We start from the raw sequence: 67438 nt of genomic DNA on the forward strand, positions 1-67438 counted from the left end.
CGAACCGGCCATCCGTATATGGGATCCGAACCCGGGGCCTTGGTGTTATCAGCACCGCACTCTCCCGAGTGAGCCACGGGCCGGCCCCTGGCATCCCACTTTATACAAGGGGAAACTGAGGCCCAGAGCAGTAGCTGCCTGGCCCAAGGCCGCAGAGCAGGTGTTGACCCTGGGCTTAGCTTTCCTTCTAGCTCGAGTTCAACCCCCGAGGCTGCTCAGAGGGCCTCCCACGTCCCTGGAGGACACTGCCTTGAAGCCCCCTTGGCCTGCCCTGCATGTGGCACCTGCTCCCACCCCCACCCTCTGCCCCTTCCCACAGGAACTGAGGCGCTTGGAAAATTATTTTATCATTGAAACAATTTCAGACATTGTGTGTGTTTCCAGCAGCTGCTGTAACAAATGACCACAAACTTGATGGCTTAAAACAAAACATTTATCCCCTCACAGTTCTGGGGAGTAGAAGTCCAAAGTCAAGGCGTGGGCAGGGATGGCTCCTCTGGAGGCTCCAGGGGAGGACCCGTGTCCTCCCTTCCCAGCTTCTAGAGGCACCCGCAGCCCTCGGCGTGTGGCCCCTACCTCCGTCTGCAAAGCCAGCAGCGCAGCGTCTTCCAGTCTCTGCCTCTGGCCCTTCTGCCCCCTCTTGGACCATGTGAGGACACTGGGCCCCCAGGTAACCCAGGATGACCTCCCATCTCGAGGTCCTCAACTCCATCCCATCTGCAGAGTGAGCCCCTTTGCCACTGGAGTCGATGTATCCCCAGGACCCAGGGTCAGGACAGGACATCTTCGGGGCCATTATTCTGCCGGCCACCTGGGGGTGGCACATCTGAGTCACCATCTCTGCCATCCCCGGCTGTGCCTGCTCCACCCTTGCCCGAGCCCCTCCTCCTGGGCCCTCCCCTCCCCGACCCGCTGCCCCAACAACTCACGACTCCTCCCTCCTCTGAGTCTTCGCCTCTGCTGTGCCCCCACCTGGAATGTTCCCCCAGACCTCCTGACACTGCACAACCATGACCCTCAACCCAGGACATGCCTGTGTGTCCTCCGCCCCCAGCTCATGAGGACACTGGGACACCTGCTCAGTGTCCACCTACCCCCTCAGGCTGGGGGCTCCCTCAGTGCGGGGCCTCATCTGGGGGGAACCCCGGGTGTCCCCAGCATCCAGCAGGCACTCAACAAGTGCTTGTGAAGTGAACGGTGAGATCATGTGTGGCCAGGGCCTGGGCCCCGTCCGGCCTCCTCACCACCCTGCTCAGGCATCTTCGGGAATCTCTGTCCAGCCTGTTCCTCTGGCAGCAGGGCCCTCGCAGCCCGGCGGGGCCTCAGGAGACCAGCACCGGCAGGAAGTGGGTTGACAGGTGGTGGCGCCGCGTTCGACCGCCTCGCCGGGGTGCCCCCTGCCCGTCCAGCGCCAGGAACATGGGCCGGCCACGGTGGCGCCAGCGGAGCGAGGCATAGGTGTTGTAGCCATTCTCCTCGATGCGCTCCCGGAACCTGCAGTCGACAGTGTAGACCCGCTGCGGGGCGGGCGCGTGAGGCCCGCGGGCACCCTTGCCTCCCCGCCGCCTGCCACCCGCCACCCGCCACCCACCAAGCGCATGGCACTCACCGACCCATAGAGGCGGCCCCAGCGGCTCATGGCCACATAGAAGCCTGAGTACACGGCCCTGATGACCACGACACCCACGTGGACAGAGCGGATCTCCACGACACCTGCAGGGAGGGGCGGGTCAGAGCCCAACCTGACCCCGCGGGCTCACTTTCCTCTCCCTCCCCATGCAGGGTGCGGGACCCTTGGGCACCAGGATAAACACTGAGGAGCTCCCCCGAAGACACGGAAGGTGACAGCCCACAGGCAGGAGGAAAGAGGAGGGAATGGCCAGCACCGTGACCGTGAGCCTTGGAGAGGGCACACAGGACGGCAGGAGGCGGAGGGAGAGGCACGGATCGCCGGAAGCTGGGAGTAGTTTCTCTGGAGGGCACTGGGGAGCCACAGCAAGGAGAGGGGCAGGGAGGGCTCTGCTCGGTCAGCCTCATCTCAGCATGGTCAGCCCCCATGCAGCATCCAAACTGGGGAACAGGGGGATCCCAGGGGCCCGGAACAAGTGGACACCACCCACGGCAAGAAAACTAAGCTGAAGGTCTAGGCCAGGAGGAGGCCTCGGAAGGAGGCGGTGGCCTCCTGGGCGAGCTGCTGAGACCAGTAAGTAGAAGGAACAACCAGCACGGACCGCAGAGCCCCCAGGCGCGCCCCCGCTGGCAGGTGTTTACAGAACAGCGCCCTGGGGTCGACGATCAGCGCTAACATGCCTGAGCTGGCTGTATGCCAAGCATCCTGCGCCCTCTGCACCCCACCAAGCCCACACAGCAGCCCCAGGGGGTTGTGCCCACTTCAGGGGTAAACTGAGGCCTGGGAGTGGCAGAGCCAGCTTCAGGCCCTGTCCCCTGATGGGTGACCCTGGGTGAACCCTGCCCCACTCTGGGCCTCAGTCTCCTGTCTGGACCTAGAGGCCATCAGCCCCATGAGGCCAGCCACTCACCCCCTGCACCTGCCTGCCCACCCTCAGTCTCATCCTCGATGCTCAATCTCACCCCGGGGCCTTTGCACCTGCCATTTCCCCTGCCAGGTACACAGCTCTTCCTGCGCAGGGTCAGCTCCAGCACCACCTCCTCGGAGAGGCCGCCAGACCCTCCCAGAGGCAGCCCAGCTGGCCTCCCATGCCCACCTCCTCATGTTCTTTGAACCCTGCATGGCCCACTTGGAAATTACCACATTCCTTGTTCTCTTGTTTAACTACGTCTCCCTCTGACCTGGGAGTCCCATGAGGGTGAGCCGACTCGGTCACCGCTGTCTGCCTGATACCCAGCACAGCACACAAAGGTGCCCAATTAATAACCACCGAATTAATGAAGAGAGAAGCGCCCCAAGCCCCGCCCACACAGAGCCATTCATCACCCATCACCCGCATAGCTGTCCAGTGAGGGAAACTGAGGCTCAGAGAGAGATGGCGACTGTCTCAGGTCACCCAGTGGAGTCAGGCCTCTCCTGTGGCCCAAGGCCACCCCGCCTGGCAGTGCCCACCACGGATGGACCGGCCCAGCCAGTCCTTGTCACTGCCCTCGTCGCATGCAGCCTAATGAGGGCCTTGGGAGCCCCAGATGAAAGTAGCTGGGAAGGGCAGGGGGTGATTATCTGCCCTAATGGTGGTGATTCAGGCGGCGGCCAGCGATTAGCTGGGCCCCCTCCCCACTCCCCTGACCAAACCTTGGACCTGTGGGGAAGTGGAGACAGGTCCCTGCGGGCTCTGGCTCCCCTAGTCTCCCAGTTAGCCCGCCCCTTATCTCCTCTTTACCCTGGCCTCTGCTCTTGCCACACAGATTCCACAAGCACTTATGGAGTGCCTCCTGTTTGCTGGGTGGGGCCCTGGGGACACTGATGAGCAGCAGGGACAGTCTCTGGGCACTATGGAGCCCCAGCCCCACCACCCCTCTGGGTGTGACCCTGGGCAGGCCATTTCCCCTTCTGTGCCTCAGTTTCCTGATCTGCCAAATGGGGTGTCCTGGAAGAAAGAGAGGGGTCCCAACTCAGGCAGGTCTTGACTTTGGTTTTGTAGTGCCGGGAGTCCAGAGTTCAGAGCCCACCTCTGCCCCCACCTCATTATGTAACTGGGCCCAAAGGGGCCTTCCTGGAGCCTCCGTTTCCCATTTGTAAACAGGTCGAGTGACCCCACGCTCAGGACTATTCCACACAGACGCTTGTCTGGGCTGAGCCAGGAGCCAGAAGCTTCCCCTGCGTCCTTCGCCTTAGCTGTCCAGCCTTCCCGCCAGGCGTACTGCGCCCATTTCACAGCTGAGGAAACCGAGGCCCCAGACTGGGAATGGCGCGGCCGACGCCACGCAGCCAGGGAGCCCCGGGTCCCCGCCCGCCGCCGCCCCGGGCAGCCCCGGCGCACTCACTGTCCTGGCCGTGGCGCCAGCGGGTGCCCTGCACGCGGCCGTCGGGGTCCACGCGCAGGAAGAAGTGCGTGGAGGAGAAGAGGCGCCGCCAGCGCACGTCGCCCTCCAGGTGCGGGTAGCTGCGCGGTCTTCGCGGCGCGCCGGGGGTCCCCACCGCACCAGGCGCCCGCGCCAGCAGCAGCCAGGCCAGGCCCAGCCACAGGCGGCGGCGCATCGCCCCGCTCCGGCCCCGCGCCCGCTCCGGCCCCGCGAGTCCGCGGCTCGGCCATGCGCGGCCGGGGCGGGGCCGGGGGCGGGGCCTCCCGCGGCGACCACTAGGGAGGGCCGGGGGGCGGGGCTTCGCCTCAGGGGGCGGGCCGTCGTGAGAGGCGGGGCCGAGGCCAGGGAGCCGACCAATGGAGCGTCCGGGACTGGCCAATGGGCGCCTCGGGGGCGGGGCCGGGGTGGCAGGGGCGGGGCCGGGCCTCCGCGCGTGTTTGTTTGTCTTGCGGGGCCGAGGGGCGGGGCGCGTTCGTGAGTCACGGAGCCTCTGGGCTGGGTCGGAACCGGGGCTGCCGGAGCGGGGAGGGAGTGGGAGAGAGGTGGGTGCAGAGACCTGCAGGCTGACAGGGACAAGAGAGACAGAGATGAGAGAGAGACAGACATAGGGACAAGAGAGACAGACATAGGGACAAGAGAGACAGAGACGAGAGAGACAGAGACAAACGGGACAAGAGAGACAGACAAGGACAAGAGAGACAGAGACGAGAGAGAGACAGACAGGGACAAGAGAGACAGACAAGGACAAAGGAGACAGACAAGGACAAGAGAGACAGAGACGAGAGAGAGACAGGGACAAGTGAGACAGAAACGAGAGAGACAGAGACACACAGGGACAAGAGAGACAGAGACAGACAGGGACAAGAGAGACACACAAGGACAAGAGAGACAGAAATGAGAGAGACAGAGACAGACAGGGACAAGAGAGACAGAGACAGGGACAAGAGAGACAGAGACAGGGACAAGAGAGACAGACAAGGACAAGAGAGACAGAGATGAGAGAGACAGGGACAAGAGAGACAGACACAGGGACAAGAGAGACAGCTACAGGGAGAGACAGAGGCAGAGACTAAAAAAAGAGACTGAGAGAGGTGGCCACAGGGAGAGACAGACACAGAGAAAAGGAGATGCTCGGGGTCAGAGGTCACAACAGAAGGTTCTGGCACATGCATTGGTGCGTGCAAGCTGGGCTCCTGGACTGGGCATGCGCGTGTGAGACTCGTCTCCCGCTCTGAATTGGAGCTTCCTGAGAGGCAGGCCCACAGGGCAGTGGGCTTTGCAGCAGGCGGAGGGTGGGGGATGAGCGGGTGAACACTTGGGCAGGTGGGTGACAGGACAGACACGTAGGCATGCCAATGCCCAGCTGACGGGGCAGTGGGGACAGGACGGCCCTGTTTCCACCTAGCCCGCTCCTTCTGCACAGCCACACCCAGCCCCACGGGAGCCACCCAGCAAGGTGGCCAGCTCTCCCCTCACCTGCCTGCCTCACGACCTGGGCTTGGAGAGGGGCACACAGCAGCCTACACATACTCAGAGCCAAGAGGAGGCATTGACAAGTGGGGAAACTGAGGCCTGAGAGAAGCAGTGACTTCCCCAGGGCCCCACTCAGAACATATCCTGGAATTCCAGTCCCTGCCCTCTGCTCCCAACAGCCCCGTCCCATGGCCACAGCCGCAGGCGGCACCTCTAAATAGCACCAGGGTGAAGACATGGTGACAGGTGTGCCCTTTTGGGGAGCCCTCTGGAGTAGCAACCGGTCTGGCCAGACTGGGATGCCTTCCTGGTGGCTCAGGGGATTCCCCGACTCTCATCCTGGCCCCAGGCAGGTCACGTAGGGGGTGAGGCAGGTGCTCCTGTCTAGGTCCCCACAACTGAGATGGGGCAGGGGTGTCCCCTGGCCCGGATCCAGCTGACCACACCTGAGGGGCCCTGCAAGCCTCATTTCCTCCGTTGAAAAATGCACCAGTCGAGGGATGTCTGGAAGGATAGAATGCCGTGTTCCTGTAAACACGCTGGGCAGAGGGCTCAGCACTCAGATGCTGAATAAACACCCTTGACCTCCATGGCCTAGCAGAAACTAGGGGCTTCCCTTCCGAGTATCCCAGTCCCACCCCCAGGAGGATATTTTTCGGGTCCCTGAGTGAGGATGGGACCCACACCCAGGAAGCCGGCCCTGCCCCAGGTGTGTGTGTGTGTTTAATACCAGCTTTATTGAAATATACTTCATATACTATACAATTCACCCACTTAGAGTGCACAATTCAGTGTTTTTAGTACATTCTCAGAGTCACGAGACCATCACCTCTAATTACAGAACATTCCATCACCCCAAATGGAAACCCCGTCCCCATCAGCAGCCACACCCCACCCCCTTCCCCAGCTCCCTGCAACCACCAATCCACTTTCTGTCTGTGGATTGGCTCTGGACATTTCATACATGGAATCACACACTGTGTGGCCTTTTGTGTCTGGTGCCTGTCACTGAGTGTGACGTGTTCAGGGTTCGTCCACGTGGCAGCGCGTGTCGGAGCCTCGTTCCTTTTCATGGCTGAGTCATATTCCAGTGTGTGGATGGACCACGCTGTTTGTCCGTCCATCTGTTGATGGACACTTGGGTCGTTTCCACTTTTGGCTGTTGGACTCGTGCTGCTGTGGATGTGCACGTACAAGTCATTATGTGGACGTACATTTTCATTTCTCTTGGGTGTACGCCTGGGAGCGGAATCACCGGGTCACGCGGCAACTACACGTCGGCCGTGTGAGGGGCGTCCAGACCGCTCGCCCTTCCACAAGTCCGTCCTCTTTGGGAGTTCCCCGCATGGCAGCACAGGCCGGCAGCCTGGGAGAGCACAGGCAGCTCACTCGACCTCTCTGGGCCTGCGTTTCCCTGGGGAAAGGAGATGATTATATTTCCTCCTCAGAGGAGGAAAGAATTAAAACAGGAAGAGGTTCGGGGAGGGGCCCTGGATCTGGCTGGACCACGTTGTATATATTCATTCGTCCGTGGATGGACATTCAGGTCATCTCCACTTTTGGCTGTTGTGAATCATGCAGCTATAGACGTTCCTGAATAAATCTCTGTGTGGATGTGTGTTTTCATTTTTCTTGGGCATGTAGCTCAGAGTGGGCTTGCTGGGACATATGGTAACTACATGTTTAGCTTTTTGAGAAAGTGCCAAACCGTGTTCCACAGTGGCTGCGCATTTTACATTCCCACGAGCAATACATAAGGGTTCTGATTTCTCCACATCCTTGTCAACACTTGTTATTGGCTGTCATTTTGATTATGGCCATACTAGTGGGGTTAAACTGGTATGTTATCACGGTTGTTTGAAAGACTTCGGTCCTAGAAAAAAGTTGTAAAAATAGTACAATGAACACTTATACACTGTATTTCTGGATTCCTTAATTAGTTTTTTTTGCTGGCTAGTACAGGGACCAAACCCTGGACCGCTTAAGGCCCCACCTTTCAAATATTATGGTTGGCTTTCCCACCCTCTTAACACTCTTACAATGTGGGTCAAGTTTTACTGTATTGAGTTTCGGGGGCACATTCAATCCACAGAAACATCATAATCCCCAGAACCTGTGAAGTTCACTTTATTTGGAAAAAGAGTCTTGGTGAACGCAATTAAGGTCTTCAAATGAGATTATCCTTGCGCATCCTAAATACCATCACAAGTGTCCTTATCAGAAGGAGATTTACGAGCTGGCGGGTCAGCTCAGTTGGTTAGAGCACAGTGTTATAACACCAAAGTCAAGGGTTCAGATCCCCTGGCCAGCCACACCCCCCTCACCAACCCAAATTTTTTAAAAAAAGAAATAAAAAGAGAGCAAGGTGAGAAATCGCATATGGATACAATAGGAACCTGGGTGCTGAAACAGGTGTTCAACACTGGCGGGCCCTAAGCGAGGCTCCCTGGGAGGTCTGAACGGGCATGGAAAGGGGGGTAACTCACTGCTAAGATTCAGGAACCTGGTTCTTGGGGAAATCCTGGTGCGATAACGATGAAAGAATTCAGGAGTCTTGGCTTACACCAGGTTCCTGGCTCTGCCAGGCTACAGGTGTGCCAGGGGGTGTCTCCAGGTCTTGGGGGACCAGGCCTAGCTGGCTCAGCCCCTGGGGGCCAGGAAGGCGACCCCAGGAGTGAGTCAGGTTTGAGGTCACACCCCCCTGGGCACCTTGGAGTGGGCTGAGGCAGGTTAGGGAGGATGCTGCTGTCTGGTGAAAACATTCCTGGCTGGTGGCATCACCATGCCCAGGGCTGCGTGGGCAGCTGCGTCTGGAATGTGCTGTCAGGAGGCCACCAAGCCTGGGAGGCTGCCTGTCCAGAGCACAGGTCTACTCTTGACTCTGGGCTGACAGGGAAACCGAAGTCCAAGCATTCGGTGTCATCTGGGGCCGAGGACCCTGAGGCCCAGGGTGGTCTGGCTCCTGAGCACCCTCTACCTTGGTCTTTGCTTCCTCTCCCCAGCCCTCACTCTGCTTGCTCCTGCCTTGGGGCCTTTGCACCCACTGACACCTGCCTGGAACACGATGACCTCAGACATTCCTAGTCTCATCCTTCACATGCCAGCTAGGCCCAGACCGGGGGGTCCTCTCTCTGAGTCTCAGTTTCCCCAACTGAACGACAGGTGGGCATGACTTCTGGGTTTGATCTTAAAGCTCTGGCCTTGCCTACTCCTGCGGGGTATCGCCCAAAGGCCAGGGCTGGATCCAGTCTCCAGGAATCATCTCATTGCATTTTTCATCACCCCAGTTAGCAGGTTAATCTGCTCCTTTCTTTTCAGGCGGCTGGCCAGTACAGGGATGGAACCCTGCACCTTGGTGTTCTGAGCACCGTGCTCTGACCAACTGAGCTAACCCACCAACCCTTAATCCACTCTTTCTGCTCCATTCTGCCCCATCATTGGAGGCTTGGGGATTAATAGGTAAACTGAGGCTGGAGGGAGTAACAGAAAAATGTCCAACCTCCTTAATGTCCATGCTGTGCGTCTTTGGCACCTTGATCGACCTCTCTGAACCTCAGCTTCCTTAGCAATAAACTGGGGACAGTGATAGCTCACACCCCATAGTTGTTGTTGGATCAAGGAAGCTGCGGACAGGAATCTCTAAATTGCAGAACGCTGTCCTAATTATAGGTGAGTATTCCTTCTTAAAAAAAAAAAAAAAAAAAAAAAAATCCAGATTCTGCGTCCTGCCAAAGCCGGCCTTAGATGCACCCGAGTTGCCACGGCAACGGCCCTTCCTTGAGCGCAAAGGAAACAGCCAATCAGAGGGCTCCTTCGGCGCATGCTCTCACGCCACTGGGACCCCGCTGCCTCCTGGGAGTTGTAGTTCATATGATTCACTTTCCGGCTGGGGTGTCCCTTCGCAGCTGCCGTCGGCCGCGGAACTACAACTCCCGGCGGGCGGCGCGCGCGCATGCGCGGGCGTGGTGGGGCCGGCGGCGGTCCGCATGGGCATGTCGGCGCTACGCTGGGGCCGCGGCGCGGCTGGGCTGGGGTGGGCCCTGCGCTCCCGGAGCCGCCCCGGTCCCCCGGCCGAGGAAGGTAACGCGGGGGGCGCCCGGCGGCTTGAGGCCGACGCCGCGGCAGCCGCCCCTCCCGCCCCGCGGCCGTGACCTTCGGCTTTGAGCGCCCCCGGGCTCCAGCTAACCGCGACCTTTGCCCTTTGCCCCTAGAGGTTCTGAGGAACCCACCGACTCGGCCCCGCGTTTCACTGCTTGTGTCTCGCTTTCTTGACAGGGGTCGACAGGGCACTTTGACCTTTGACGCTTGGTTTCTTTTGGAGTCCCCTGACCCCCTGTTTGGGATTTAGGGCTCTTGGCCTTTGAACCTACCTTTAGTTCGAGGACTCTCCGTCCACGACCTACGCCCCAATTTCATCAGAGTGTCAGGCCCCCTCCACCTGTGACCTCTTGGTTTCTTTGCAATTTGAGACCCCCAGAACTGCCAGCTTCCTCTGAATTCAGGGCCCCTTTGCTCTCTGGTCCTGCGACTTACGTCCATATGAGGACCTTCCCCAGATACCTGGCCCCCTTCAGTCTCTCCCTTTTCTTCCGCAGGGACCCTTGGGGGCATCTGGGGCCCCAGAAGGAGCTCGTCCGCCAGCCCCTGTGAGCAAGACCGCCGGAAGGACTGGGGCCACGCGGAGCTGCTGGAGGGTGAGCCCTGACCCCTAAGCTTGGGGCTTGAAGCCCCTTCCTCACACCTCTGGTGTCCACTCTGCTGGTTCCTCACAGTGACCTCCTCAGAAGGAGATGGGCTCCCCATCATACAGAGAAGAAACTGAGGTTCAGTCCATATACTGGGGTAATTCCCATCTGGAGCGCCCCCTTTTCCGGGAGACAGCTGAGCCCAAAGTTATACCTGGAGAGACTCCCCAGGCCGCTCGCAGCTGCACATGCAGAGGCAGGATTTGAACCTTGGGTAGGGGCAGCCACTGTGCATTCCTTTGCTTCCCCTCCTGCCCCACAGCCAGCCGGGAAGGGAAAAAGGGGTCCTTTAGAAAGAGAAGAGCTCATTACAGAAAATTCCGGTGTATGAAACTAAAGACGCAAGTTCAGTCAGCCACTAGCTTCAACAGCTACCCTCCTTCTTTTCCTGCCCACCTAATGATTTTTTTTTTTTTTTTCACTTTAATTAGGTTATTTTTTGGTGGCAACCCTGTACGGGGATCCAAACCGTTGACCTTGGTGTTATAATGCCATGCTCTAACCACCGAGCTAACTGGCTAGCCCCCCCCCCAATTATTTTAAAGTAAAGCCCAGATGTCGTATTATGTGACCAGAAGAAGATTCTGGAAACTTAAATCACATCATGTCGCTCTCCAGTGGTCTCTTCTCACTTGCAAAATAAACTCTAAACTCCCGCCCCAGGCCACAGACCTCTGTGGCCTTTGTCCACCTTCTCTGCCTCTGTTGGACAAGTTGCACCTGTCTCAGGGCCTTTGCACTTGCCTGTCCCCTGGCTCTATGCAGAATTGGTGCCTCTCAGGTCAGATGTCACCGCCTCAGGAGGAGGCCTGTACCCACATCCCGCTCCACCTCATGACCACCTCATTTTCTTCCCACCATGGGCCGAGATCACTCTTGTCTTTTTACTTAATTTCAACACGTCTCTATTGAGTCCCTGCCTGTGCCAGCCCTCAGCCATGAACGCAGCCAACCACGGTCCCTCTTCTCATGGTGGATGTTCTGGTGAGGGAGACGCGAGAAGCTGAGCACACATCCAGTTGGTCCTAGTTATTCCAGGATTCCACACGTGCGGATTTGCCTACTTGCTAAAATTTATTTATAACCCCCAATCAGTCCTCACAGGGCTTTCCCAGTTGCGAGCAGACACGTGCAGAGTGGCAAAGAATTTGAATCGCAGCAAGTGCACACCCTCAGCAGAGGCTGAAGGAGGCAGCCTCAGCCTCCTGTTTAAGCTCATGCTGCACAGTACAAGGGTCCTTTTCGTGGCATGTTTGGTGCCATGTTTTTGCATTTTTTTTGCTCTTTGTTGGTGATTTTGCTGTGTACAGTGGCCCCGTGGTTCATGCTGTGGTGTGCCTTATGAACAAAGTATGCCTGCAGATTGCCTTCCTCCAGGTGTGACTTATGGGGCTGCCGGCTGTGACCTCCGTGCTAGCAAGTCAGCAATATACATTAAATAAAGTGTCTTTAAGCAGAAACTCATGAGGCTGAGTTACGTGTTCATCAGTTGACAGAGCTGTGACCACAGGCTGCAGGAACCTGACCCTGTGTTTCCCCTAGGGGCAGTGGCTTGGCAATCGCCAACTCTGTTAGCAGCAGCTTTATACGATGGAACTAGCATGAGCCACGGGAACCCAGCACACACAAAGTGGCACCTGTCAGGCAAGGTCGAGATTGAGAATAGTCAGTTCAGGGTCAGGGCGGACGCATTCCGGGCAGAGGGCACAGCACATGCAAAGGCCCTGAGGTAAGACAATGAAGCTGTTCAGGGCTGGAGCAGGGGGAGGTGACGGGTCCCTGGATAGATTTTGAAGGCAGGGCCAGAGATTGTGCTGACAGGCGTGATGTGCAGAGGAGCGTAGGTGACCCTGGGTTCTCGGCCTGAGTCCCTGGAGGGACAGAGCTGCCAGTGACGGGGACACCAGAGCTTTTTGGGACGTGTGAAGTGTTCATGTGGAGGGGTCTGAGGGTGGAGGGGGGGGCACACATATCTGAAGTCGGGAGGCAGCTGGGGCGGGGGAGATGCAGGTTAGGGAGTCGACAGCCACCACATGGAATTGAGGCCTCCTGACCAGGGTCTGGAGAGGTCAGTGCCTGCACGGGAAGGGGGTCCCCCTGACATCCTCTCCCTTTGCCCCACACAGTGCTGGAGGCACGAGTGCGGCAGCTGCAGGCTGAGAGCGTGTCGGAGGTGACTGTGAAGAAGGTGGATGTGGCCCGACTCCCAGAGAACGCTGGTGGGGGTGGCGGCTTCCAGCCACCCAGAAAGGCCCTGATGGGACCCTGTGGCCGCTGGGCAGAAAAGCTGAATAGGGAGAAGCGGACCATGCAGAAGCGCAAGGAGCGGCTGGAGGTGAAACTGGAGATGCAAGCTGAGCAGCTGGCCCGCAAGCTGCAGCCCAAGCCCCTGCGGGTGGAGCCCCAGCTGCAGCGCGGGCCCCTGGCTGACTGCCTGCGGCGCTTCACGCGCGGGATCCCTGAGAGTCCCTGGGAGGAGCAAGTGGCCCAGGTGCTGCGGGAGACCCCGCAGAGGCTGAGCCGCGAGGAGGAGCAGGCCCTGGTGCGCAGGAAGGGGCGCAGGAGGGCAGAAGCGCAGCCTGCCGGGCCGCAACTCACCGGGCCACAGCAGAAGCTGCTGTCCTTTCTGGAGTGCTGCCTGCTTACTGGCCACCTGCCCCTTGCCCACCACGTGCTGGTTACCCACCACAGCAGACCGCGGAAGCAGCGGCTGCTCACACTCGCCATGTACAACACCGTCATGCTGGGCTGGGCCCGCCAGGTGAGTGGCAGGCGGGGGCCCAGGGATGGGACTGGCCCTCACGGAGACCTGAACACTTGTCTTGTAGCCCCGAAGTTCAAGATCTTTGTTTTTATTATTTTCATCATTTTTTTAGGCTTTTCTAATAGAAATTGCATGTGGCCCTGAAAGGAAGTTTTGAAAGTGACCAAAAGTAGAAGGGAAAGTGTCTGGTACTGTTCCAGTGCATTCCCTCTTGGTCTTTCTCGCGCAGGGCCTCTGGAGCTGCCTGGCAGGGGGTGCTTTTGGCACCCAGGGCTGTGCACAGACCCCCAAGGATAGTGGCAGAGGGGCTTTAGGTTTGGTCTGCTGGTCTTTCTGGCTTTCTCAGGTGGAAGGTCGGCTCGGTGTTTGGCGATCCCTCTTTGTCAACACAGGTGTCTGCAGCTGTCGGTTTCCTCTGAGTACTGTGCTAGTTGTGTCCTTGTCTTTTGCTTTGATTCATCTAGAGCATTTCTGAACCGCCCCTCTCCCACCCCCCCATTTCTTCTTTGACTCCTTGATTGTTTAGGTGAGTGTTTTTTTTGGGTTTTTTTTGTTTGTTTGTTTTGTTTTTATAAAAGATGTCTGGTAAGGGGATCTTAACCCTTGACTTGGTGTTGTCAGCACCACGCTCTCCCAAGTAAGCTAACCGGCCATCCCTATATGGGGATCCGAACCCTTGGCCTTGGTGTTATCAGCACCACACTCCCCCGAGTGAGCCATGGGCCAGCCCAGGTGAGTGATTTTTACAGACCCTATTAAGGGAAAAAAATCCCCAACATTCTCTCACCCCTTGACCCTTCAACCCTAATTTGAGAAACAGTAAAACCTTGTCTGATACTTAGGTAAACAAAGGAAATTGATCATTAACGTGAAAGAAAGAGTTAGCAAAATATTAAGACGGATCGGTGGTAGGGAGTGTGATGTACTTTACTGACGCATCAAACGACGAGTCCAGGAGCAAGCAGATCCAGTAACTCGCGGGATTTCACGTCTGCAGGGCCTTGGAGAGGCCGGTTGCTGTGCACATTCCTAATGAGGCTGGAGGTGCACCAAATTCCAGGGGTTACCGGGGATAAGAGTAGTGCTTCTTTCCCATCCAAGGTCTTGGATCCTCTAAACTCCCCCTGGCAAAGAGCCCCTGTATACAGCAGGACTTTTAGCCTGTGTATGAGTTTCTTGGGGCTGCTGTAACAAAGTATCACAAACTTGGTAGCTTAGGACAACAGAAATATGTTGTTAACAGTTCTGGAGGCCCAAAGTCTGAGATCCAGGTGTAGCAGGGCTGTGCTCCCACCAGGGCCTCCAGTGGAGGGTCCTTCGTGCCTCTCCCAGCTGCTGGTGGCTGCAGGCAGTCTTGGTGCCCCTTGGCTTGTGGACACATCACTTCTTTTTTTTTTTTTTTTTTTTTTTTTTAAAGATGACCGGTAAGAGGATCTTAACCCTTGACTTGGTGTTGTCAGCACCACGCTCAGTCAGTGAGCGAACCGGCCATCCCTATATGGGATCCGAACTCATGGCCTTAGTGTTATCAGCACCGCACTCTCCCGAGTGAGCCACAGGCCAGCCCAGACACATCACTTCAATTTCTGCTTCTGTCATCACATGGCTGTCTCTTTACGTTGTCTCATAGGGAACGAACCCTTGACCTTGGTGTTACAACACCGCATTCTAACCAAGCAAGCTAACTGGCCAGCCTCAGACCCTATTTCCAAGGCCACATTCCAAGGTTCTGGGTGGATGTGAATTTTGGGGGACGCTGGTCGGCCCTTGTCATTCAGGCACAGTTCTTCCAAGTCACTGCCTGCTCCTCCTGGGCAGCGCTGGCTCCTAAGTGATCGTTTCTGGGGCCTGATGTATGCAGGGTGGCGCTTGCCTGTCAACAGGACCTGAGTTTGGGTCCTGTTTCTGCCACTTGCTCACTGGGCAGCTCACACTCAGTCAGTTCTCCTGGAGCCTTGGTCTCCCCTTCTCTAAAAGAGAGAAATTCACTGAGTTCTTGGAAGGAGTGAGAGACCTGATGTAGGGCTTCTGAGGACGTGTTTAGGAGAGGGGTGTAGAAAATACATGAAATTTTATTTTATTATTTATTTATTTATTGTGGGTGGCTGGCCAGTACAGGGATCCGAACCCGTGACCTTGGTGTTTCAAGGCTGCGCTCTAACCAGTGGAGCTAACCAGCCAGCCCCTGTGAAATTTTAAATGTGTGTTTTCATCTTGATGATAATATTACGGGTGGGGTGTTCTTTGCCTGAAATATCTGGGACCAGAAGTGTTTCAGATTTTGGAATATTTGCAGATGCGTAACCGGTTGCGTATCCTTAATCCAGAAATCCAAAGTCCAAAATGCTCCCAGTGAGCATTTCCTTTGAGGATCATGTCAGCTCTCAAAAAGTTTGGGATCTTGGAGCATTTCAGATTTTGGTTTTTTGGTAGCTCAGCCTGCACTAAATGAGAATAAGGAAGGACAGATGTGCCTGTTCTTGACCAGAGCTACCTGGAGTGCACCACCTCTGCCGCCAGCCACGTGTGGCTGCAGGATGCTCGGAACACTTGGAACTTGGCTGGGGTGATGGAAGAATAGGATGTTCAATTTAAATTCAAATTAAAGGACTGTCTGGCCGGTGACTGTCACGTTGGGCAGCCGAGCTGAGGTCATCCAGAGGACTCCACTAAAACCCAGGTCTCAGAGCTGTTGTTCCCTCTTGAGACAGCACTTCTCAAATTAGGGCTACAAATTAGGGTGGGAGGATGTTGGGAAGTTTGTTTTTTTTTACCTTTGAAAAAGTCTGCAACAAGGGCTGGCCCGTGGCTCACTCAGGAGAGCGTGGTGCTGATAACACCAAGTTGAGGCTTAAGATCCCCTTACCGGTCATCTTTAAAAAAAAAAGGAAGAAGAAAGAGTCTGCAACAGACCCTAGGCAGCTTCCTAAGCAGACAAGGGGTCAAAGAGGAAATTGCAAGGGAAATTAGGAAATATGTGGTGAAAATGGAAACACCACCTGCTGCAAATTTGGGGATGCAGCCAAAGCAGCACTCAGAGGGAAACTTGTAGCCACAAGCATCCACACTAAGACGTGAAGGATTGCAAAGCAGTGACAGTCTCCAGCTTGGGAACCCAGGAGAAAGGCTGTCCACGGAACCCACAGCAAGGGACGAAAGGAAGCCATAAAGACCAAGACAGGGATAAATGAGAAAGAAGAGAGAAGCGAAAGTGAGAGTCAGTAAAACCAGAAGTCAGTCATTTGAAAAGATCGACAACATTGGCAAAAACCTTTAGCCAGGCTGACCTGGAAAGGGGTTGGTTGGTAGCAGCCCCCAAATTGTGCATGCGCATTTCCAGAAAGTAAAAAGATTAAAAAATATTGATGAGTCCCTGCCCCAAGGACATGAACCTCCTCACGGTCTTGCCGGGCAGCCATGTGGCCTCCTTGCCGAGCACAGGAACATTGGGTAGGCCCGTCTCTGTCCAGACAGTGGCCACTAGTGGTCCTGAGTTGACAGCTACAGAGAAGGGGTCTCGAGGGAACAGAGGGGAGGGGGAGGCCGGACCACCCCTCAGACCCTCCCGTCTCGGTCTCCCCAGGGCTCCTTCAAAGGGCTGGTTTACGTGTTCTTCATGGTGAAAGACGCTGGCTTAACCCCAGACCTGGTGTCCTACGCAGCCGCCCTCCAGTGCATGGGGCGGTTGGACCAGGACGTCCACACCATCAGAAGGTAGCCACAGCCCTGCCCAGGGGCACCACAAGTGACTTGGGTTCTGTGACAGTGCCATGGGCTGGCCTGCAGAGTAAGCAGGAGGTGGTCACGAGGCCCCTTCAGGGTGGGCCCTGCAGGGGCCAAGTTTGCAGCTGCCCAGTCCCTCGAGCGCCACTGTGTGCCACCCTCAGGTGCCTACAGCAGATGACCCAGGACGGGCTGCAGCTGCAGGGGCTGTTCACAGGCGTGGCCCTGTCCGAAGAGGAGCGGGCTGCACTCCTGAAGGCTGTGGTCAAGGCTAAGCCCACCTTCAGCCTGCCACCACGGCCCCCGCCCCCTGTCAACACCTCAACACTGCTCAGGGAGGTCTACGCCAAGGTGAGCCCATGGCCTGACACCCGTGGGAGGACTCAGGGAGGTGTTGCGCAGGGGGTGAGACCTGGGTGGTCAGGCCAGTCCTCTCTCACCAGGCCCCCCCTCATGGGGCCTCACCTGGCCCGTCGCTGGGCTCCGCCCTTCCTGCTCTGAGAAGGTCAGACAAGCTAGAGCTGGGAGACACTGGCCTGAGGGGCAGGGACAATAGCCCTCAGGGCTCCCAAGGTGTGATTCAACTGCCACAGAATCTACCCTTCTAAAGCATAATTCAGTGGTTTTTAGTACATTCGTGGAGTTGTGCAATCATCTCTCTCTAGTTCCAGAACTTTATCATCTTCCCAAACTGACACTCTGTCCCCATTAAACACCCAGTTCCCATCCCCTCCCCAGCCCCTGGCACCCCCATTCTACTTTCTGTCTGTGGATCTGAAGACTTCTCGGGACCTCCTATGGGTGGAATCACACAGTGTTTGTTCTTCTATGTCTGGCGTCTGTCACTGAGCACGGTATCCTCAAGGTTCACCCACAGGGTAGCGTGTGTCAGAGCCTCGTTGCTGTTCGTGGCTGAGTGATGTTCCCGTGCATGGCTGGGCCGTGCTGCGTGTGTCTGCTCATCTGTGGACAGACATCTGGGTTTCCACGCCTTGGTTGCCGTGGACGTGTGCTTTCAATTCTCCATGTGCTGGGTTTTAGTTTCTATTTTTTTGTTTCTGGATGGGCTACACATTTACATGGTTCCTAGTGTGAAAAGGAAAACAGCAAACTTCTGGGGACACAGTGAAGTTTCTCCCTGGGCACTGCCAGCCCCTGGTTGCCTCCCTCAGCCAGAGAGGTTGAGGCCAGGCTGGGCAGACCCTCTTTTCTTTGTGCCCAGTGGTGCCCTCTGTCCCTTTCCCTGCTTTTTCCCCAGCCTCAGCAATGGAGGTAATTACTTCCAGGAGACTTGCAGAAGCGGATGTAATTGTGCTGGGGGCGGAGGGGTGTCCTTGGAGGGCAGGGGCCATGCTGGGTGTTGGCCAGGTGTGTCCTGGCCTCACCACCTGCCTGTGCCACAGGACGGCACCGTGTCCTACCCGAAGCTGCACCTGCCCCTGAAGACTCTGCAGGGCCTCTTCCAGCAGCAGCTGCGTATGGAACTCGGCACCACCGTCTACGTTGAGTCTGTGGAGAAGGCCTCGCCCATGACCAAGGAGGTCATGAAGGCGGTGAGGGACAGACCCTGGGCTCAGCCAGGCTGGGGCTCCCGAGGGTGGGTTCTTTCCTCCGTCTCCTCAGTCACACTGGGGCCTACCCACCTGCTAAAGAGAAGGCTAGGGTGAGAAGTTGCCTGGAACGTGCTGGGCAGTGACTTGATGGCCACACGTGGGCCTCATGCAGGCTTCTCTCCTCCTCCTGGGGCTCGTGAGTGGGGGTCCTGCTGGCCGTCGCCGCAGTGACGGTGTGGTATTGCCTCCCCCTGCAGCGGAAGACCCTGAAGAACCTGCGTGTGCAGTGGGAGGCCGCACTGCACCAGGTGCTGCAGGAGACCAAGGCCAGCCTGGCCCGTGAGGCCCACGAAGGCCACCCCACGCTCTACCCCTACCTGTGCCTGCTCAGTGAGCAGGAGTTCGTGCAGATGCTGATGCAGGCCCTGCAGGCACTGCCAGCCCAGGGCGAGTCCCTGCTGTCCCTGGCCCACCAGCTGGGGATGCGGGCCTTCAACCGGCATGTGGTACACAGCAAGCAGCTCAACAAGCAGGTGCAGGCGCTGGAGCAGCACTACATGCAGTACCTGCACCTGCTGGCCTCCGACACCCAGGTGAGGCCGGGAGGGGGACCAGCAGGGAGGTGGGGCACCTAGCAAGAAACAGCCCCGGGTGCCCTCCCTCCCCAGGGCAGCTGACTTGCCTTAGCTCTGTCTGAGCCTAGCCACAGTTTCACCGCCTGTGAAATGCAGATAATTGCACCCACCTGCACCTCTGACCAGCCCTCCCCTGCAGGTGTCTGAGCCCTGCTTGCCGCGGCAGTACTGGGAGGCGCTGGGGGTGCCTGAGGCCTCGCCTGTGCAGCCCTGGCCCCTGCCTGTGCTGGTGCAGCTGGGCAAACAGCTGGCTGAGATGCTGGTGCAAGCCGTACAGATGCCCCGCAGTCTGGCCGCACCCCATGGTGCCTGCCGACTCATCCCAGTGCTCTACCACGTGTACTCCTTCCGCAGCTACCGCCAGGTGGGTGGCACTGGGGTTTCTGGGTGGTGTGGTCAAGGAGAGGGGGGTCCCTCCCCAGTCCTGGCAATGCTCTGTGCCTCTGTGGCGGCTGCCTGACCTTCAACCGGTCGGTCGTACCCTGCCGCCATGCCCACCTCCTGGGATGAAGTGTCTTGTGGGTGGAAGGTGCTCAGAGCAGGCAGTGTGGTTGTTGGGGTTATTTTTAAAGTTAGCTCTGGCAGTGGAAGCTAGTTTTCTACTCGCTGTGGAGGGGACCCTCTCAGCTGAGTGTGAGGAGGGGCGGCCAAAGCCTCCGGCTGGAGTCCCCTGACCACCCACCTGTCCCGCCCTAGATTGGCATCCTGAAGCCACACCCGGCCTTCACACACCTGCTGGCGGCCGCGGCGGAGCCCACGCTGACCTTCGAAGCGGTGGACGTGCCCATGCTGTGCCCTCCGCTGCCCTGGACCTCACCGCATGCTGGTGCCTTCCTGCTGAGCCCCACCAAGCTGATGCGCGCGGCAGACGGCACCATGCAGCACCAGCAGCTGCTGGAGCGCTGCCCACCCGCCGCGCTGCACGGTGCCCTGGACGCCCTCACACAGCTGGGTAACTGCGCCTGGCGCGTCAACGGGCACCTGCTGGACCTGGTGCTGGAGCTCTTCAGGGCCAAGGGCTGCTCCCGCCTGGGCGTTCCGCCACCACCCTCCGAGGCACCCCGGCCACCTGAGCGCCGCCTGCCACCTGGCACCCCACCTGCCCACAAGGCCGAGGTGCGGCGGGAACTGGCCCGCTGCCTGAAGGTGGCCCGTGAGATGCACAGCCTGCGGGCGGAGGCCCTATACCGCCTCTCACTGGCCCACCACCTGCGGCACTGTGTCTTCTGGCTCCCCCACAACATGGACTTCCGTGGCCGCACCTACCCCTGCCCACCCCACTTCAACCACCTGGGCGGTGACCTGGCCCGTGCCCTGCTCCAGTTTGCCGAGGGCCGTCCACTGGGCCCTCACGGCCTCGACTGGCTCAAGATCCACCTGGTCAACCTCACAGGGCTCAAGAAGCGCGAGTCCCTGCAGGCCCGCCTGGCCTTTGCCAACGAGGTGATGGACGACATTCTGGACTCCGCAGACCAGCCCATGACGGTAGGCGTGGCGGGGCTGGGGGACGACGGGGACCCCTCTTCTCCAGCTCTGTCTCTGTCTCTCCCAGCCTGTTGTTCATTCTGGTCCTGGCCACCTTCTCAGCTCCCTCCTCAGACACCCTCCCTGTATCCCCACGGCCTGCCCCTGAGTCCCACCCCACAGGCTCCGGGACCACAGGGTCTGGGCCTCATCTGGAGCCCGCCTGCACGCTGTAGGGACGGAAGTGGTGGATGAACGCGGACGAGCCCTGGCAAGCGCTGGCCTGCTGCATGGAGATTGCAGGGGCTGTGCGCACCCCTGACCCTGCTGCCTATGTCTCCCACTTGCCTGTGCACCAGGTGAGCCAGTGGCACTGTGTGCAGGCCTCGCCTGGGGTGCTGTGCCAAGCAGGCCTGAGTTTGGGGTGTTGGGTTCCTGATGTTTGCTGTCTGGGCTTTCACTTTAAGACGTAGGTGTCTTTCGGGGTTGGCCCCAGTGGGTCCAGCTGGCTTTGCTCCATGGCCTAGGGCAGGCATGTCCCCCGCCCCTCTCCAGGGAGGGCACAGGGCCAAGGTATGGCTGGCCCTTGTACCTGGGCTGTGGGGTGTGCAGCTGTATAGATAGGTTGGCCTGGGGGCCATTGAGGGCCCTATACATCCCTGCCTCTCTGAGCCTCAGTTTCCCCTTTATGGTGGGGGAAACAGCATCAGTCTCAGAATTGGGGTCCGGTGAGCTCGTGACGTCAGCAGGGCACTGGGGAAGCTGGAGCTGTGGTGGCTGTCTCACCCTCCTCCCGCCCACCCCAGGACGGCTCCTGTAATGGGCTACAGCACTACGCCGCCCTGGGCCGCGACAGCGTGGGTGCTGCCTCCGTCAACCTCATGCCCTCAGACCTGCCGCAGGACGTGTACAGTGGGGTGGCTGCACAGGTGGGCACTGTAGCCCACTCTGACCCGTGGTCTTGGGCGGTGGGTGACACTGGGCAGTTGGGGGCTCACTGGGCAGACTCCAGCCACTGGGCTGTCCGGGAGCTCAGCCGTCCCTGGCTGTCCCGCTTGGTGCTGACCGCCTGCCCTGGCACAGGTGGAGATATTCCGCAGGCAGGATGCCGAGCAGGGCCAGCGGGTGGCCCAGGTGCTTGAAGGCTTCGTCAGCCGCAAGGTGGTCAAGCAGACAGTGATGACCGTGGTGTACGGGGTCACCCGCTACGGCGGGCGCCTGCAGATCGAAAAGCGCCTTAGGGAGCTCAGCGACTTCCCACAGGTGCGTCAGATCCCGTGGCATTGGGACACACTTTGATTTCAGTGCTGCTTGAAAACCAGATGGTTTTATCCTGAATCCAGCCTTTGGGCTCCCCCTGCATAACTGGCCACCCTCTGGTGCTAGGCCTCGTTTCCCCACCATCACCACCCGAGTGTCGGGCCCACCCCAGGCCTCGGCTTCTCCATCTGGAACGTTGGGGTGGGGTGAGTGGGGGCAGCTGTGGGGGGAGTGGTGCCCCGCCCACCACAACCCCTCCCCTAGGAGTACGTGTGGGAGGCCTCCCACTACCTCGTGCGCCAGGTATTCAACAGCCTCCAGGAGATGTTTTCGAGCACCCGGGCCATCCAGGTGCGTCCCTGTCCTCCCACCCTGCCTCCCCGTCTGCCCCCAAGTCAGGGCTATGGCCCCTGAGGGGACAGACTGAGGCTCCAACTGAGCTGGCCTGTCCTGCAGAACTGGCTGACGGAGAGCGCCCGCCTCATCTCCCATGTGGGCTCAGCAGTGGAGTGGGTCACGCCCCTGGGCATCCCGGTCATCCAGCCCTACCACCAGGACTCCAAGTTTGTGGTACGGGGACCTCCCCGCCCCGGTCCCTGTCCCCTCTGGGCTGGGCCTCGTCCAGGACTCGCTAGCCCCCTCTGCCCCACCTGCAGGTCAAAGGTGGAATCCAGAGCCTCACCTGCAGCAGCGGCAAGGACAGCAGCCAGTGAGCGGGACCCCAGCTGGGGGGAAACCCGAGGGGGTGCACCCAGCCCCCACTCAGCACCCCATCCCTGCCGTCCCCAGGAAGCCCAACACGCTGAAACAGAAGAACGGCTTCCCCCCCAACTTCATCCACTCGCTGGACTCCTCCCACATGATGCTCACGGCTCTGCACTGCTACAGGTGCGTGCGCCCCTCCACCAGCCCCACGCTCACGTTTTAACTGCCTGCTGCGTGCCAGTCCCATTCTGGTCACAGGGGACACAGAGGCACATGGTAAGGCCCACTCCAGCAGTGGACACTGGGCCCATGAGGGACAAGGTCAGAGGCCACAGGTGAGGACTCTGGCTGTGGGGTCTGTTGGGCTGGCTCTGAGGAAAGCCCTGTGGCAGTGAGGTTCTAGGCAGGGGCTACTGGCCCTGCCAGGGAGGGGTGGGGTCACTCTGAACATGTAAGTGGTCCTTCAGGGTTCCTGCATGACAAGGTCTTTGTGGCCTCGTGGGTGGAGTGGTTCAGACTCTGCTCCTTTCAGGCGAGTGACACCAGGTGCGGCAGTGAGGAGTGGTCCGTCCTGGGGCAGGTGGACTTTGTCCTGGCAGGATCCACAGGCGTGGGGGTGCCGGTGGGGGCATCTGGGTTTCTGTCCTGGGTTCCTCAAAGAATGGCTGATGGGGCCGGCCCGTGGCTCACTTGGGAGAGTGCGGTGCTGATAACACCAAGTCAAGGGTTGAGATCCCCTTACCGGTCATCTTTTTAAAAAAAAAAAAAAGAACGGCTGATGGGGTAGGGGCCAGAGCCGGAGATGCATGGACAGCCCTGCACAAAGCATCTGCAGACCGGGCTGTGACCCTCTCCAGAGGGAACAAGACATCCAGGAGCAGTTCGGGGCATGGTGGGGGCGGGTGATGTGTTCTCCCAAGATCCTTTCTGCTGCTGGAGGACATGGGGAGCAGACGATTGCTAGGGAGTGTGGGGTGTAGCCTCCTAGGTGACACTGCAAGGGATGGGGGGTGGGGGGGACACAGAGGAGGGGCTTTCCTGGACCATGAGCCCCATGGAGGAGCCAGCAGGGGCATGGTCACATTGACAGGAGGTGGGTTCTAGGTCGTGGGGTGAGTGGCCCCACGAGGGACCTCCTCCTCACAGGAGCCCCTCTCCCTGCTTCAGGAAGGGCCTGACCTTTGTCTCGGTCCACGACTGTTTCTGGACCCACGCGGCAGACGTGCCTGTCATGAACCAGGTGCCTCCCCCCACCCCCATGCTCCAGCCTAGAGACCAGCTAGACACCCCTGGCCCAGTGGCGGCGGCGATTGAGGGACCTGGCCTCTGACCCTGGTGGCTGGACCCTGCCTGACCTTGGGTGTCCCCTCACCCCAGCCAGAGCAGGTGCAGCTGCTCTCAAGGAGCAGCTACTGAGGCGCCCCCATCCCCAGGTGTGTCGCGAGCAGTTTGTCCGCCTGCACAGTGAGCCCATCCTGCACCACCTGTCCAGGTTCCTGGTGAAGCGGTTCTGCGCTGACACCAAGTAAGGTGCCCCCCCGACCTTAGCGCGGCGGGATGCCCCCGCCACGCCCCCACCCGGGCCTCACTCTCCACCCTTCCTTCAGCTCCCAGCCCCGGAAGCTGTCGCAGCAAGTCCTGGCCATCAAACTGCTGGAGACGCTGCTGTCCGTGCCCGAGAAAGGTAGGCGCGGGCGCACCTTAGGGCAGGGGCTTCCTGGCTGTTGGGGGCGGCGGGGGGCGGCGGGGGCTCCTGGCTGCTGGGGGCGGTGCGGGGCGGCGGGGGCTCCTGGCTGCTGGGGGCGGTGCGGGGCAGCGGGGCTCCTGGCTGCTGGGGGCGTCCTGGCGGCGGGGGCTCCTGGCTGCTGGGGGCGTCCTGGCGGCGGGGGCTCCTGGCTGCTGGGGGCGGTGCGGGGCGGCGGGCGGCGTCCTGGCTGCTGGGGGCGGCGGGGGCTCCTGGCTGCTGGGGGCGTCCTGGCGGCGGGGGCTCCTGGCTGCTGGGGGCGGGGCGGGGCGGCGGGCGGCGCCCTGGCTGCTGGGGGCGGCGGGGGCTCCTGGCTGCTGGGGGCGGGGCGGGCGGCGGGGGCTCCTGGCTGCTGGCGGCGGGGGCGTGGCCCTCCTTCCATCGCCCGCCCACGCTCCGCCCCTCCGCAGGGGCCTTCGACCTGGAGCAGGTGAAGAGCTCCACCTACTTCTTCAGCTGATGCCGGCCCGCCCGGCTGTCCCGGCACCGCCGCCTGTACCATAGTGTAAATAAAGCTCTGTCGCCACCCGTGGGAGCCGTGTCTTCTCGGGCGGGGCGCCAAGCAACGAGACGAGCGCAGGTGGGCGCCAATGCTGTCGTTTATTGCGCGGAATGGGGGTGTGGGGCTCGAGGGGCGTGGTGGGGGCGCTGCTGCCTCGGCTCGTCAGTACATTCATCACGACGGCGGGGACCCCAGCCTCACCCCCACGCCCGGGCGTGGCCCGCCCTGGGTGCCGGCGCGCGCGCTCCCCGCCACGCGTGGAGAGGGCCGGGCCGGTTATTGCGAGCGCGGTGCGGGGGTCGGGAAGCCGGCGGGCCGAGTATTGCACTTAAAGACCAGGGTCGTCCTCGGGGCAGGCGGGGCCCCACGGCCAGCTCCTCTCGGCCACGGACCCGTTCTACAGTGAGGGAAACTGAGGCACCGAGGTGAAGGGAGCTCCCTCGCGTGCGCGAGGCCGCCTCCAGGAGCAGGGGCGATGGGGATGGGCGCAGGGCGATGAGGGGGGACGGCCGGGGGCTCGGAGGGGGCTGCCCCGCCGGCCCGGCCCGCGCGTCCGGCTACTCTACCTACGTCTCGTCTATGGCTTCTGGGGCGGGCGGCCGGGGCAGCGCGCGGTGCATGGCTTTGGTCTGGAGGAGGCCCGCGGGCGGGCGGGCGGCGCGGCGAGGGTCACAAGTTGGACGAGAGGCGCGAGCGCGCGGAGTCCGGCGGGTCGAGGCTGCCGGTGGCGCCGGGCGAGGCTGAGTCCCTGCGGTCCGGGCTGGGCGCGGCGGGCCGGGCGGCGGGCGCGGGCCCCAGGCGCGGCGTGGAGCTGCTGGCCGGGCGTGCCGAGGCCGCGGGGCCGGGGCCGGGTGCTCCGTGAGGCAGCGAGGGCTGCGAGGCGGACAGCGGGCGCGACGCGCGACTCAGGCGGCGCGCGGGCAGCGCGGGCCCGGCACGGGGGGCAGCGGGCGAGCCGGGCGCGCCACCGTGGGGCGAGGTCCGCGGCGCCCGGGGGCTGGCGGGCGCGCCCGGGGGGCTTGCAGCGGGCGCGGGCCCCGGGACCGGGCGGCGCAACAGGCGCGGTGAGCCCAGCGCCAGCGGCCCCACGAGCGGACGTGCCACCTGCGGGCAGAAGCTCATGGCCACGGCCTGCTGCAGCGTGGCGATGGCCGAGGTGACCTGCGGAGGCGGCGGCGGTGGGAAGAGGCCCGCGCGCTGGCCCAGCTCGGCCTGCTGCACCATCTCGCGGTCGTACTTGACGATCTCCTGGATGATGGCGTTCTCCTGGTTGTTGAACACGCCGGAGCTGAGGTCGTGCTGCACCTTGTGCAGGAGGATCGAGTTCTTCTTGCCTGCGGGGAGCGGGGGAGTGGGCATCGGCGGCAGGTGGGGGTGCGCACCTACACCGCACCTGCTCTGCACCTGCACTGCACCACACCTGCTCTGCACCTGCACTCCACCGCACCTGCTCTGCACCTGCCCTGCACCGCACCTGCTCTGCACCGCACCTGCTCTGCACCTGGCTGCACCTGCACCGCACCTGCACACCTGCTCTGCACCTGCTCTGCACCTGCTCTGCACCAGCGTGCACAGCGCCCCTGCTGAGTGCACAGACGTCCTGCCGCAGGAAGCAGGTATTGAGTGCTTACTGCATACAGGCTAAGCGCCTGCTGTATACTACAACCATAAGGAGCACCTGCTGTGTGCACAAAACAGGTACTGAGAACCTACTCTGTACAGCCAGCACACATGGAGCAACTTCTGCATACATCAAGCATTTACTGAGCACCTGCTGTGTACGTGGAGCCGGTATAACTGTACAGCAAGTATTTATGGACACCTCCTGTATACATTAGTCACGTATTCAGTGCTTGCAGCGTGCAATAAGCACGCTCAGAATGCCTGCCTGTGCACAGCCGGAGTGCCAAGTGCCTACCATACGGCAAGCCTGTGTTGAGTGCCTACAGTATAGAACAACTGTATCTAAGCAGCTGCCATTCACCTACTGTACAGAGTAAATTGCTGAATGTCTGTCACATACAACGTGCTGAGTGCTTTCTGTGTTCCATGAAGCTCTCTAACACCTCCCCGCCCCACCCAGTCCAGCTTTTCCAGCCATTTTCTTCCTACCCACAAACAGTACAAGGGCCACTGTCTCCTTGACCCCTAGTCACATCACCAGCAAGTCTGGAGGCATCCACCTCTCCCTGTTCCCGAAGCCACACCCCCAGTCTTCCCCTGACACCCCCCCCCAATCATCCATGGCTCCCCAATGCTTCTGGTTTTCAGTCTAAACTCTCCCTGCAGCCCACTGGGCCTGTGTGTCTGGCCCCTGCCTGCCTCCCTCACCTCTCTCCTCCCAGGCATCTCTGGCCCTTTGTACTCCAGGTCTCCTCCTCACCTCAGGGCTTTTGCACCTGCCCTGTCAACTCCAGGAAGACCCCTTCTTCCCTATCTGGCAGTGCTTACTCATTCTGGTCCCCCTCTACATCCCCTCCTCAGGGAAGCCCCCTCCACCCGCATGTCTCTTGCACTGTGCGCAGCCTGGCTGTGCATGATCTGACCAGCAGACCATAAGCTCCTGAGTCGGCCTCATGGTCCGCATCTGCACCCCAGCACACTGTAGGTGCTCCACACACACTTGGCAGAAACCACACATGACTGAATCACCCGCCCTTCCTCTTCCTTGGGAAGCCTGGCCATGTGTGGCCAGAGCGGGTCCACTGGCCACATCCCTTCCATCTCACCCCGGCTCCCTCCTGCCAGGGCTAGGTCGCTCACCAATGCGGTCCAGGCGGTCGATGGCCACGGTCTCAAAGGCACGCCGCATCATGGGGTACTCCTCCAGTACCTCATTGAAGTTGTCTACGCTCAGCGAGTACAGGCGGCAGTAGGTGTCAGCCCGCACGCTTGCCGTGCGCCGGCCCCGTGTGAGCAGGCATATCTCTGCATGTGGCCAAGGGAGGCTCCCTCAGTGGCTGGATGACGCCTGACTGCCCCATGTCCACCCCAGTGTCCCAAGCACAGTCCAGCCCCCACACCTTTGCCAGTGCTCCCCTTCCTCCCAGAGGCTCTTCCTGACACCCACACCAGCCACATTTGTACCCCATGCGAGCCTGAGGCTGTCACTGCCCTCACCCCCAGGTTCACAGGAGGGGTCCGGCTCTGTCACCCAGCCCCTGCCCCCCACAGATGCTCACCCCCGAAGTAGGAGCCATCAGACAGCTTCATCTCCTTGTTGCCCTTGGTGAGCACGCTGACCACACCATGCTGGATAAAGTACATCTTCTTGCCGATGGTGCCCTCACGGATGATGTAGTCACCTGGCTGGAAGACCTCGAACTTGAGCTTGGTCAGCATGGCTGTGACAAAGTTGGGGTCAGCATTGGCAAACAATGGCATTGAGGCCACCAACTTCCGGCAGTTGAAGTTGACAATCTCCTGTAGGGCAGGACGCAGGGGTGGTGGCATCAGTGTACACTCTGGTTTCTGTCTCCCCCTGTTTCTGGGATGGTTTCATCTCTCAGACCCTCAGTGTTCTCATCTGTGAGATGGGTTTAACACTGCAGCCTGACAGCCAGCATCTTACTTAATTTAATAAGCAAACACTGGAGATTTTGTCACCAAAGACAGAAGTAAGAAAAGATGCTCCCTGATTCCCGACTAGTTAATGCTATACTGGCAATACTGGCCAATGCAATTAGATAAGAAAAAACAGACATATGAATTGGAAAGAAAAAACTAAAATTTATCTCTTTGCAGAAAGTATGACTACCTGGAAAACCCAAAAGAATCAATGGAAAACTACAACATAAGGGAACTTAGTTAAAATAGCAGGTGACAAAAGACCAACATAAAAACCAAGGACCTTAAAATGAATTGATGGTGGGAAGCTTCTGGGGGTGGAAACATTCCATATTTGATCTGGCAGTGGCTAGTGTTCACTTTATAGAACATCTATGGAGCTGTGCCCTTATGACGTGGGCACTTTTCTGTAAGATGAGTTTCAGTAAAAAGAAAGCCTTTGCATATACAAACAGAAACCACTTAGAAGAAGATAAAATGGAGGCAAATACACCATTCACCCCAGCATAAAGAGCTAAGTAAAATGGCTCAGCATGAACTTAACAAGAACTGTCCAAACCTAAATGAAGAAAACTCAGAAACACTCCCGAAAGGCACAGAAGGCAGCTTGAACACACCGTGTTCTTAGAACACATCACCATTGTAAAGATGTCTGTCTGCACTATTCATCTGCATGCTTAACATGATCCCAGTGAAAATACCATCAAGTTTGCTTTTTTAATAACTGAAGAAAAGATGAGCAAAAAGCAGTAGGAAACCCACGTAAAAGGAGAGGAGCAGGGAAGTGGAACTAGCCCTCCCCCATACTAAACCACTGCAGAAAGTATCAGGTGAAAGCTCTCAAGTCATGGGGCAGAGAGGGACGTTCAGACATACAGCAGATGAACCCTTCCTCACACCATACACCAGGACAGATTCCAAAGGCGCAGGGACCTAAATGTCAAAAACAGAACAAGTACTAGAAGACATGAGTGAATTCCTCTAGAACCTGGGTGTGTACAGCAAGCATGTGTCATGCAGCTCTCAGGAGCCGACACTGTATAGCAAGTATGGATTGAGTGCCTGTTGTATACAGAAAGTAGGTATTAAAAAGCTACTCTGTATGTCAATCAGGTGCTAAGTATCTACTGTATACAGAAAGCATATGGAGCATCTGCTGTGTACAGAAAGTAGGTATTGAACATCTAGTATATACCCCAAGCACTCATCGCCCACCTCTTGTACACAAGTAGGTATTGAGCACCTACGGTATACAGCAGGCACACAGAAAGTACTTGCCATGTACAGAACGTAGGTATTGAACACTGTACACTGAGTCTGTACAGGAAGCACACAGGTGCATCATCTGTATAGAACAAGCATTTATTCAGCACCTACTGTGTACATCAAGCATACAAGAAGCACCTGCTGTATGCAGCATAAAACACCTGCAAAGCAAAAATACCACAAAATTAAAAGATAAATGGCCATCTGGATGGAATTATTTGTATCACAAAGGGCCAATGTCCTCATATATAAAGAATTTCTAAAAACAGAAAAAGACAAAGCCCTGGAGAGAAACAAGCAAAAGTTATGGACAGACACAAAAGCAAAATGCAAATTAAACAGCCCCTGATCACATGAAAAGATGCTGAACCTCGCTCAAAATAAGGGAGAACCACATGACAGCTGCCATCTCTCACGTATGTATCTCTTTGGGAGCATTCCCAAGTGAGAAGGGAACAGGTGGCCCTCTTGCTACTGCTGAGCGCACAGAACAGACCCAGCCCTCGGAGGGAATCTGGACACAACCCGGCAGAGTCCAGACATGCATGCCACCCATCAGCGCCCCCGCTGGGAGTTCAGCATGTGGACAAAAGCCGTGAATACATGTGGTTTTGCAGATTCAACTTTGGAACTCTGTAAATGTCAACATAATTATCAAATACAGTTTGCCAGGGGCTGGGGATGGGGGAATGGGCATGGATGGCTACTGGCCTGGGCTTCCTTTTGGGGTGAGGAGAATGTCCTGGAATTAGACATTGGTGGTGGTTGCACAGAGCTGTGAGTGTACTAGAAACCACTGGGTGTTATGCATGCTGTGGTCTGTGACTTGCATCTCTGTGAATGAATGAGTGGAATGATAACTAACCATTGAATACAATTAACATTTTCTATGGAGTTAACCGTGGCGCCTGCTTCCTGGGAGGCAACGTGTGTGAAGAGGCCCCCGAGAAGCCCCAGCGCCCCCGAGGCCCCTTAGGTCCGGAGCGTCAGGCCCCAGCCTCCCCAGGCCCATGTCGTCACTCCCTCCTCAGGGCCTCTGCCCCCACCCCCGGGACACCCCGCGGGACTCCTGTGCTCCTGGCTCAGACGCCTTCCCCGGAGCTCCTTACTGATCACCATCCATCGTCCCTCGGCCCCCACTTCCTGGCAGTGGGGACCACCGTGCACCCTGCACAGGGCAAGGCACACAGTTGGTGCTCAATAACGGCTTGGTGACTGTTGTGGGTTCAGCTGCATCCCCCCAAAAAATATGTTGAAATCCTGACCCTCCGGCACCTAGGAACAGGACCTTATTTGGAAACAGGATCTTTGCAGAAGTAACCCAGTTGAGGTGTCATACTGGAGTAGGGTGGGCACTGGTGTCTGTATAACAACAGAGACATAGAGACACACGGAGGGACAGAGGCAGAGAGTGGAGGGACGCAGCCATGAGCCAAGGGATGCCTGGAGCCCCAGAAGTTGGAAGAGAAAGGAAGGACCCTGCCCTGGAGGGTCGGAGGGAGCGTGGTCCTGCCACAGCACTGGCCTCCAGAACTGAGAGGATACGTTGCTGCTGTCTGGACCCTCGGCTCGGGGGCGTCTGTTACGACAGGCTTCAAGGGCAGAGCTAGGGTTCGAGCCAGCCAGTCAGCTGGGAACTGCGCCCAGCACCTGGGGCCCAGCAGGGCTGGATGGCCTGCCCTGGGCCGGGACAGGAGGGGCCCACTCCCACTCTGGCCTGTCCCACCTCTGCCTCCTTCCTCTGTCTAGCACAGACCCAGCAGCTCAGCTGATGGCATAAGTTAGAGCAGGCGGGTGGGGTCTGGGGTGTCCCGAGGGATGCAGAGAGAGGTGTCTGCCAGTCCAGCATGCGTCCTCCGTGCTCCGCCGGGCCGGCCACATCCCCCTGTCCCACCCTGCGCCCACCTCACCTCCCGCAGGGGCCCGTTGAGCTCGCCCAGGATGCTGTCCTCGTCGAACATCTTGCCCTGGTAGCGGTGCTCGTAGTAGTCGTGGATCTTCTGGCGGAAGTCGGCGGGCAGCTTGTGGAAGGACATGTACTGCTCCACCTGCTTGTACTGTGACCGGGCAGGGCGGGGGCGGGCTCAGTGCCACCATCTCCGCGAGCCCCAGCCCACCCCAGGGGACAAGCCGGGGACCCTCCCACCCCACGCTCAGCCCGCACGGGGCTGTCAGACTGATCTGCAAATATAAATGTTTATATTTAAATCCTAATTTAACTTAAATGATTAGTTAACTAAATTAATTCTTAATTACTGCTCTAAATAATATTCAATGAGTCCTCAGGGGTAGGTGGCCAGATAAAATTCAGGATGCCCAGTTAAAGTTGAATATCAGAAAAGCAACAAAAATAGTTGTTATGAGTATATCCCCACGCAACATTTGGGATATATTAAGGAAACATATTTGTTGTTTTCCTGAAATTTCACCTTTTGGGGGGTGGGTAGAGGGATCCTAACCCTGGACCTCGGTGCTTGGCGTTATAACACCGTGCTCTAATCAACCGAGCTAACTGACCAGCCCTGTCTGAAACTTAAATTTAACTAAGCATCCTGAATTTTATCTGGTCACCCTACCTCTGAGAAATGGGTGACCAGCTCGACTTTATAAGGGGAGGTCATCTTTGGGGAGGCTGGACTGAACCCCCCAAGTACTCCTGGCCCAGAGCCCCTGACCCCGTGGGTGGCCCTGGCTCCTCTCCCGATGATCTTTCTAGAAACCACCTGGTTGGCCCCTCCTGAGCAGGGCAGGGGGTGTGGGTGCCAGGCACCGCTGTCCCCAGGACAGCGCCCCCTGGGATGCCCCAGTTCCATTTCCGCCCAACCCCGCCTGGCCGCAGCTGTCCTGAGCTCAGCAGAACCCGTGATGGCAGGCGGGTGGCGGCACCAGCTCATGTTTGGGTGCAAGGCCCGCAGCTTCCGGACAGCCGGGCCGCCTGGCACAGAGCCCAGCTGACCCGGCCGACCCAGCAGCCACTGCCAGCGGAGCTTGCAGCTCCCCACCAGAGCCGGCCCGTAGGACAGACTCTGTGGCTCCTTCCCAAACCGGCCCAGAGACCCCCACGTGGGTCCAGACCCTCCTGTTCTCCCTCTGGAGTCCCCTGCACCCTTCCCAAACCCAAGGAGCTTCCCGACGCCCTTGACTGGCCCCGCCCTGCTCTGATATCCTGTCCCTCCGAATCACAGCCTCAGGTTCCCCTGGGGTCCCACCCCCCACCACACTCCCCTCTGGCCCTACACCTGGTTGCCACCCTCTGCCTCTGCCCTGAGCACACCACACACAGACGGGGGAAGGTCAGGTGTGCCTCCCCCCTCAGACCTTCTCCTGGTACTGGCGCCGCGACGAGTCCAGTGACTGGATGAGGGCGGTGGCGTGGCCGATGAACATGGCATAGCAGGTGGCGCCCACGATCATGCTGAGCATGGTCAGCCAGATGTCGGTCATGCTCTCGGGCGCCTGCCGCCCGTATCCGATGCACAGCATGTGGCTCATGGCCTTGAAGAGCGCGAAGGAGTACAGCTCGCTCCACGAGTGGTTCTGCAAGGCCACGGGGGGCATGGGCAGGCGCTCGCAGCCCCAGGGGGCCCGTGAACCCCAGGACCCCCCGACCCATCCTCCCTGACACTGTAGGTGGTGAGCTCCCTGTGTTCAGAGGCAACCAAGAGAAAGGGGGGCTTGGGCAGAGGACTTGATTTCTTTTTTTTTTTTTTTTTTTTTTTGTCGTTTTTTCGTGACCGGCACTCAGCCAATGAGTGCACCGGTCAGTCCTATATAGGATCCGAACCCGCGGCGGGAGCGTCGCCGCACTGCCAGCGCAGCACTCTACCAAGTGCGCCACGGGCTCGGCCCAGAGGACTTGATTTCCACACATGCTGGGACAGGTCTGATGCTGCCTTCCCACTTCCCTCCTGGGGAAACTGAGGCCCAGAGGGACCAGAGTCTGGCCCCCACCCCTTTGCAGCCTCTGATGAGTGTCTGCCAGGCCAAGAGGCCATGAAAGTTCCAAGGAGTCAGAACCAAGTGGCAGGGAAGGTGGAGGCACCAGGCAGCCAGGAGGTCCCTCCCCTCCTTGAGTCCTCAGTTGACCAGGCTGGGGAAGGGGGGCAGCGGGGCCCCATTCAGGAAACGGCACCACATGCGCGGGTGACAGCCAGACAATGGGCTGCCTCAGCCCAGGCCGCCGTGCCAGGCGCCGGGGAGGGGTGCCTGCGGGTTTTCCTGTAGCTCCTGACTCCATCAACGCCCACCTGCTCTGTGTCCTAACCAAAAACATCCCAAGTCCCCTGTGTATCCCAAGGCAGAGGCACCCGTGGGCCATGCCACAGGGCATCCTGGACGGGAAGAAAGGCTCGCTGGGGTGCTAAGCGGACATGAACACCCAAGACCCAGCCAGGAAGCCGTGGGTGCTGGGGACTCATTTATTATCTCTTATGGCACACACTACCACTTTCCTATTTGAGGGTTACGATATAAATTTTTCTTTTAAATGCAAATTACAAAGGGGACTTGGGGGGAAAAAAATCACTACGCAGATCTCTGAGTAAGAAAAGTCATCCCAGCTGCACTCAGTTGCCTCTGAATGGTCCCCGGGTCTGAGGTGGCTGTCAGCAATCCAGGGGGGCACTAACGGGGAGACTTCAGGCCTTGTGCGCTCGGAGCAGGGGCACCGGGTCGCTCTCGGGGCCTCAGTTTCCCGTCTGTGAGGTGGGGCGGTGCTCACCACCATGCCGTTGATGGAGACCCAGCAGTTGCGCGGGAAGTCCTGCAGCATGGGCACCAGGAACTGCAGGCAGCCGTCCCAGTGGCAGAGCAGGAGCATCATGCTGATGAGGTTGCAGATGCGCATGACCGCGCTGGCCAGGTCGTAGGTCATGTGGAAGATCTGCGGGGGGCGGGGGCGCAAGGGTGTTACACGGAACATCGCTAGCCGGTCTTGTTCCAATGCAAGCTGCTGAATATTTCTGTACCCTGCAGCTCTGTGGCCACAGGCTTGCGCTTGTGTAAGTAAGTAACCATAGGCTGCCAGCTCTCAGCTTTTTTATAAATGGAAAATAGGCGTCTACTTCTTTAAGAAGACCCCTCCTCAAGTAGCCTCCCTTCCTGCCTTTGTACCCAGGTGTGAAGGCCCTTACCCAAAGCTGGTTCAAAATTATGTCTGTCTGGAAAGTTTTAGATCCTGCTATGACTCGCATATTTTAGCTTCTGTAAGCCAGCTGTGCTTGCTCCTGCAAAACATCCTGTGTGCCGTACAGGATGTCACTAGTTGCCAGCTAAAGGGTGAACATAAGTAAAGCCATTTTGTAAAAACATCTATTTTGGTTCATTTCAAGGATAGTAGGGAGGGGAAAGGACAGTTGGAAAGTCCCCGCCAAGTGCTAACCGCAAAGTTAGCTTATGTACACGAGGCCTGCTTGCATTAGCTGAATGCAAACCAGGCGGTCATCCAATCCACCCAACTAGACATAAAACCGAAAGTAAATCAGGCTCAGGGCCACAGCTCGAATTGGCTGCTGCAGTCCCGGCTGCTAGAATAAATTCTTAAAACTCCTTCCGAGTGTGTCTCCTTTGAACCTTAGCTACAACAAGGGTCCCGCAGACACCCGTCCGGACCGTGCAGGGAGAAGCCCCCAACCGGGACCCACCCTCCCCCCGCGAGCTCCGTGGCGACCACCCCGCTTACTTAGCCCACCCCCCAAGCGGCCCTGTGGCCCCAAACTCCCAGGTTAATGAAATGCTCGACCCACCCCCCAGGTGCTGTCCTCAACTGTGGGAGCACGTGGCCCCTGCCCAGCTGCCACCCCCGCGTTCCCAGGACCACCTCCTTCCCTGCGGCTCGGCCCCGCCCCCAGCTCTTCCCCACCAGCTGCCCCCTCCAGGCATGGTCGCTGCCCTGTTAGATCATGGTGACAAGTGCGCCTCCTGGTGACCACAGCGTGGCAGACTCAGTGCAAAGGGCGGACTGGGACAGTTGGTCCAGACTCGGGGAAGAGGGCGTGGCTTTGCTTCTCTGAGCCTCAGTTTCCCCACGGCCAATGGGGTCGTGAATCCCTCCTCTTACAGAGCGGGAGGAAGGGAAGGTGCGTGGATGTGCCCAGGTTCTGCCCTTATGACTCCCACAGGCTGTCACTGCTGCTCCTGACTCCGCATGACTCTCCCCTGGTCCCACCAGACCCCCGTGCTGTGTCGCCCTATGGCCCCGCCTTGGCAACATGTGCCCTCCCTGTGCCCCTTCCTGCTGGGGCCCCGCCCCTAAGCCCATAACCCTGCCCTGCCGTCTCCCTCTCGGCTCCTGGTGGACGCCCCCGCCGCAGTGCTCCTCCTACCCCAGGCCTCCCCCATGCCCTGTAAGCCTGCCCTGTCTTCTCCCGGCAGCCCTATGAGCCCCTGAACCCTGGGAACTCCCATCATAGCCTGCCTTGTCCCTGGTGCCCACTTAACCCTGCACCCTGCAGTCCCACTAGTGCCCCCAGTACCCTGGCCCTGCACATGAAGCCACGTCCCAGTGCTCATGGCCCCGCTCCTGCAGCATGATGCACCCCTTGTGGCCCCACCCCATGTTACTTATGGCCCCGCCCCGCAGCCATAACCACGTCCGCCCCTCACGGCCCCGCCCACCACGGCCCCGCCCCCGCAGTCTGAGCCCCGCCCGCCCCACGGCCCCAGCCCCCCGCCCCGCCCCCCGCCCCCAGTCTGAGCCCCGCCCACCCCACGGCCCCGCCCCCGCAGTCTGAGCCCCGCCCGTCCCTCACGGCCCCGCCCCCGCAGTCCGAGCCCCGCCCACCCACGGCCCCGCCCCCGCAGTCCGAGCCCCGCCCATCCCACGGCCCCGCCCCGCAGCCCGAGCCCCGCCCCAGGGCCCCCAGGGTCCCAGGGTCCCCAGGGTCCCCGCGTCCCGCGCCACCTCACCTCCTCCCACTGGTGGATGTAGCGGATGAGGCGCGACAGGCGCAGCAGCCGCAGGAGGCTGAGGATCTTGGTGAAGCGCACGATGCGCAGCGCCCGCGCCGTCTTGTAGACCTCGGAGTCGATGCCCTTCTCCACGATGAGGAAGATGTAGTCCACGGGGATGGACGACACGAAGTCCACCACGAACCACGTGCGCAGGTACTTGCGCTTGATCTTCTCGGGGTCCAGGATGATCTCCGTGTTGTCCTCGATCACGATGCCCGTGCGGAAGTTCAGCACCAGGTCCATGAGGAAGAAGGTGTCCGAGACCACGTTGAACACGATCCACGGGGCCGTGGTCTCGTCCTTGAAGAAGGTGATGCCCACCGGGATGACGATGAGGTTCCCCACCATGAACAGCAGCATGGTGAAGTCCCAGTAGAACCTGGCAGCGAGGAAGGGGCCGTCCTCACCCCCGGGCCCTGCCAGGCCGCCTTCCCCAGCCCCAGACACAGCCCGCCGCCCCCGGGCTCCCCCCGCCGGGGTCCCTCTCTCCGGCCCAGCTGTGACCTTCCCTCCTGGAAGATGCCGGAGACCTCACAAAGCCCAAGAGGTTGCTCAAAATAGATGAAAGGTTTCACATGATCAAAAACGGACAGCGTGCCTAACACAAGGTTGCTGTTCAAAAAACATCAGGGGACAGAAAAGCACAGAGGACAGACAGGCAGAGAGAAGGGGACGGCAGGGCGAGGACCTGGAGTGCGGGGCACGGGGCCTGCGCAGAGGTACAGGAACATGCCGGGGGCAGGCTCCGTGGGAGCAAAGGTCAGAGGCTGCAAAGGACAGGGCGGGGGCTGGGATCTGCTCAGCTTGACGTGTCTGGAGGTGCAGAGCCCCCAACGCCATCCTGAGGGGCTGGGGCTTCCACGTGGGCCGCGGGAGGGCCACTCTGGGAAGCGCCCTTGGGGGCAGAAATGGGGGAAGTTGAGGTGCAGTCCAGGAGGGGCAGAGGGGCCAAGGCAGGGTCTGGGCAGGTGCCAGGGCAGAGAGGACCGTGATCCCCGGGACTTGGCCACTGTTGGGACATTTAATATAATAAATGGCTGTGAAAGCGAGGACAGATTGCTTCCACTCCCAAGTACACCCAGACCGGATACACGTCCCCCGCAAGGCCAATCCCAAAATTCTACCTGGAAAGCATGGGCCCCAAAGGCCCTTCCATTCAAGGAATATCTATTGACAGGCCAGGCTCAGTGTTGTGAATGAAGATCTACCCGTGAGGACATATGGACACGCAAAAGGCCACGCGGACAGCTGCCTGCCAGTCAGCTCTCGAGCAAATGCAAATCAGAACAACCCTGAGGGAAAACTGTCGGGTGGTTGCTCAAAAAGTTAAACGTAAAATTACCATAGGACCCAGCAACTCGGCTCCTGAGAATTCCACTCCCAAAGAACTGAAAACAAGGACTCAAACAGAAACCTGCACACCCGTGTCCACGGCAGCACGAGTGACAACAGCCCAAAGGTCCATCCATAGATAAATGAATAAACAGCGCGCTCCATCCGTGCACTGGAACGTCACTGAGCCATGAACAGGAACGAGGCTCTGACACACGTGGATGGACCTTGACCGCGTCACGCTCAGTGACAGACGCCAGACACACAAGGCCACACAGTGTGTGACGCCACTTACATGAAATGTCCAGAACAGGCCCATCCGCAGAGACAGGAAGTGGAGTCGTGGTTGCCGGGGCTGGGTCGGGGGGAATGTGGAGACACTGCTCAATGGGTGCAGAGTTTTTGTTTGGGGCAGTGAGAAAGTTCTGGAAGTGGATAGTGGTGTTTCCACGACAATGTGAATAGACTTCATGCCACTGAATTGTAGCCTTTAAGATGGTTAGATGGCAGATCTTATTATAGGTATACAGACTATAGAAGAAAAAAGCCTCTGAGATCTGGGGGTCTCAGTGACGCAGGGAGGCCCCAAACTGGGGGTCTCAGCCTGCACACTCTGTTTTATTCAGGCAAAGGAAGGTCTCAAATTTCGAGCAGTGATTTATTTGGTTTTGTCTCTAACGCTGGGGGAGAGACCCCTCCTCGTCCCCAGATTGTCAGCTCTTCTTAGCTCTGCAGGTGGGTCTGGGGGGGGGGGCTGTCCCATAGGCCTACTGCCCTCCTTGTCGTGGCCGGAGTCCCCATGTCCTTTTAGGAAAGACTTTCAGGGGCTGGAGGGACTTGCCCAAATTCGCACAATAAATAAAAAGCGGTAAGCCCCAGTGCTGGCACGGCTGAGGCGAGCTCCCTGTTTGGGGAGCCAGAGCCACTGCAAATTGGCTCCTTCTTTCTGGATAGCACCTCGAGGGAAAAGCCATTAACACCACGCCTGCCTGCCTGCCGGGTGACCCAGACGTTCCACTTGGGAGAATTGATCCCTAGGAAATAGTCCAAAAGAAAGAGAAAAAAAAAAAAATTAAAAAGTCATTTGTTCCAAGATGTTCACAGCATCTTGGTCTGCAAGAGCCAAAGGCTGGAAGAGACCCAATGTCTCACATCGTAGTGGCGCCAGCCAGACCTGGGCTGGCACCCGCCCACTGGCACAAGTGACCTTGGGTAAATTCCTTCAGCCCCTGGGAACCTCAGTTCTTCTATCCGTCAACCCACATGTGATGTAAAAGGACGTCCAGCCATGATGCGGAGGGTGCTGAGCCTACAGAACGGCCCCTGCAAACTTCCTAGGATGAGGATAAGACTTCGAGAGAGCTAAGCAGAGCTGACATGGTCTGGGGGTGGGGAGGGGTCCCCCCAACTTTGAGGGCAACGTCAGATGACTCAGCTGGAGATCCAAGACCTTTCTGTGCCTTAATCTAGACAAGGCATGTGGGCTCAGACCCCAATCCGGGGCATCTCCTAGTCAAGGAGACCCCCAGGGCCTCAGCACCGATCAGGATTTAAGGGGGCCCCACTTGTCTGCCACCTCTGCTCCCCACCCCTAGTCCCCAGAGAGTCCACTGTCGAGCCTAGTCCCACCTTCACACTCTCTGGACTGATAACTCCCACCTACCATGCAGGGCACAAGCTATGGGACAAAACAAGCAGGAAAGAGCAACTGAGAAGGCCGGGGGGCCTAGAAACCACCAGGAGGCCTAGAAACTATGGGGGGGGGAGTAGAAGAGGGGCTAGAAACCACCAGGGGGGCCTAGAAACCACCGGGGTGGCTAGAAACCATGGGGGGGGCTAGAAACCACCAGGAGGCCGAGAAACTATGGGGAGGTAGAAGGGGGGCTAGAAACCACCAAGGGGGGCCTAGAAACCACCGGGGGGCTAGAAACCATGGGGGGGGCTAGAAAGGGGGGGTTAGAAACCACAGGGGGCCTAGAAACCACCAAGGGGGGGGCCTAGAAACCACCAAGGGGGCCTAGAAACCACCAAGGGGGGCCTACAAACTGGGGGAGGCTAGAAACCAATGGGGGGACCCAGAAACTGTCCAAATGGCCACAAACATGAGGGCATCCTTCATGGGTGACTTCAGAGATATTCTCTCCTTTATTCTTGGGGAGGGGGTGGGCGCAGGTACCACTCTTCCCCACTGACAGACAGGGGGGTTGCCCAACCAGGAAGCGGGGTGCAGGGCTGAGACCTAGGCCTGCAGGGGCCTGTCCTCTGTCTACTGCCCACAGGGTCCAGGAACCTCCTTCGTCTCCTCTGTCCCTGGGGATTGACTTGTGGGCCGTGTCACATGGTGTGGTCTGTCTTCCCAGGCAGGGCTGTGTCCCCTGGGCTTGAGGGAGATTGGAGCAGAGGGCAGAGGGACTGGAGAGGGGCTGAGGAGAGAGGACGGGCAGGGGGCCATCCTCATGGATCCCTTGTGGCATAGGGCCCCCTACTCCAACTGGGAAACGCCCAAACATAGCCCAGGACCTCAATCCTTGTCCTGGCCAGCCAGCCTGGTCCCCTGTGGAAGGGGGCAGGAGGAGAAAGGAGGAGCATGCGTACCCCTACCAAAGGGAAACTGAGGCCTGAGGGCAGAGGGGGCCCTAGAGTCCTGCAGGGCATCAGCTTCCCCACCCCAGCATGCCAGCCCAGCCCTAGGCAGAGAGATGTTGGGACACCCTCTCCTGCCTTTCGCTTTCCTTCTCTGAGCCCCAATGCCTCATCCGCCCCATATCAGCAGCCCTCTCCCCCTCGGGCACCCAGGCCCTTCCTGGTCGGATCCCAGCATGGACAGGGTCAAGCCTGCTCAGCTGTCACGGGGGATTTCTCAGCAAGAACTTGAATGACCACAGTTAAATCCCGTGTTTTAAAAAAATCATTAAATCCTGTATTTAAACAAATCATCCCTAACAAATAACAGTGAGGCCCCGATGAGGCCCCCGCGTCTGTGAGACACCAGATTCCCACAGCTCCATCACCAGCGCAGCCCTGGGAGGGCAGGAGTGGGAAACCCAGCCCCGGACACAAGGGGCCGGCCCAGGGCTCCTGGGAGGCCTGCCTGGCCTTGGCTCTAACACCTGCAGATGGGACCAAGCCTGGAACCCTCTCCCACCCACGTGGGCTCCTGATTTCAGCAGGGATCCCCCAGGCCCTGACACCGTAAGCTCACATCCTACTCCACCGGCTGCCCAGCCTTCCTCTCGGCTCAGACAGGGAAACTGAGGCTCCTCAAGCAGTAAGTGACAGAGCAGCCTTAGAAACCAAGCAGGCAGACTGCGGTCCGGGCCAGACAAGCGCCCAGAGGCCACGGATCTCTCCCCGTTGTGCTCCCTAAACCCCATGGCAACCAGCTGTTCAGGTGCACCAGCTTGGGTGACCGATGGGGAAACTGAGGCTCGTCGAGTTGAAGTGGCGCAAGGTCACGCAGCAGAGTGGAGGAGATTGACTTGACTCCTCTCCTCGTGGAGCCCTTGGTCCCGTGTATGGTGGGGAGGGCTCTGCCCTGGGGGTCTTTAGCCCCGCTGGAGCAGGGGTGTCCTGGGAGCCTGGCCACCGAGGTTCTGGGCACGGTGGACAGACAGGGCAGCTCTGGCAGGACCTGAGATTCGGGCCGGGAGGCAGTCCAGGAATTACAGATCAGGACAAATCTGGGAGGGGATTAGGGGCCCGAGGTCGGCGATTAGGGGTGAGCCTGGGGATGGAAGATTAGGAGCCTGAGCCCTCAGATGTGGAGTTACAGATCCGCAGCAGGTGTCATGGATTAAGAAAGGGAGACCCCAGCGGGGGAAGACACCAGATTCAGGGGTAATCCCCAAACCGGGCAGACATGTACGGGACTGAATGTGTGCCAGGTGCCCAGGACACGCAGTGACCAGACAGGCCCTGCCCTCCCTCGGGGCTCCCAGCTGGGCAGGGCAGACGGGTGATGCACACACACCAAGACGGGGTGCTTCAGAGGGTGCTGGCCTGAGACCAACCCAGGGGGGCTTCTCAGAGGAGGTGGTGTGTGGGTGGCTCAGGAAGAGGAGCTGCTGGACAGAGTGAGGAAGGAGGGGGTGGCATCCCCAGCAGAGGGAACAGCATGTGTGACCGTGATGGGGTCCCCCCACCCCACCAAGGCCAGCGAGGTGGGGAGCGCTGAGCTGCAGCAGGACAAGGGGAGGTGGGAGGAGCTGGTGGGGAGGGGTCCAGAGCCAGGGAGGTTTAAGTGAGAGGAAAGAAAGGACGCGCGAAAGTCTGGAGAAGCCCTTGAGGCAGCCAGAGGGGTCTTGGGACCCCCAGGGTCATTCCCAGGATGCTAAAGAGGGGGTGGGGGTGGGAGCCCTTGGGGATTGGAAGTTTTTCAAGCAGGGCATTTAGGGAAGGCCCTGGAGACAGGAGGGAAGCTTTAGCCATCCCTGACCTCTGACCCCTCCCAGCAGACCGTGAAGCCTCCATCCGCACCGGAGGGTGGGCCCTGGATCTCAATCTTCCCAGCTGGGAAATGGGTCCCTCTGCTGACCCCCATCCCCCCGCATGCCTGAGCCCATGGCCAGCCTTGGCACTGGGTCTGGAGCCAGAGAAACCCTCACCCCAGTCCCTCGGCCACCCCCACCCTGGATAATATGGGGTTTATTCCCCTGATCTAATGCAGGGATTCATCACCCAGGGATTTGCAGAACGGCACCCCCCTCCTGATCTCCTGCTGATCCGATAGGCCATCTGGGTCGGGGGACAGGGGCCTTAGTCCTGTCAGGGCCTTCCAGCCAGCCCCTTCCCTACTATCCCCTTGGGGACTCCAGGGCCCATGACAGATACAGGTCCAGGCTCCTCCAAGGGCCGGGAGAAGGAACTAACTCATCTCTCCCTCATCATGCCAGGCCTCCCCAGCAATAGCCAGTTCTGGAATGCCGAACCGAAAACCAGAAGCAGCAGGAGAGACTGAGGTCAGACCTCAGGCATTTATAGATGTGGAACTGGATGCAAGGCAGCCCGGAAGGCACAGGCCCCACTGCTGTCTCTTGGGACATGAGGTCTTGGACCCCAGAAATCTCCCCTCTGCCCCCCCCAGGCTGGAGTCCCGAGGGACAAACCCCTGCCCCACCCAGGTCCCCTCCCTGCCAGGCCTGCCTCCGTACCACCCAAGTCACACCTATCTGAGGACGTGGTTGCAAGTGGTAGAAAAAGCTGCCAACCCAGCATGGGAGACGGGGTCCCTCCTTCAGAGGTTTCCTCCTTTGAATCTGCTTGGTCTTTAGAACCAGAAGTGGTTGGGTTAAAGAGAATATGAATGAAGCACGTTTATTTTTTAATAATGTTTTCAGGGTAGGGGGCAGAAGACCCTGCCAAGACCCCCGGAATTCCATGGGGCTGAGTCCCTTCCTTCCGTTGGTTTCCACACTGTTCCAACTCAGGCATGAATTCTAATGTGCTAAAGGGGGAAATCGAACCTCCTAACCCCCAAATCCTTCCCTCCATCCCTCCAACTTGCTTTTCCACCGACTCCCCCCATGGAAGCTCCCAGAACGTCTCTTGGGACTTCTGTATGCCCAGTGCCAGGGCTAGAGCGACCTGCAGGCTCCTGAGACCCTGTTTTATAAATGAACCAACTGGCACTTCAGAAAGTGGCTGGGGCTTGCCTGAAGCTGCCCGGGAAATGACAGTCGAGATCCTGACCTGCGTCTGCCCCTCGGTGATCTCAGCAAATATGTCCTGGGCACCCACCATGTGCCAGACCCAGGACATGACAAGTACAGCAGACCACTTCCCAGTATCCTAGCAGTGCAGAGTGAAGTGCAGAAGAGTCACCAGGCCCGCGCAAGGGGAGGCCTGTGTGCTGCGAGATGAAGGACCCAAACTGGGGTTTGGGCAAACCCGGCAGGGACACAGCTTGGGCAAAGGCTTGTCGCTCAGTAGAAAGGAGAGGGGCACAGGGTGTGAGATTTGAAACCCATGAAATGCCAGCATGGCCGAGAAAGTCACACACCCGTCCCCCTTTCCCTCATCCACCATCACCTTACATTTGGGGAAATCAAGGCAGAGAGACCCAGAGAGGACCCAAGGGACCCAGCCAGCCCTGAGAGGCACTGGGCTCAGGGCTCCGACTCCAAAATCAGCTTTGAACAAATGCGGGGGCCTCTTGGAGGCTGCCCCGAAACACCCTCCAAAGCACGGCCTGGCCCCAAGTCTGGCCTCTGCCCAGGCTATTCCCTCGGCCGGGACACCTTCCTCCCCAGGGCCACCTCTGACGCCTCCTCCTCCCTCCACTGTCCCTGCACTGCTCGCCCTGCCTCCGCCTCGGTGGCCCGTGCAGAATGAGGGCCGTTCCAGTTCACCAGACTTTAACTGTCCCTCTCTGGGTGCTGGGCAGTGCAGGCCAATTTACACAGGACATGGAAGCAGCCCCGGCCTCTGGGCAGGAAACGGGGCCTGTGGTGGGGGCCTCCTGCTGCCCTGTCCTTTAAGTCATGTGTGGTGCATGGGGACACAGCACTAGCAGGGACGGTCTCTACACCATCAAGGTGTGAGAGCAGAAGGGACAGATGTGCATACACACGTATATATATTATCTACCGTGCCCCCAGGCACCCCTAATATCTCCAACAATCCCTAGGTGGAGGCCGAGCTGGCTGGTGGTCAGGAGCGCGGGTGCCCAGGCCAGCCTGCTGAGACGGGAATCCTGGATCTGCCCCTGACTAGCTGTGTGGCTCTGAGCAAGCGACTTGACCTCTCTGGGCCTCCCTTTCCTTGCATGTAGAATGGGGACAGCCGTGGCACCCGCCTCACTGTGGTAATCATGCATATTATTAGGGCTAGCCGGTTAGCTCACTTGGGAGAATGCGGTGCTAGTAACACCAAGGTCAAGGGTTCAGATCCTCTGACCGGCCAGCCACCAAAAAAAAATTAATATTATTAAATTAATATCTGTAAGGTGCTTCCAACAGCCCCTGACCAGGGGTGGGGGCGGCTCAGGGAGCGCTTCTCTTGTGATATACTTGGGGTCGGTCTCTATTGAATCAGAAGGGTCCTGAAGGGGCATGGGCCCCAAACTATGGGAGGGTCATAAAGGCCCCCATGTATCCAGCTCGGCAACATCTAAGTCATTTTCCAAAATTTGACCACCATGACCCCCCGGAGTCTCGACTACAGACCACATCACTTCCTCCCGCTTCCTCACGCCCCATGTTAGTATTTATCTTCCCAGCCTCAACACAACCTCGCTTGGCCCACACAGTGACCTGGGGGCCCCTCTGTATTTCAGAGTGCAGAGTGGGGCCGAGCCTGCCCAGGGCCCCACAGGTGACTGTGCCCAAGTTGGGGACACGGGATGGAGCACCCTTTGTCCCCATCCACCCCAAGCCTCACACGGCCCCTTCTGCAGCCAAGAGGAAGCCCAGAGCCACCCCACCACCCCAGGGAGGGCCTGTGCTTCAACCTGCCAGTCTCCAGGGACAGCCTTGTACCCCCTACCTGGTGTCATGGGGGAAGGGATGTTGGTCCCCTGGCCCACCATGTGCCTGATGTCCCTGTCCAATGAACACAAGTGCCCCAAGCACAGTGGGGCCACAGACCAGAGAACCCTGAAAATGAAGTCCATCCTTTTCCTCTGTCCCCGTTTCACAGACTGGAGCACTGAGTGGAGACACTGATCCAAGCCCTCCCGGGCTGGACCATCAGGCTGGAGGGTCCAGATGCAACCCCTCTGAGCCCCTCCTGGGGCCACCCCTACCCCTGGCCTTCCCTGAAATCCGGGCTACTGGCCAACACTATTCCCTTCTCAGGGAAGTCTAAGGGGTGGGCTTTCTTCCAGGTTCTGTTTCTGACTTGTGTGACGCCGGGCCTCAGTTTCCCCAGCTGTCAAGCACTAGGGAATGTGGAAGGACTAGGGGAAGGGAGAATTCCACAGCCCCCTTTGCCCAGCGCTGGAGGTACAGAAGCAAATGGGGGTCTCAGGCCTGAGAAAGGAGGTCGGGTCCAGAGGCCGTGCGCTGTCCGTGGTGCTGAAGTCGCTCCTGCCCAGATGCTCGGGCTGGCGGCCGGGCGGGTCCCACCTGCCCAATGCACCCCACTCACAGCCCAGCGCGCACACGCCCAACACACAGCCCCGCTGGCACGCCCTGTCCCGGGACCTCCAGTGCCCACCGATGCACGCCCACTCTGGGCACACACACGCGTGCACAACACCGCTCCCCAATACACACCAATCACACGCCCTCTGAACGTGTACACACCCACTGCCACGCACACCCCGCACACGGCTCACGCCAGTGCCTCGCCTGGACGCGCACACACACGCGGCACGGCGACCCGCCACGCAGACACACCCCTAGGGACACGCCTCCCCCCGCAGCCCTGCGCAGGCCTCAGGACCCCCGTCCCCCGCAGTCACATGCTCGTGTCCACACAAACACACACGCGGCCCGCAGTGAGACGCACGGCTCACACTCGCCGGCCCCACGGCGCGGCCACGGCCCTGCTCGGAGCCTGTCCACGCAGTACCCGGGGGAGTCCACGGCGACATCTGCACACGCCCCGACACCCGGGCACGGCACCCGGCGGCTCGGGCCGCGCGGCTGGCAGAAGACACAGGGCGCGGGGGGAGCCCCTTCCCCGCCGCCTCTCCGGCGCCCACGGTCCCCTCTGTTCGTCCGCGTCCCCCCGGCGGCACCTGAAGTCGCTGTACGGGTGGATGATCCAGGCCCCCGCCGACTTGACGCGCTCCTGCTCGCGCTCCACGGCCTTCTGGCTGCCGAACATCCGCAGCGAGAACTTGTTGACGCCGGGCTGCAGCAGCGCCCCGAACTGGCGCTGCATGAAGCTGGCCTGGCTGCCGCGCGGCTCCCCCGCCGCGCCCGCGTCCTCGCCGCCCGAGAACGACACCTGCGGGCCCCGCGCCGCGCCCTCGGGCCCCGCGGGGCTGCACTGCGGCTCGCCGCGCCCGCACTCGCCGTTCGGGCTGCCCTTGGCGGTGCTGTCGCGGGGGGTGGCCGGGCGGCCGCACGAGCTGTCGCGGCTGCACAGCCGGGCCCGCGGGCCGCCCTCGCCCGCCGCCTCGGGGGGCGCCGCCTCGGCCCGGACCGGCTGCGGCTGCTGGGGGGGCGCGGGCGGCGGCGGCGGCGGCGGCGGCCCCGGCGCGGGGGTCGCGGCCGGGCTGTCCCCGGGCCGCCCGCCGCCCCCGCGCGCGTCCATGGCGAGGCGGCGCCGGGCAGTGCGGAGCGGAGCCGCCGCCGCCGCCGCCGGCCCGAGCCCGAGGGGGGGGGAGCGGGGGCGGGGCGGGGCGGAGCCGCGGGGGGCGGGGCCTCGGCCGCGGGGGGCGGGGGCGGGAGCCCCGCGCCCGCCGGGGAAACTGAGGCGGCGGGGGCGGCCCAAGGTCACGCGGCCCGAGGCCTGGCGGACCCCCGCGGGCCTCATGGCAGAAAGGGAAACTGAGGCCCGCACGGCGGAAGGACGCGCCCAAGGTCACGGCCCGCGCTCGGGTGTCCTCCCCGGTCCGGAGGACTCGGCGGGGGAGGGGAGGCCTCGGAGTCGCGGGGCCGCCGGGCCGGTGCCAACCTCTCCCCTCCCTGTAGGTTGGAAGATTTTCGTCACACAGGGTGTTTTTAAAGGCCTCAAGGGCCCTTGCTCTGTCGCTTTAGGGTCCTGGACAAAGAGTCTTGAATGTGTGGGGAGGGGCAGGCAGGGTTGGGGTCGATTCTGGGAGTCGAGGCGTGTCAGTCGCCCCCGCTTCCTGCTCTGCCTATGAGGAAACTGAAGCCGAGACAGTCTGGACGAGGAGAACAGAAAGAGCCACCCAAGGGTGCTGGCGACCCCCACCCCTCCAACCATGCCCTAGAGCAACATGGGGTGCTGGGGTCTCCTGTAAGTCTGGTGGGCTTTAGATTGGGAAAGTGCCCGGGGTCACAGGGCAACCCAGGGTCACTATCACCTTCCCACCCAATACCCACCTTGGAAGCCCCCTGGGGGCTTCCTGGTCCCTTGCCCCCTGGGACTCAGGCCCTGCCTCTCTCCCGGCCCCTCAGCCCCCCAGTTCTGGGAACACAGGCTGTTCCTGGCCCAGAGGCAGCCTGAGTCCCTGTTTCTGGGGCTGTAGCCTGATGGGGCTGTGTGCTGCTCGATGCCCCCGTCCCTAGCCCCCACCCCTCCTCAGCTCCACCAGAGGGGGTGGTCACAAGAGCAGGACAGAGGCAGGTGAGAAAGAAGGAATGGAGAGATGTACCGATGGTGGGGGGCACCCAGCCTAGGAGGCAGGAGGCCTTGGACCCTCCTGGGACCCTCCAGCCTTCATAGCAGTTTTCAGGCTGGCATCCTTTTGGGCACAGAAGCTGTGTGTTGGGTGCCCTCCACCCACCATGACCTGTGCCGCACCCAGTAGGCACTAAGTAGCAATGGACGGGTGTCACATGTCCTCATCTGAGGATGGATGGGCTGAGCCCAGCCACCCCTCACCCCCACTGGCTGCCCCACACCCTGGGGACTCCGGTGCCCCCCATGTCACCCCAGTGGCCACCTCCGTGCGGGCAGGCAGGGCAGCTGTCTGTGCCGAGGCGCCTCAGAGCAGCTGGGCGGGCCTGCGTCGGCAGTGCCAGGCTGCAGCCCGCCCCGGGGGCAGATGTGTGTTCCAGCTGAAGGAGGATCTTTTATGCTCACCCTGGGAAGATGTCAGGCTGGGCAGGTCGCCAGAGCCCCGGGGCTTACGGCTGAGCGCAGGAAGGAGGCCCAGCCTGAGGATCCACCATGGCATGAGGGGGAAGGCGGCCCCTCCCCCCTGGGCTCGCCTGGACCCGCGAGTCACAAAGCTGGACTTAGGGGGTCCCAGCCCCTCTCTGAGCCTTGGGGTCACCGTGTCCTGACGACTCCTCTCCAACCCATAGCCTGCACCCAGGGCCAGGGCCAGGCCACTGTGATCGTGCACGGGACCGCCCAGCACACCCACGCTGACTGCTTGCCCTGCTGGAGCGCTCTGCATTTATCCACTTACCCAACAGACACTTATTAGCACCTGATCTGGGGGCGGGGGGCCAGAGTGGGGCTGATAGCAGGCTGAGGACACAGATGATAAACACAGGAAACGACGACGTTTAGCAGATGTCATGGTGTCATTAGGAGGTTAGGGGGAGGAGGCGATTTCTGAGGGAAGACCTGCAGATGGGGGAGGGACGGTGACACATCCCGGGGACTTCTGCAGGAAGAGCGTGCAGGCAGGTGCACGGCCTGTGCAAAGGCCCTGAAGCAGGGCTGTGCCTCCCCGAGGAGCATGCAGATTTAGGGCCCAGGGGTTGGGTGGTAGATGAGGAGAGTTGTGTAGACAGATATAAACACTGGTCTGTTGCCTAAACCCACCCATGGCTCCCCACTGCCTCTGGAAGAAATTGCCAGTCCCTCCCCGCCGGCCGTGGTGCACACCTGGCCCCCGCGTTCCCTCTCAGCAGGCTTTACAGCACTTGCCAACCACGGCCCCACTCGCCAGGAAGGTCCAGGCTGGACGCCCCAAGGCTTCAACAATTTGGGGGCCTTCAGAGGGAAAAAAGCTTAAGACCAGGAAGACAAAATTAGGGAGGGCAGGCACTGGGACCCCATGTTCACTGCTGGGGAAACAGACTCGTTCCGGGTCTCAGAGCCACCTACACAGATGCCATCAGTGCAGAGTACAGCCCAATGGCAGTGACGTTGACCACGGCCCCCTGGGCCTCAGTTTCCCCAGGGTGTGCACGATAAGGAGTGGGGCCTCCGGTCCTGCTGATTTGGGAATCACCCAGATTTTCTTCTCTCTACTGAGCTCACTCTGCCCCAGGAACCCTACAGGGGGAAAGGGGCAAAGTCTGATACCCCTCCCCACCTCTGGCTGACTCCATTTCAGGGGCTTTTTCCACCCCTGGGCTCTGCCCATGCTCCCAGGTGCCCCCGACCCATACTGCTGCCACCACTGTGGGACGCGGGGGTATCTCCATCCCCCCCAGCTTTGCTGCCACCCATGAAGTCCATTATCCACGTGGGGGGCACGAGGCATGGCCTGTCTTGGGGGCTCCCCGCTTGGGTGGGATGGATGAGGAGAGGGGCCGGTTTGCCCGGAGGAACTGCGGGCAGCCCAGCTGGCGGCCCAGCCAAGCCTAAACCATGATTAAGCCCTCGTTTGACGCCGGCCACCCAGCTCTGCCCCTCAGCCTGCTGGGGGCTGGGGTTCCCAAGACCCTGCCGTTCCCAGGGGAGACCTGGAGGCCATTTCCTGAATCTTCCAAGCACCCAACAAATATGGCTTCCCTGTCTCACCTCTGGGGAAACTGAGGCAGGCTCTTCTGGTAAGAACTTTTGGGACAGGGTGGGACCTCACCATGGCCCATGCACAGGGCACAGGGCTGCATACTGAAGGCGCTCATTACACGCTTGCGGGATGAACAAGAACACTTAGAGCCGAAGGCTGGAGCCCAGGGCCCATGCTCCTGCCAGCTGGGTTACATTTCTATGCACAAAGACAGCAGACCGCAGGGGCACACCTGCGCGACCCGTGGCCTCCCTGGGGCCCGTGCTGGCTTCCCCCTGCCCGCCTGCAGCCTGATGGCTCCCGCTCCTTCAGTCTGGATCAAGTGCCAATGCAGCCCACAGGCCCCCATGGGCCCGCCAGGCCTGGCCCAGAAGCTGAGGCACAGGAGGCAGCACGGGGGTGCCGAGGCCCCCAGGGAGAGGGACCTGCAGCAGGAAGGAGGGCCAGGTGCGCACCCAGGTGAGGCATCCCCCCTCGCAGGACCCCCACGCCATCACTGGCCCTCCTGCCCCAGTACACCACCACGCCCAGCTGACGTCCGCGAGTGGGTGACAACATCCTATGCACGGGTCACCGAGTGAATGTTTGATGGGGGGTGCTGGGGCTCCAGGCTCAGGGTGGTGGCCTGTCCCACCCAGCCAGGGCTACAGGCAGGACCAGGCAGGTGCGGCCCTGGGTCAGACCCTCTGCCCCTCTGGGGTGAGGGGCTCCCCTGATCCACTGCCCTACTCAGGTCCAGCTCAGCATGTGCCCGGCACCCTCTGGTGGCGGCTGGAGGGAAGGTCCGGGCCACGGCAGCCCCCAACCCTCAACCCCGCTGGGGACCCCAGGCCTTTGAAGGGCAACTCTGGAGTATGGGTTCTGCGGGGGCTTGGACCTGTGGGAACCAGGGTTGTGGCAATTCTGCTGAGTGTGAGTGGTCGCAGGGGTCCCGGAATCTGGCCCACACAGGGCAGGGGAAGCCAGAAACCAGGGGGCAGCGCAGGGCCCCAGCCTGACCCTCTTCACGTTTAACCCGCTTCCCCACTTCAGGGCTGTCTCCTGAGGTGGGCGGGCCCGAGTGCCTGCTTTTGGGGCTTCTGTGGCATTAAGATGCTGAATTTTTCTCCCACTTTGCTAAATACCGATTTCATTCATATTTGATTCCTCTTTCTGGCTTCTCTGGGAACTTGGGAAGAGCTGGACCAGCACCTCCCCCAACCACCCAGCTCTCCTTCGCCCTTCAACCCGTCCACGCCTGTCCCATCTGTCCAGGACCAGGGCCACTCCCTCTGTGACCAGCCCTCAGCTCCAGGGCTGCTCACGCACCTCCTCTGCCCGCCTCCTGCTCCTACGATGTACCCACCCCTCAGGGGAACCAAATGTCCTGCCCAGGAGGAGTGGATGTCAGGCAGCAGGATACCCAAGCTTGAAATGGGCTTGGAAAAGAGGCTCCAAAGAGACCCAATGGTCAGCTCCCCACCCCCGTGCCCCCCAGCACACTCCCTGACCCGGTCACCCCTGCCCTGCCGTGGCCATCACAGCCAAGGGTGCACATGGTGCTCCTGGTAAAGTACCCCCACCAGGTGCAGAGAGAAGCCAGCAGAGGATGAGGTGGGGCCAGTGTTTATTCATGAGGGGCGGGCGAGGAGGGGGGTCCCACGTGAGCCCTGATGCTGTTAAGAGGGGGCTGCCATCCAAGGACCGAGCTGGGGAGGGGGTTTCTGCAGTTTTGGAGCTTCGGCTGCAGGGGAGGTTCCCTAGCAGAACCCCCTGGATGGTTGTCCAGACAGCCCAGCCCATGGCAGACATTGGAAGGAGGGTTGAGGGGTCACTTGGGAGCCCTGAATGGGTCACCCTGAGGGTGGCAGGTAGGACATGAGAGGCCAAGAGGTCAGAGCCAACCTCAAGTCTCTCCCAGGTCAGAGACCAGTGGACTTCAGAAAACAACACAAAAGTGCAGCGCACAACAGGACAGCACTGGCTTCAGACAGGCAGGACGCTGGCCACCTCGCAGGATCCACGACCCCCGCACAGGCAGGGACTTGTATGCTCTGCCTCCACCCCTAGGTGACCCAGAGCCCCAGCCTTCTCAGGACAGCAGGACTCCCTCGGTTCTCGAGAAACACAAAGGAAAAAGTAAAAACCTAAGGAACGGTACTCTATATGTAGGAAACCCTAGTTTAGTCAAAAAAAGGTACGTGGCTGGTTCTATAGCTGGCGAGCTTTCATGAGGGGCTCTCTGCAGGAGACGGGGGATGTGGAGTCTGCAGACACGGGGGGAAGGGTCCTCAGGTGGAGTTCCTCTGGCGCACATTCTTGCCTTTGTCATTCTCGTGGTGCCCGCTGCTCTTCCTGGGGACACAGGGGGTGGTGTCAGCAGGCGGTGGCCCCCACAGGTCACCCCTGCCCTGGGGCCTGCCCGAAAGGCATGCACTTAAGGCCAAGGAAGTGTCGGTCCCTGCCACCAGGTTCTCCAGGCCTTGGTGCCCTGCTTAGACCCCCTCCCCCCCGCGAGCTGGGACTCACAGTGGAGCAGAGCCTGTGTCCTCGTCTGTGGATGCACAGCCAGCATGCAAGAGAAGGAGAAGCCCTCAGCGGCGCCCTGGACGAGGCCCCGCAGGCAGCGTCTGTCCTGCTGGGCCCTGCCCTCAGTTTCCCCTGGGAAGCTCAGCACAGCTGGCACCCCTGCCCTGCTCCAGGCTGGGTGTGTGCCGTCTGGGGCTGCTAGCTCTCAAGGATCAAGCACGTGCAGGCCGCGCACCAGTGCAGACCAGCCGGGCACGAGCAGGCGTGAGCAGTGTGCAGGCAGGAGCCGGGGCTGCTGCCGCAGGTACCCCCTGGGGAGCCCCCATCATATGCAGAGTCAAGGAACCCATGGTCCTTGTGCCCCAAGCAGCTGCCGGCAAGGCCAAGCCTGAGCCGTGTGGTGGCCGCTTACCGTGAAGGATGCTGGCTGCCAGCCGCGGGGCGGAGGGCGGTGAGGCCACGGCGCCAGCAGACCCCTCCTTGCCCTCCTCACCCAGGGAAGGCCCAGAACCCAGACTCTCGTGGTGAAGGGTGTCCAGGAGGGCTCAGGACACTGCCCTGGGCCCCTGGGCTGAGCCACAGCTGGCCAAGGGGACTGACCTTCATCCACACTCCCTCAGGGTCCCAGAACCCCCTGCCCAGGGCTCCCGCCAGTGGTGGGGCCAGCAGGGTGGGAGGGGCAGCTCACCGTCGAGGACCTCGTCGTCGGGCTTCCGGCGCTTCTCGTAGATGAAGATGATGGTGACCAGCACCAGCACCTCGGCCACGATGCCCAGGAAGGGCCAGAGGGCGGCCAGGCGGCTGCGCACGCGCAGCAGTATCTCAGCATGGCCGGTGCCCTCGGTGCTGGTGCCGTTGCACGCATATGTGCCAGGGTCGGAGAGCATGTCCAGGTCACTGATATGCAGCTCCGACTTCGCCTCCGAGGACCTCACAAGGAACTTGTTGTGGGTGCCATTTGCGATGACCTGATGGGGGAACACTGCTGAGCACTGGAGGCTGGAGCCCCAACCCCCTCCCCCGCCCACACAGGCCTCACCTGGCCCCCAGAGTCAGTCATCTTGTACCAGACCCAGTTGGTGACCGGGGGGACTGACTCTGACTTGCAGACCAGAATGACCGACTCCTGCTCGTTGACGTTCTCCGACTTCTTCACAGCCTTGATTATGGGGGGCCCTGAAGGGAAACACCAGGAGAGAGCTAAAACCCCACAGCCTGGAGGTGCCCCACCCTGCCGTGCACAGCGAAGGCTACCCTTGGCCCCAGCCGCCGCCCACGACTCACCGTTCACGAACAAGTCAGCCCTGAGTTCCAGATGGGGGAGGAAGATGCACGCGTACTCGCCCGAGCGCTCGTCCACATCCACCCTGCGGGCAGTGGGAGTGAGTGGCGTGCCCACCCGCAGCACAGCCTGTGTCCACCAGGAGCCCTGGCTGGCCCTGCAGGCTCAGCGTGGCCCCAATTAAGACAAGGCTTTGACCATGACCATGTCTAAGGCCTGAGTGGGCAGGCGTCAGGGCTTTGTTTTGTCAGAAACACAAAGTCACTGAGGCCTCCACATGTGCACGGGCCCTAATGAGCAGAGACGTGGGCACTCCAGATTGCAACAGGCCAACGTGGCTTCTGCACACCTCCATAGTCACAGGAGAGGCCCACATGGTCCCCACACACTGAGGATCCCCTCATAGTTCTGCGCACACCCAGCCTGTTTCTCACTTGTGCCTGACTCAAGCCTACTGACCACAGTACTGTTCTCAGAGACTCCCAGGTAGCCCACCTGGCCAGCCGGTCACTCACTCGTACTTGGTGTTCAGGTCAGGCAGCGCGTCCTCCTTCAGCATCTTGCCCCATTTCATCCAGCGGTGGCCAGTGACGTCAGTGGTGCTGCTGTTCAAGGTGCAGGTGAGGATAATCTTGGAGTCCAGGTCAGCAATAGACGTCAAGACCACGCCCCCTAGGAAGCCACAGGGGACAGAGTCAGCAGGGACAAGCCCCAGCAGCCTGCTCTGCCCAGCAGTCTCCCATCATGCCCCCGGCAGGACTTGTCAGCAGTGTTTAAAACACGCGGGCGTCCTGACACCCAGAGGTCCAGGCCACATGCAGAGCGTCTGACTGGCTTCTCCTGGAAGAGAGAAGCCACATCATGGTTGGAAAAGTCCCTCCTGCTTGGAGGCTTCTACCGGAGGCCGCGTACGTGGCTCAGGCCTGGGTGTGGAGATGGTGCCCCGCCCTAAAATCCTGGAACAAGGACCAAGGCACCAACCTGCTGGATTTGCCCCAGAGCAAAGCAGAACCTTTCTAGAAAAATAAATACCTGTTGTATCGTCCCCACCCCCCACTCCAGGGTCTCTCTGGTGGGGACAGGCAGCCTCCTGCTGCGCCCTGCCCCTGTTCTAGAAGGCACCTGCTTCCTGGAAGACCCCAAGGTGCTCCACACGGCATGCTTGTGACCAACTGGCCATTCCTGCCACTCTGCACGGCCCAGGGCTGGGGGCACTTCCAGCAGTGCTGGGGACAGCCGCCCACCAGGCTCTTCCACCAATTTCCAAGTAGACCAAACCTTTTGGTTAGTTTACAGAAAGTTCCCTTTAGGAAACCAAATTTGAAAATCCCTTAGAACCGATAGTTAAGAAGCACAAAGAAGGTTCTAGCACTGCAAGCCTGGGCCGAGCTCATGAGGGCTCTTCAGGCTTGGAGTATGGATGCCCAATGTGACTCTGTGGGCAGCAGACCCCAGACCCCCTGGATGACAGGTGCACACAGGGAGGCAGGCAGGTGCCGGGGAACAGGAGCAGAGACGACGGATGGAAGGATGGAGGGAGGACCGAGGGCGGGGGCGGAGGAGACACCCACTGTGCAGCCCAAATCAGAGCCCTCACGGTCAAGGTGGATGGAGGGAGGGGATGGGAACTGAGCAGGGGAGTGTCTGGGTTCTACCGAGCAGGGCCGGAGGTGAGTGGCACAAGAAGGAAACTGAGGAAGGTGGTGAGGTAGGAGCCTGGCCACTCACGTTCGAGGACCACCACGCTCGCCTGGGCGCGGACCCACTTGACCCTGGGTGGGCGGGTCAGGTGGTTGCGGTCTGGGTCGTTGCTGGCCCGGCACTCATAGGTGCCTGCATCCTCCACAGTGAGCTCCTCCACGGAGAGGGTGCTGGCCGCGTGCTGGTGGTAGGTGGCGTGCACGTGGATGCGGTCCAGCCGGGCGCCGTCCCAGAGCTGGGCGCAGGTGTCATTGGGCCCGTTCCCTTCGAACCACCACTGGATCTCGGGGACAGGGCTGCCCACGGCCTCGCAGTGCAGCACCACACTGCCCCCCGCCCGCCCCTGCTGGGACAGTGGCGACTTCACAAAGCTGGCTACGGGGGAGAGGTGTTAGTGCAGGAGAAGCAGCCTGTGAGAGCCACAGGCCCAGCCTTCTCCACGGCAGCCCCACGCTGCGCCCCCAGCAGGCCGCACTCCCAGGACTTGGGCCTAAGCAGACAGCCCAGGGCTGCGCACAAGGAGCTTCGGCTCCCCCCATGCTGTGGTGTCGTCTGGCAAAAAAGCGGAACTCCAGCTCAGCCAAGCAGCGCACAGCCCACCCAAGGGTGTTCCCACGTAGAACCCCTGCCCCTCACTGGGGCCACGACGATTTTTGAGAGCAGAACCATGAAACCACGTATGATTGCAAGATAAAACATGAAACCAGGTGGCATAACCAGAGGCTGGGAACCACCCAGGGCTGCCCATCAGAAACTCCCCAGGACGCGTCCTCTCGTCTGGACCTCAGGTTCGCAGGCAGTGTCCTGACCCCCGCCCAACACCCCATACAGTGGAAAGAGACATGCCCACTGTTCAGGGCTCCCGCTGTCCACACCAGAGACCTGGGTTGGTCACTAAGAAAATTAAGCCTCAAAACCCCAGGGCAGGAGACAGCATGGCTCTGTCTGCAGAATGAACTGTGGGCAGATATGCCATCTTCCCAGGTGGTCTCTGGAAGCTGGGGGAGGGGGACAGGATGTCCCAGCCTGGGAACAGGCAGGGGCCTCACCACCCCTCACCGCCGGCCCCAGGACAGAAAGTCTAAGGATGCCAAACAAGCAGAAACCCTCAGAGAGGGAATGTGGGCACCTCCTCCCCTGTGGGACTTTGTGGCCCCCTTCCCCAAACCCCCGAGCGCAGACTCCCAGGCCCTCCACCACAGCACACAGACATATCAGAACACGTGTCTGATGTGTCTGCAGACACATGCACGCAGTATGGACACACACACACATACACTCACAGCCCCCAGGCCCAGAGACGGGACGGTGATGGTGACATCTGCCCACCTGAGGGGGCCCCAAAGGCTTGAGGCCTTGGGCCGCAACACCTAGCAAGTTTTTGGCAGTGCCAGTTTTACAAAGGGGTGGCCTCCTTGTAATCACTTCATGAGAGTCCAGATTTCCCAGATTGCAAAACCGGTGGCTCCGTGCTCAACTGCAGCAGTGAGTCAGGCCCACAAGCCCCTTCCTGCCTCTGCGGCTCCTCCCCTGGGCCAGCTTGTCCTCAAGCCTCAGGACCCATGTTGTGTCAATATCCTTCCCCCCAGGAGTGCTAGAAGAGAAGCTGCCTTCAGGTGAGAGCAGGGGCCATGGAGAGGAGGACCAGGGAGGCCTGTCCCCAACCTGACCCCACCCAGGATGTGGCCTCCATGAGTCCGAGGGCCTGAGAGCCATGCAGCAGCCTCTCAGGGTCCAGCCCATTCCTAGCAGTCCCAGGCACAGTGCTGCTGCTGCATTCTCAGCAGGTCCATGTCACTCCCACGGGGACAAACAAGGTCCTGGATACAACAGTGGTCTGGGGTCCTCTGCTACAGTGGATGTTAATATCTACAGCATTAAACTTCCAGTGGGGTGGAGCCATTAGGAAAAGAAGGTCTCCAAAGGATCCTCAGGGGGGATGGAAGAAATCACCGCCCTCTGCAACCCCAGCTACGTCCACCCCAGAGCACTGAGGACCTGGGGAAGCATCTGCCCCTCCGCAGACTTAAAAAAGTTAAAACTTGACAAGTCTGGCCACGTGATCTGTGGCCCACGTTCTCAAGTAAAGTCACCTTCATCTAAAAACAGCCACCCCTCCTCCCGGCCCACTCAGCAGGCAGGCGGGGCACAGGGCCAGCCAGGGCCGCCTGGTAAACATGCCTGGAGGATAAGGCCGGCTCCCCTCCCCCCCGCCCACTGCAGCTCTGAGATAGAGAGCATTTCTGGGACGCTAGCCGTCATGGGCACCGCACCCAATGTGCCCTCCCCCATCCCACCAGCTGGGCAGCTCCCATCGCCCTGGGCTGAGGCTCAGAATTCAGTCACCAGCCCTCAGGACCTCAGCTAGCAAACCTGGGGGGGGTGGGACTTGCCCCCACAGCACATTTCTTGAGAGCTGGCTTGGCCAGGAGGAGCAAACATGGTCACTAGTCCCCTCAGAGAAAACAACAGTGTCCACCCATGCCGAACAAACACACGGGACCCAGACTTTCAGATCTTTGCAAGAGTCCTTCAAAAAGTGGAGCTGTTAAAAGCAAAAAAGGAAAACAAAACTCGAACACACGCCCAGACAGACTCAGACACCCCAACCAAACGCACACCTTGCTGCACGGTGGGACGAGTGCGTGGATGGCCCCTGACGCATGGCACAGACCCCAGTGGCTTCCTGGGCTTGAGCTCTGGTGGTCAAACCCGGGGAAGATCCAAAGTTCATTTACCCAAGTGCTAAGCTTTGTGCTCAGCAGAAGCCCTTCTCCATCCCTGGTGCAAAGGGAACAGAACTGCCAACTGTGTGTGACAGCTGGCAGGGGAAGACAAACATCCTTTACCCATTAGACTGTCCAAACGAACTCGGTGTGGGAAGCCGGTGCTGAGCCTGCAACCCAGACGAGCCCAGCTCTTCCTGCAGCGGCTTACATCCCGCACTCACCTCACTGGGGGCTCTGTGTCTTCCAGAGAGTGGTCTCACGGCCGGGTCAACGCCCTGGCCGGGAGGCATTTGATAAAGGGCCATTCTGATTCTAAGGAAGAGGAGATGTACCTGGTGAGGCTCCTCCAAGAGGCAGCTCCTCCCTGGTCCTGCGGTTCCCTGCTCAGGACAGCTGACCCGGCTTAGGCCACTCCTACCTCTCCAAGAGACCCCAGACCTCTGCTTCTACACGTGGCTCCCTATGTGTCTGTCCCTAGGAATCTTTAACCCAGAACCAAACTGGGGTCTCAATAAAGGAAAAAAATTTCTTTCAAGCAGAAGAGAGGCTGTCCTGCTTTTCTCCTGGGAAAATATACCCCAATCCATTTTCCCACAAGCAGTCTCTATACCACATGTGCCCTCCCTCAAAACATGGTCCAGTCCTGTGCACAGCACTGAGACCCGGAGGCCATGGGAGTCTGCTAAAAACAGCTCTCAACATTCCCTGCTCTGAACTGGGTGCCCAAGGCAACCTCACTGTGACCTTGGAACACCTCAACTCCCCTCCTGGGCCTCAGTTTCCCCACTTGTAAAAGGATGAAGGTGGACTAGATGCTATCCTATCCTGTGCCCCCAAATGAGACAAAATCAGAGAGCAACATGCCTCAAACTCTGGGATCTCCCGCCTGCCCGCGCAGCCAGGGCCCTTCACTGGAGCCTAACACAGGCTTCACGTTGTGGAGGGAACACAGGGGGCACGTGCATACTGGGGCAAGACGCTAGAGCTAAATCCTGCAAAGACTGATAATCCGGTCCAGGCCCCAGCCAGGCCTGACCCTTTCGGGGGCTGTTTACACACACTTGGTCCCAGTGCCCAGTGGAGGACAATGGCCCACTCTACAAGCAGGACCAACCATGCATGGCGTTGGGGGAGAGTCTCTCGCTCTGACACCCCGCAGGCAGAGCGTGCCACCCCTCGTTATCCCTCTCTCGGGTCTCCTCCCCAGGCTCTGCAGGACCCAGTCCACAGGAAGGTGGGTTGAGCAGGTGCTAGACAGGCCTCTGACCCCTGGCTCCAGTCCAAAAGGAAAGTCCAAGGACCCAGGCATGGGGCCTCCCTCCCGCCGGCCGCGAACACGGGCAGGTGGGCCGCCTCCATATGCCCTCACCCAGGGGTCAGGTTAGTTCCTCGACCTACACCTCAGCCAGGGACCCCCACCCCACCAGCAAACCCAGGGCTTCAGACTTACAGACACCAGGACAGAAGCACCTCTCGGACACCTGGGGGACAGCTCTGCTTGGGAACCCACAGAGCCCTCCGACACCTCGGGGACTTCACTCCCAAGCACTGCCGCCAACCCCAGAACTCCAGGCTTTCCTCCCACCTCCAGCGCTGCCCCTGCCCAGAAGGATCCCCCCCCCCAGGGTTGGGGGCTGCTCACCCCCAGGACCCTCCAGGTCGGGCGGGGGCTTCCATCCCAGGGCCTTCGGGTCAAGACCCAACGAACCGGTGGCCTCACCCGGCTAGTCCCCCTACCCCGGCCCCACAACCCCCAGCTCCCCGACCTCCGGCTCCCCGGTCCCGCCGACCCGCAGTCCCTCCGAGCTCCAGCTCCCCGGTCCTCCCGACCCCCGGCTCCCCGGTACCCCCGGCTTCCCGATCCTCCCGACCCCCGGCACCCGTCTCCCGTCTCCCCGGTTCCCCCTGACCCCCGGCCCCTCCTCACCGGCCGCGGAGTCTCCGCACACGCCGGGCAGCGCAAGCGCCAGCAGCACGAGCAGCGCGGCCACCATGTCGCCGTCCCCACGCCACCACCAACCACGGCCGTCGCCGCCGCCACCGATATAAGAACAGGCGGGGGCGCGGCCGGGAGCGCGCACGCAGGGCGGCGTCGCGGGGCGGGGCGCGCTGGGGGCACGCCGGACGTCCCGCCTGCGCACGCGCGCGCACGTACGCACGTACCCGCGCGCCGGCTCGGGCAGGCTCGCGCTACGGAGGCCGGCGAGGGAGGCACGTGACCCCGGCGTGCTGCGCTCCCAGCCTGGAGAGGTGTGTCCCGGCGTTGCTAGGATACGGGGCGGGGCCTGCCAGGATGGGCGGAGCCTGGTGCATTTCTTTCCTGGTTCTTTCAAAGTTACAAAGTAACAAAGAACTCTACGCTGAGAAGTTCTTACAGTGTCCTCGTTCGTGTGGTGGTGAGAAAGAAAAGTTAAAAATGATAAAAAAGTGGTTGAAATGGTAAACTTTATATTACGTAAATGTTATCACAAGTAAGAGAAAAAAATTATGAAGTCAGGAGAGAGGGAGCTAATAAAAATACCTGGAGGGCAGTTAAAATTGAATCTCAGGGAACGAGTAAGTTTCACAGGCTGAGCATCCTGTGCAATATTTACATAGTTATACAAAAAAAGTTAACACCGAGGTCAAGATTTTGGATCCCTGTACTGGCCAGCCGCCAAAAAATATTTAAAAAATAAAGAATAATAAAATAAAATTGAGTGTGGTGGTGGTTGTGCAACTCTGTGAAGAGGCTAAAACCCACTGAACTGTACACTTTGAACGGGTGAGTTCTGTGGTACGGGAATTACATCTCAATGAGAGGTCAGCGTGCTGTGCATGAGTGGGGTTGGGCACCTGCTTTAGCTGAGATTCTGGTGGCTTCTTGGCGGGAACCAGAGGGAGGCAGCGGGTGGCCCTGGGATGGGCGGCTGTGCGTGCACAGAGCGTCCACCGCTGTCACGGGTGAACAGCCTGTCAAGGCAGGGGAAGCCTCGTGCAGGGAGGAGGCTGGGCACAGGGGCCAAGTCTTGCTGATAAGGGGTATATGGGGCTGAGAGCTTTGCTCCTAGGAGACCCCCTGGAACAACAGCCTCACATGAGGCATCAGGAGCCTTGGAGCTTCTGAGCCTCCCAGAGCTTAAAAGCCCCAACCCTGGAGGGCCTTCAGGCTTGAAAAGCTCGCGCAGAGGGGGGTTGGAGCTACGTGCGGGACGAGCGAACAGGGGACACAAGACCCAGGAGCAGCCAGTGGCCTTCCAGCTCCTTCAGGGTAAAAACAACCCCAGGGCTGGGCAGGATTCCTGCCTGCTGCCCTGTCACTCTCCTGGCACATCCCAGGCTGGGCTGAGGACAGGCCTCGTGGGAAATCTCAGGGCTGCCAGGAAGCCTGGGCCTTTGTTACAGAATTAAGCCTGGCTGTCTTGAAAACCCAGTTTTCTGTCCCCAGCCCCCACATCCCCCCCAACCGCCTCCTCCAGGCCCAGGCAGGCAGAGCCCCAGATCCCTGCCCTACACAGTCCTGACCCCGCAGCAGGAGGGTCCAAGGAAACTTCTGCTTCCAAGGAAAGGCCTTCCGGGACCACCCTGTGCAGGGAAGTTTGAATTACAGATTCTAAAACAATAGGTTATTTTTGGTATACGTGTATCCCACACCGTATTTGAGACACATTTATACTAAGCCCTCACCTGCTGTCCACCCGCCAGTGTGGGACAAGGTGGGTGTCCTTAATTAGTTGTGGGTGAGTCTTCCCCAACCCCCCAACACACACTCTGAGTCCTGCAGCCCCCCTGGGAGGGAGCTGGGTTTCGGATCTGCAGGGAAAGCAGCTCTTCTCTGGCCTCTGTCTCCATCCGGCTTTGGTTGGTGCAGGAGACAGGTCAGCCTGGGTTAGAACTGGCATTTAAGGGAAAGAAAGGTTTCCTGGACGGGAGCCCAGCACCCTTCCTTCTCTGATCTAGCAGCTCTCAGAGGAGAAGCCAGACTCCTCCCAGCTGTCCCTGGGCCGGCTCCCAAGAACCCCATGAGGCGCTACCTTGGCTCCAGCCCTGCAGGCAGCGTTTCCAGCCTACGAGCCTTTGCTCGGGCTGGGCCTGCTGCTGGCACGTCACTTGGACCACCTCCTGGCAGAGGCCTTTCTGTCTTGGGGGCTCCAGCTCAGGACGTCAACTGCTGTTACATCACGGGGTGTCTACTTTCTACTTTTCCTTATAAAACCTTTCCAACTCACAGACAAGTGATGCTGGGCCCACGTCTGGCTGCCTGCCGCAAACAACAGCAAACAACCCGAAGGTCAGATGTTGGTAAAAATGGAATCAGCTGTTATTCAGGAATCCTGGTGACCTGAGGAGAGGTGTTGGGCTAACCGATCTCCGTGGTAACCCTGAAGGAGTGGCCACACTAAAGCCGTCTGGAAGACGCAGGTCTACTGAGGGGGTTTTAAAGAGGGGTCACGTGAATGGAATGTAGGAAATGGAGAGCAGGAGGGAGGGGCACCTAAGCCGCAGGGGCTCCATGCAAGGAGCCAGGTGCAAGGTCCCGCCAAGGTGCTGCCTGGTTTCTGCTCCCGTCCTTGGTGTCATCTCAGGGTCCTGCTGGAGGGTGGAATCAGCACAGCTTTATCAATGTCTTCCTTGGTTTCTCAGGGTCTGGTTAGTATGTGTCTCATGACAAGTCTGCAGCTCCAGCCTGGCTGGAAAACAACTTTACATTTATGTAAATAATATCATCTTGCCCCGTAACCAAAGTTCAAAATATCAAATGACCATGGGAAAAGAGGGGACTCAGAGAAATGCATGCCAAGAAAAAAACTGTCCTTTTAAAATCTTTTAGAGCCCATGTGGTTTTAGGTCCCAACGTGGCTTCAGTCCCACTCACTCCAACACATGGAAAGAGATCGTGACGACGGTCGGTCACTTACCCCGTCTGTCTTATGATTATGGGACTGTGTTTTCATTCTCTGGTCCATGCCCAATTGCTAAGATGATACTTAATTCTTTATGTGCATTTTTCTGAGAGGTGTGGGCTTTGAACTCCAACTGCTTCCAGGTGGTTGAGACTATTTTCAGTGATGGGTGGGGAGGAGTTTGGATTTTATTCTGAGGGCGCTGGGGAGCCCTGGGAGGTGTCAGAACAAGGCAGAGTCATTGCCTGATGTACGTTGTGTCCAGATGCCTCAGCTGACAGGAGCCTGCGAGGGTCTAGAGTCCAGGCTGGGAGAAGGCCTGGTGGGAGAGACCACGGTGGATGCAGCAATGAGTGGGTGGATTAAACGGTGGCTCCCCCAAAATATATGTCCCCAGAACCTGGGAATGGGACCCTATTTGGAAAAAGGGTCTTTGTAGGTGTGATCAAGTTAGGGTCTTCAGAGGAGATCATCTTGGATTGCTCAGGTGGCCCTAAATCCTATGACAAGTGTCCATAGAAGAGACAGAAAAGGAGACACACAGAGGAGAAGCCATGTGAAGACAGAGGCAGAGACTTGTGGGCCGTGGCCATAATCTGGGAGCTGGAAGAGGCAGGAAGGATCCTCCCCTGGAGCCTCTGGAAGGATCGTGGACCTGCCACACCTCGACTGAGAACTTCTGGGCTCCACAACAGAGAGAGGATAAATTCCTGTTGTTTTAAGCCAGTGTGTGGTCCTGTGTTACGGCCGCCCAGGAACACCCATACTGATGGGCAGGGACGGGATTAGTGCTGGAGCCGATGGGACTACTGAGGGACAGGGCGGGGACAGGGAACCATCTCCATGGCCGGCGGGGAGGCGGCGGCACTGGGCTTTTGGATGGGCGCGCCCCAGAGGGTGGAGCTGGCACCTTTCCCGTGTTCCCAGGAGCCACCCTGTGAGGTTTCTATGGAAGCAGCTGGCCACCCACCTCCCCACAGGTCCCCTGATCTCTCCCCCAGAATAACCATGATTGTTCCTGCAAATGGGCTCTGACACCCCCAGAATCCTGTTCATGGACCTTTGTCTGTGGACTCATGGGTCCTTGGTCATGTGCCGTGTGTGTGATCCTACTGTGCCCACAGACTGGGTCCAACAAGTGACAGTAAACTGCCACAGCAATGTGAATGCAAGGAAGGAAGATGCCGCAGGCTCCCTGCTGCATCCCGTCGGCCGCCCGGGTTCTGTGGCTGTGTCCACGGGTGGTTTAGGACATTCCCCTTAGCTGCGCCAGCAGTTGTCTGCAGCATCGTGAACATGTGGGGGCTGCTGCCAGACGGGGGGACCGCCACCTCTGACACACTGAGCACACCGGTGTCCTGGCATTACAAGTCTACGCCGTCCGCTCTGTTCATGTCTTGCCGTGGAATAGTAGGGGGGGTCTGGTGTTTGGCCGTTTCTGTTGCTTCTAACAAAGGACTCGGAACTGGGTGGTTCATAAGAAAACAAAGTGTACCGCTGACAGTGTGGAGGCTGGGAAGTCCACAGTCCAGGGGACACATCTGGGGAGGGTTTTGGTGATGAGGGTCTTGCGACAGTGATGCGGGGGGTCTCACATGGCAAAATGGGGGAGCAGAGAGAGACCAACCTCCTCATTCACTCTCCTTTTAAGGCCCTCAGAACCATGACCCTGACCACCGCTTTTAACCCATTCACTACGGCAGGTCCCGCAATCCAATCACCTCCTCGAGGCTGCACCGTCCAACTTCCATCATAGGATCCCACCCTCTTAACAGTCACAGTGGGGGCCGAGTTTCTAGTACATAAAACTTGGGGGTCACAATTCAATCCAGCTTCAGGGAGTTTAGCAGGGACATAATTCAATCCACTGGTTCTTTTTTTTTTTTTTCAATGATTTATTTTGAAAAGTCCTCAGTCTACAGAGAAGTTGTGAGGATAACGCAGGGAACACCCGGAGTCTCCAACCGGGAGCCTTGTGCTGTTCGCTTGTTCTCTCTGCCTCTGTCTGTCTGTCTCTGTCTGTCTCTGTCTCTGTTTCTCTCTCTGTCTCCTCTGTCTCTATCTCTTTCTCTGTCTGTCTCTGTCTCTGTCTGTCTCTGTCTCTCTGTCTCTGTCTCTCTGTCTCTTTCTTTTTCTGTCTCTGTCTGTCTCTGTCTCTGTCTCTCTGTCTCTGTCTGTCTCTGTCTCTCTCTGTTTCTCTCTCTCTCTGTCTCTGTCTCTCTGTCTCTTTCTTTTTCTGTCTCTGTCTCTCTCTGTCTCTGTCTCTCTGTCTCTGTCTGTCTCTGTCTCTGTCTCTCTCTGTTTCTCTCTCTCTCTGTCTCTGTCTCTCTCCCTCTGTCTCTGTCTGTCTCCCTCTGTGTCTCTCTCTGTCTCTCTGGTTTTTCTTCCAGAACTATTTGGGGTGGACTGCAGATGTCATAGTCCCTCAGCCTTGAGCATTGAAGGGCGCAGCTCCTGAGACATTGGACAGAAAGGATCAGATCTGCGCAGGGGAGCTTCGCTGCACACGTCTCCCGGGGCACCACAACCTTGGTGTCCATGGGAACTTTCCTCCCAGACTCTGGCACCAGCCCAGGCTTCGCACCGTGTCCAGCTGCCCTATGGCTTCCATGTCCTTTACTCTGGACAATCCAGGCTGGGATGCTGCTAGTAACCAGTCTCTCTGTGCAGCTCATCCAGGTGTCTCTCCTATTTCCTCAGCGTCACATGGGCACCTGGGCCCAAATCCCCCACCTCCCAGGGACATGACTCTGACCCCCTGAGCCTTGGCTGGAGATAAGGACAGTGGCTTCCCCAAGCTGGGTGTTTGTGAGGACAAGCTGAGGGGCGATAGGACTGACAAGTGTCCCAGGTGCACGGTGTCCCCCAAATACTCACGTCCACCTGAAACCTCAGAATGGACCTTATTTGGAAAAAGGGCTTTTGCAGATGGAATTAGTAACATGAGGTTGTTAGGGTGAGCCCTAATCCAATGACTGGTGACCTTATAAGAAGAGGGAAATTTGGACACAGACACAGGGAAGAAGCCACATGGAGAAAGAGGCAGAAACTGGATGTAGCCAGAAGCCAAGGGACACATGGAGCCCCCAGAAGCTGGAGGAGGCAGAAAGGACCCTCCCTTGGAGCCTCTGGAAGGAGCGTGGCCCTGCGACACCTGGATCTCAGACCAGCTCCAGAACTGAGAGATGTATTTCTCTGTTGTTTGGAGTCCCCCAGGCTGTGGTCATTTCATAGAGTAGTCCCAGGACACTCCCCTAGTGTCACTGTTACCTCCTAGTGACATACATCCAGTTGAAAACAAGGCTGGCCATTTAGCTCACTTGGTTGGAGCGTGGTGCTCGTAACACCAAGGTCCAGGGTTTGGATCCCCAGACTGGCCAGCTGTCAAAAACAAAAGAAAACAAAAAGAAACCATCGAAGACCACAGTGCAGCGAGCTGGCTGTGCCCCAGAAGATTAGAAACCACCAGGCGGGGCGGAGGAGGGGTGTCTGAGCTCCAGGGGGGGCCACCAGGGGCGCAGGCATGTCCAGCACCTTCCTGTCCTCGCCTGCCTGGGCCAACGGGAGAGCAGTAGCCTCACATTCCGTCTGAGCCCCAGGGCCTCTGGTCATCTGGGGGTTGGCTGGGGACACTCATGGGCCAGGAAGGAGCATCTGGGAAGGCCCATCTGGGGCCCAGAGATAAGCTCCTGGCCTCCAAACACAGGCCTGCCCTCCACTGATCTTGGTCCAGTTGGAGCCACCCCAGGACCCTGATGGAGAGGAAAACATGACCTCTGACCTCTGGGGGAGTCCAGAGAGGAAGCTCAGCCACCCCTGGGCATTACTGGCCTCCCTGCCCCCAAATCAGGGTCTTGCTTAAGGATGTCAAAGAACAGTGAGAATCCCAGCTCCTGTGCAAACAAGCGCCAGGCTGTGTTGCCTGCGGGGTGTGTCCCCAGAGCCTCTGTGGGAGTTTCAGTGCAGGAAAGACACAAGGAAGGCCAGGAGCATTCACAGCAGCCCGAGGTGGAAATAGCCCCCAAGTCCACGGGAGGGCAAAGGGACAGACAAAATGTGGCCTGTCCCACGGCGGGGTGTGGTTCAGCTGCACTGGGTCTCAGGACAAACCACCCCAAAAATAGGACTGTGGGAGACCAGAACAGGCCACCTCAGGATATACTTGTCTGGCATATTTCCAGCGGGTTATTTTGAGAAACTACAGGCACAGGCATAGCTCCAAAAAGCAATTTACCTCCATAAAGGGAATCTGTATTGGTAGGAGTGTCTGCACCAGGAAGAAACTTCTGTCACCTGAGAGACTTTTACCTGCACAACGAGGCGACCTTTATTCACTGTATACTTTCTCTCCTCAGCCTCCTGCCAGATGTCCTCGCCCCCCCAA

General features: G+C 59.4%; 4 protein-coding genes across 7 annotated transcripts; 1 reads left to right on the forward strand and 3 right to left on the reverse strand.

The window, feature by feature from the left end:
- Positions 1 to 415: 415 nt before the first annotated feature.
- Positions 416 to 4171, reverse strand: FGF22 (fibroblast growth factor 22). Of its 3 annotated transcripts, none has more exons than XM_063112661.1 (4): positions 3958 to 4171; positions 1610 to 1713; positions 1245 to 1494; positions 416 to 811 (listed from the first exon to the last, which is right to left on the reverse strand). In XM_063112661.1, the coding sequence occupies exons 1-4, from the start codon at positions 4169 to 4171 to the stop codon at positions 771 to 773; spliced, it is 609 nt and encodes a 202-aa protein (XP_062968731.1). In that variant the 3' UTR covers positions 416 to 770. The 3 variants fall into 3 exon arrangements, 2 of the variants coding, with proteins under 2 accessions (XP_062968731.1, XP_062968732.1); XR_010024684.1 differs by having other exon boundaries at positions 761 to 811; positions 1095 to 1494; XM_063112662.1 differs by lacking the exon at positions 416 to 811 and having other exon boundaries at positions 1224 to 1517.
- A 5271-nt stretch (positions 4172 to 9442) lies between these two features.
- On the forward strand, positions 9443 to 26535 carry POLRMT (RNA polymerase mitochondrial). Its single transcript, XM_063109055.1, has 21 exons — positions 9443 to 9549; positions 10065 to 10163; positions 12341 to 12975; positions 16562 to 16692; positions 16866 to 17052; positions 18105 to 18254; positions 18512 to 18847; positions 19029 to 19253; positions 19586 to 20374; positions 20590 to 20712; positions 21160 to 21282; positions 21437 to 21616; positions 21878 to 21964; positions 22070 to 22183; positions 22270 to 22322; positions 22403 to 22501; positions 23486 to 23558; positions 23752 to 23843; positions 23926 to 24002; positions 24473 to 24642; positions 25705 to 26535. Exons 1-20 carry the CDS (start codon positions 9456 to 9458, stop codon positions 24520 to 24522), a joined length of 3717 nt encoding a protein of 1238 aa, XP_062965125.1. The 5' UTR covers positions 9443 to 9455; the 3' UTR covers positions 24523 to 24642; positions 25705 to 26535.
- Positions 24651 to 46881, reverse strand: HCN2 (hyperpolarization activated cyclic nucleotide gated potassium and sodium channel 2). The gene is made up of 8 exons (XM_063109056.1): positions 46361 to 46881; positions 36304 to 36727; positions 34118 to 34279; positions 32716 to 32934; positions 31308 to 31454; positions 27747 to 27987; positions 27328 to 27492; positions 24651 to 25898 (listed from the first exon to the last, which is right to left on the reverse strand). The coding sequence occupies exons 1-8, from the start codon at positions 46879 to 46881 to the stop codon at positions 25234 to 25236; spliced, it is 2544 nt and encodes an 847-aa protein (XP_062965126.1). The 3' UTR covers positions 24651 to 25233.
- A 4659-nt stretch (positions 46882 to 51540) lies between these two features.
- BSG (basigin (Ok blood group)) lies at positions 51541 to 60226 on the reverse strand. 2 transcript variants are annotated; one of them, XM_063110850.1, is made up of 7 exons: positions 60099 to 60226; positions 54263 to 54413; positions 53744 to 53826; positions 53499 to 53635; positions 53148 to 53427; positions 52460 to 52484; positions 51541 to 52285 (listed from the first exon to the last, which is right to left on the reverse strand). In XM_063110850.1, the coding sequence occupies exons 1-7, from the start codon at positions 60163 to 60165 to the stop codon at positions 52222 to 52224; spliced, it is 807 nt and encodes a 268-aa protein (XP_062966920.1). In that variant the 5' UTR covers positions 60166 to 60226; the 3' UTR covers positions 51541 to 52221. The 2 variants fall into 2 exon arrangements, with proteins under 2 accessions (XP_062966920.1, XP_062966919.1); XM_063110849.1 differs by having other exon boundaries at positions 54257 to 54413; positions 60099 to 60224.
- Positions 60227 to 67438: the final 7212 nt, after the last annotated feature.

The sequence above is a fragment of the Cynocephalus volans genome, chromosome 10 (assembly GCF_027409185.1).
Source record: "Cynocephalus volans isolate mCynVol1 chromosome 10, mCynVol1.pri, whole genome shotgun sequence".
NCBI lineage: Eukaryota > Metazoa > Chordata > Mammalia > Dermoptera > Cynocephalidae > Cynocephalus > Cynocephalus volans.

What these genes read in the sequence shown, in the direction of transcription:
- BSG (XM_063110849.1), bottom strand. Translation starts at nt 60,165, where the DNA reads ATGGTGGCCGCGCTGCTCGTGCTGCTGGCGCTTGCGCTGCCCGGCGTG. An exon ending in GACCTGAACACCAAGTACGA is followed by an intron (nt 53,827 to 54,256) that starts GTGAGTGACCGG and finishes CACTGCCCGCAG; the next exon opens with GGTGGATGTGGACGAGCGCT. An exon ending in GACACAGGCTCTGCTCCACT is followed by an intron (nt 52,286 to 52,459) that starts GTGAGTCCCAGC and finishes CTGTGTCCCCAG; the next exon opens with GAAGAGCAGCGGGCACCACG.
- FGF22 (XM_063112661.1), bottom strand. Translation starts at nt 4,171, where the DNA reads ATGCGCCGCCGCCTGTGGCTGGGCCTGGCCTGGCTGCTGCTGGCGCGG. An exon ending in CTGGCGCCACGGCCAGGACA is followed by an intron (nt 1,714 to 3,957) that starts GTGAGTGCGCCG and finishes CCCTCCCTGCAG; the next exon opens with GTGTCGTGGAGATCCGCTCT. An exon ending in GGGGCCGCCTCTATGGGTCG is followed by an intron (nt 1,495 to 1,609) that starts GTGAGTGCCATG and finishes TGTCGACTGCAG; the next exon opens with GTTCCGGGAGCGCATCGAGG.
- HCN2 (XM_063109056.1), bottom strand. Translation starts at nt 46,881, where the DNA reads ATGGACGCGCGCGGGGGCGGCGGGCGGCCCGGGGACAGCCCGGCCGCG. An exon ending in CACCCGTACAGCGACTTCAG is followed by an intron (nt 36,728 to 46,360) that starts GTGCCGCCGGGG and finishes CCTCGCTGCCAG; the next exon opens with GTTCTACTGGGACTTCACCA. An exon ending in ACATCCACCAGTGGGAGGAG is followed by an intron (nt 34,280 to 36,303) that starts GTGAGGTGGCGC and finishes CGCCCCCCGCAG; the next exon opens with ATCTTCCACATGACCTACGA.
- POLRMT (XM_063109055.1), top strand. Translation starts at nt 9,456, where the DNA reads ATGGGCATGTCGGCGCTACGCTGGGGCCGCGGCGCGGCTGGGCTGGGG. An exon ending in CGGTCCCCCGGCCGAGGAAG is followed by an intron (nt 9,550 to 10,064) that starts GTAACGCGGGGG and finishes TTTCTTCCGCAG; the next exon opens with GGACCCTTGGGGGCATCTGG. An exon ending in TCAGGGAGGTCTACGCCAAG is followed by an intron (nt 17,053 to 18,104) that starts GTGAGCCCATGG and finishes CCTGTGCCACAG; the next exon opens with GACGGCACCGTGTCCTACCC.